The sequence below is a fragment of the Hyla sarda genome, chromosome 2 (assembly GCF_029499605.1).
Source record: "Hyla sarda isolate aHylSar1 chromosome 2, aHylSar1.hap1, whole genome shotgun sequence".
Taxonomy (NCBI): Eukaryota; Metazoa; Chordata; class Amphibia; order Anura; family Hylidae; genus Hyla; species Hyla sarda.
In genome coordinates this window covers 108,607,139-108,679,227 of record NC_079190.1, presented here as the reverse complement: position 1 = coordinate 108,679,227, position 72,089 = coordinate 108,607,139, and the positions used below count along the sequence as shown (strand labels likewise).

The 72,089-nt window shown below is 41.8% G+C and overlaps 2 protein-coding genes across 6 annotated transcripts; one reads left to right on the top strand and one right to left on the bottom strand.

Moving 5' to 3' along the window:
* Positions 1-32,117: 32,117 nt before the first annotated feature.
* CBX5 (chromobox 5) lies at positions 32,118-65,438 on the bottom strand. Of its 5 annotated transcripts, none has more exons than XM_056562797.1 (7): positions 65,186-65,438; positions 57,812-57,893; positions 53,725-53,781; positions 39,487-39,646; positions 34,491-34,656; positions 33,478-33,575; positions 32,118-33,398 (listed from the first exon to the last, which is right to left on the bottom strand). In XM_056562797.1, the coding sequence occupies exons 3-7, from the start codon at positions 53,747-53,749 to the stop codon at positions 33,248-33,250; spliced, it is 600 nt and encodes a 199-aa protein (XP_056418772.1). In that variant the 5' UTR covers positions 53,750-53,781; positions 57,812-57,893; positions 65,186-65,438; the 3' UTR covers positions 32,118-33,247. The 5 variants fall into 5 exon arrangements, with proteins under 5 accessions (XP_056418772.1, XP_056418771.1, XP_056418769.1 ...); XM_056562796.1 differs by lacking the exon at positions 65,186-65,438 and adding an exon at positions 64,966-65,162; XM_056562794.1 differs by lacking the exon at positions 57,812-57,893.
* Positions 65,439-65,644: 206 nt separating this feature from the next.
* HNRNPA1 (heterogeneous nuclear ribonucleoprotein A1) lies at positions 65,645-71,208 on the top strand. Its single transcript, XM_056562793.1, has 10 exons — positions 65,645-65,810; positions 66,300-66,416; positions 67,217-67,363; positions 67,440-67,650; positions 67,728-67,820; positions 68,277-68,387; positions 68,500-68,730; positions 69,173-69,334; positions 69,687-69,747; positions 69,865-71,208. Exons 1-9 carry the CDS (start codon positions 65,796-65,798, stop codon positions 69,740-69,742), a joined length of 1,143 nt encoding a protein of 380 aa, XP_056418768.1. The 5' UTR covers positions 65,645-65,795; the 3' UTR covers positions 69,743-69,747; positions 69,865-71,208.
* Positions 71,209-72,089: the final 881 nt, after the last annotated feature.

Below are 72,089 nucleotides of genomic sequence, written 5' to 3'. Positions count from 1 at the left end.
TGCCTATCTAACCATTCTGATTCATCCCCTAGCTCAAGCATTTCTTCAATTCATGTGGAACAATCAGAAATGGCAATTCACTTGCCTTCCATTTGGCCTGTCTTCAGCCCCATGGTGTTTCATAAAACTTCTAAAACCAATTGTCGCATTGCTCAGGAGTCGAGGTGTATGTATCATCATATACCTAGATCATATTCTCATCGGTCCAAACCTCTTCTTCTCTCTCACAGAGATTGGACTCCATCTCACCTGTCCAACTTTGGTTTCCTCATCAATCACAAAAAATCCATGCTACTTCCATCTCAAGAACTAGAATTTCTAGGTTTTATGATCAACACTCAATCTACTACACTGAGTCTTCCGACCAGGAAGCTAAAACTATTTGGAAGGAAATTCGACAGATTCTTCGCAAGGATCTTATTTCCTTGAGAGCTATAGCCCGAATAGTAGGCCTCCTTTCAGCTTCCATTCAAGCGATTTTTCCAGCCCCCCTACACTATCGAGCTCTTTATCATCTGAAAATAAGACATTTGAGAGAAGGTCTAGGTTATTCAGACGAAGTTTGTCTTTCTCCAGACGCCAAAGAGGAACTTCTTTGGTGGCTCTCTCATATCCAAATTTGGAATGGAAAAACCATACTTCATCCAAATCCGGACATCGTGATAGAATCAGATGCAAGTCTATCGGGATGGGGAGCTCGCTGCGATTCCCTATCTACTGGAGGGAAATGGTCTCCTTCCGAATCCCTTTTACATATCAATTGCTTAGAGCTTTTGGCTGGGTCCTTTGCTCTGAAGAGCTTAGCGAAGTGTTTTACTTTGCATGGACAATATATCCGCAGTACAATATATCAATCACCTTGGTGGAACTACTTCAAAAGCCCTTGCCGATATTGCCAATTTTTTTGGCATTTTTGTCTAAACAGACACATAACATTAAAAGCGGAATATCTTCCGGGTGTTTCAAATTCAATCGCAGACTGGAACTCGTGATTCCTTACAGACTTCAGCGACTGGAAACTCCTTCCCTCGATATTCCATCAAATCGACCTCTTATGGGGTCCTCTTCGTCTAGACATGTTCTCTTCTCCTCTGAATTGTCAAACCCCTCAATTCTTCAGTTGGAGACCAAATCCAGATTCATTAGGAATAGACACATGCCTTCAATTCTGGCCTCAGGAAACACTATGGGGGAGATTTATCAAAGTTGTCTATGTCCCGCATCAATATAGACCAAACTACAGAGGGTTAGTCTGGTCTATTGTGCACCTAATTTATCAAATGGTGCACAGCTCTTGATAAATTCTGTGCACAGACTGCATGATCTATGCTTTAGTCTATATTTAAACCTGCTCCAACATGGTCTGACATTTCGGTGTACTTTCAGCCTATGCGACTTGTCGTTGAAAAGTCGCACTTGATAAATTCAGCACCAATGCATTTTTCAATGCATTTCAGTCTAAAATAGACTTGCATACATCATGTTCTAAAAATCCTCTAGAGCAAAAGTCGCAGAAAAGTCGCACAGATTTAGACTGCGACTTTCTGTGCGACAAATTTAGACAAGAAAAACCAGTCTAAATCCTTTGATACATCTCCCCCAATGTGCGTTTGTTTCCTCCTTTCAATTTGATCCCTCGAGTTCTCCTCCAAACTTTGATTCTGAAATCAACTATGGTCATCATAATTCCTTGGTGGCTGACTCAACCATGGTTTCCTCAACTTCTTCAGCTTCTAATAGACTTTCCTCTCATTCTCCCTTCCAATCCAGATCTTCTCCGGGACCCTCTTGGCAACTCTCACCCTTTAATTCTCTCAGACCAACTCACTCTAATCACATGCTTAATTTCAGGCATTCTGAATCAACATCTCCATTTTCTATCACAACTAGATAACTTCTCTCAGACACCTGGGCTCCAGGTACCAAATCTGCTTACAGATCAGCCTGGAAAATTTGGCTTCATTGGTGCTCTCAACGGGACTTGGATGCCTTACAAACATATATTTCAAACATCTTAAATTTTCTTTCCGCATCCTTTGACTCCGGCAAAGCTCATAGAACAATTAATCTATATTGTTCAGCTATTTCTGCCGGACACTCTCTTATTGATTCCATTCCTGTCGGTAGACATCCTCTCGTATGTAAACTACTAACAGGTATACGCTTTAGACGTCCTCCTCTACCTAAATACAATTCTACCTGGGATGTTAATATTCTCCTAAATCTTTTTCTGTCCTGGGAAGACAATGACTCCTTATCTTTAAAATGACTTTCTTTCAAACTTACTGCACTCTTGTGCCTAATATCTATTAAATGGATATCTGATGTTAGAGCTCTTGACATAACAAGAAGACAATATTCTCCGGAAGGAGTTGTATTTTCAATTTATAGACGTACAAAAACTAATTTACGTTCTGTCTTTTATCCGTCTTTCCCTCATCAACACAAACTGTGCGTAGTAAGTTGCCTACAATCTTATGAATCTAGAACAGAATCTTTATGTTCCAATTTTTCTTCTCAACTTCTCATTTCTTTCTGCATACCCCACAAACCTGTTTCTTCCAGCACTTTGGCTCGATGGGTTAAATTAACCATGGCCATGGCCAGTATTGACATATCTGTTTTCAGCGCACATTCTACTAGAGGTGCTATATCCACAAAATTATTCCAATCCGGCACTTCCCTCTCAGATATCTTAAAGGCTGCAAATTGGTCATCTGACTCAACTTTCAAAACATTCTATTTTAAACCTGATTCTCACATATCTATTGTATTATGTAATAACTTGTAATCTTTATTGATTGATCCTTGTTACTGTGATATTCTTTATTATGTTTAGCTTTAAACTAGCATAATAGGAGCATCTTGTATTTCAATAAAATTGAAGATTTTCCTACCCTTGATGAAGGAAAATATAGATTTTATTAAAGACAAGACGCAAGTATAATCCCTCCCTAAATACCCATCCCTGTAATTCTTTCTACTCTCATTACATAGCTACCTAAGATGATCTTCTCCACAAGAATCTACATCCTTCTACAGAAGTTCCTCTCATACTAAGAAGCATTCCTTCTATCCAAGGTTCTGAAGTTATTGGTTCGATGTTTCTTCCATTTCCATTTTTCTGGACTGTTTTACCTTCGACCAAAAGAAAAAGGAAGATATTACACTAACTGTCAACTATATGTCTCATACTATGTCCTGATTGGTTACTCAGCATCATAGCATATTTGGCTGTCTATGCTTACGTTTTTTCAAGTTTTTCTAACATATTTATTCACATATGTACTTTTGCTGCTGATCAGTAAATTAAGTTCTTAAAGCATAATACTCGCGTCTTGTCTTTAATAAAATCTATATTTCCCTTCACCAAGGGTAGGAAAATCTTCAGTTGTATATTAAGAGCACCCGCGGGGCCCAAGTCCATCTCCTACAAAAAAAAAAAAACCCAAGCAATTCAAAATTGGAATTCAGCCCCCTAGGCTCTATATCAAATTTGTATATTTTTTTTACTTTTCGCCTTTGACATTTTAATCATTTAACTACCTCCTCTCCAATCTTTAATGATAATTTGGAAGCCAATGAAGGATAAATTACTCAGATCTTTATTGTGTTCTATCGTGAAATGTGCTGAAAGGGGGTGTTTAAAGGGGTACTCCGGTGGAAAACTTTTTTTTTTATCAACTGGTGCCAGAAAGTTAAACAGATTTGTAAATTAAAGAAAAAGGAGGGGATAGAAATCACAGTGTGAATTCGGGTAGAAAAACAGACATGGTGCACATCTACAATCTTGTATAATGATCTGATTGCTTCTCAGCATAATATCAAAAACTAACAGGTTGTTAGTATACATTTTTGATCAAAAAGTACAAGCCCACTCGCCACGTCAAGGACACCTATCCAGAGTGGGTCCCTAACGTCCCTAGCATAAAATGGCGCAGCACCGGGCGGCGACCACCACCGCCCGGTGCTGCGCCATTTGATATTATGCTGAGAAGCAATCAGATCATTATACAAGATTGTAGATGTGCACCATGTCTGTTTTTCTACCCGAATTCACACTGTGATTTCTATCCCCTCCTTTTTCTTTGTTTTATCATGTGCTGCACTCTTCCCCACCCCCTCAGCCCAACTCTATATAAGCAGTAGTTAGCTGCACATGGGCCATTTCTTTCCTAGCTGCCTCCCAGTCTGACTGGGAGAGTATGGTAAGTGAGCTATTACATCCCGGTTCACACTGGTGTGGTGCTGTGCGGTGTCCGTTGCTGCCGTGGCGCCGTGTCTGCGGGGGGGTGCGGCCCATGGACTGGTTTGAGTGGCATCGGGGCCGCTCTGCCGGTGGGTCGTTCCCCCCCTGTGGGCATTGGCATCGCGGCGGTGGTGGTCGCCGCCCGGTGCTGCGCCATTTTATGCTAGGGACGTTAGGGACCCACTCTGGATAGGTGGCCTTGACGTGGCGAGTGGGCTTGTACTTTTTGATCAAAAATGTATACTAACAACCTGTTAGTTTTTGATATTATGCTGAGAAGCAATCAGATCATTATACAAGATTGTAGATGTGCACCATGTCTGTTTTTCTACCCGAATTCACAGATTTGTAAATTACTTCTATTAAAAAATCTTAATCCTTCAAGTACTTATTAGCCGCTGAATATTTCAGAGGAAATTCTTTTCTTTTTGGAACACAGAGCTCTCTGCTGACATCTCTGTCCATTTTAAGAACTGTCCAGAGTAGGAAAAAATCCCCCTAGAAAACATATGCTGCTCTGGACAGTTCCTAAAATGGACAGATATGTCAGCAGAGAGCACTGTGGTCATGATGTCAGCAGAGAGCTCTGTGTTCCAAAAAGAAAAGAATTTCCTCTGTAGTATTCAGCAGCTGATAAGAACTGGAAGGATTGAGATTTTTTAATAGAAGTAATTTACAAATCTGTTTAACTTTCTGGCACCAGTTGATAAAAAAAAAAAAATAAGTTTTCCACTGGAGTACCCCATTAAGGTTCCCATTTTTTATGTTACTTAGATGTTCTACTATTGTAATTTTTAATGGTGTTTTGGTATGTCCTATATATTGTTTTTTTACACCCGTATTCTTTTACATATAGTACCACCTTAGTGTTGCAAGTGATTAAATCTTAAATTTTCCATCTGAAGAAATTAGTTTGTGAGACTACCTCCATAATTTGTTTAGTACCGTTTGCTTTATTACAATTTGAACAAGAGCCACATCTCACAAAACCCTTTGAACTTAGCCAAGTTCCTGTTTTTTCTTTAGCTGCTGGAGGTTTTATTGAAATTTGGTGCTTTGGTATACACTAGTGAAAGACGGTTAGGTACCATCCATCCGATATCTTAATCCTGTCTCACCAGGTGCCAATGGTTATTTCTTATACTTTTTTTTTCTTATGAGAATTATTATAAGGTAAAATAATTTTACTATTATTTTGAATATTTATCCAGTATTCAAGATCCTGAGTCTCAATTTTCCTTATTACCAAAATAATTTTACTATTGAACTTTTGTGTCACAATTTTCTTTTGGTATAAAATATGAACCTCTGTCTAATTGTTTGAAGTGTTCCAATGATTGTGTTAGTAGCAAATCTGGATAATCTTTATCTCGAAATTGGTTATTTAGATGTTCTGCCTCTTTCCAAAAAAATTTCTTCAGAGGTACAGTTTCTCTTTAATCTACGATACTGCCCCCTCGGAACATACATAAGCCACCGGGGTAAATGACTGCTGTTAAAACCTATAAAGCCATAGGTTTTTTTTTTATATGTACTGCATAAAAGTTTCTACAGATTTGCTCTAATTTCTAAATCTAAAAAATGAATGGTGACCTTACTAATAGTGGAAGTAAAAATATACCGTACGTTTTTAATTTTATATCAACCTAAAGCCCTACTGTGTTGATCCAGAGGAAGGCATACTTAGTTATGAATTTTGCCCTGTGTCATGGTGCTCCGTCATACTGGAAAAAGCATTGTTCATAACTAAAGAAGTTGCTTTTCCAGAATGTTTAGATACCATAATTTTTATGTAAGTCTTCTTGGGCAAAACTTTTTCACTTTTTTAGAATTTGTTTGTACGTGTGTTCATCAAGTACACACTTTTTTCATTCCATTTTGTATTGTGTGGTGGACATGCATAGCATATTAGTGCCAGCATTTCTTATAGTTTCGGTTAATCTCTGCCTCTATTACACTGTCCCTCAGTGAAAGGTTTAGTTTGACACCCTAGATCAGGCATAGGCAACATTCGAAACTGCAGATGTTTTGGACTGCATCTCCCATAATGCTCTTACAGCCAAAATGCTGACAAAGCATCATAGGAGATATAGTCCAAAACATCTGCAGTGCCAAAGGTTGCCTATGCCTGTCCTAGATGCTGCAGTCAATAGCGATTGTGGCATCTAGGTGTTAATAACATATAACCTGTTTCATTACAACCTCTGATCAAGACCCTTCAAGATGCAAGTGCAGGGTGCTGATCAGATTTTATAGTCGGGGACCTTCTGAAGGCCACTGTGGCTGCCATGATTATGCTACTTTTATAGGGTTTAACAGATGATTGTTAAAATGACAGTACGCTGCAATATAAACGTATTACAAATTACTGCATAAGCGATCACATGTGTAAGTACCCGAGGGAGAATTTAAAATGTAATAAAAAATAAAATAAAAATATATATAAAATTACCTTCATTAAAATTTCAAAACACATCCATTTCCACTTTTTCAAGTAAAAAAATCTAAAACAACAAAAAATGAACCGAATTTATATTGCTGCATGCTTAAATGTCTAGACTACTAAAAGATATTTATCTAGCATGGTAAATGATTCTCTGAAAAGGCAAGGAGGAATAACAAAAATTGGTTGCTTCCTTAGGTTTCCTTCAGATACAGATTTTGAACTGCATTTTTGGCCTGAAAAAATGCCACCAAATACAAGCCATGTGTTTCTTTGATCATGTGATTCTATGAAAGATGTGAGAATAATGCAAACACATTTATCTATACATTGTTTTCAACCTATGGAAGGCTGTGTTTAACCTATTGGGGACGCAGGGCCCTTCCCTAATAAAAGTTTGAATCACCCCCCTTTTCCCATAAAAAAAAAAACTGTGTAAATAAAAATAAACATATGTGGTATCGCTGTGTGCGGAAATGTCCGAACTATAAAAATATATTGTTAATTAAATCGCACGGTCAATGGCGTACGTGCAAAAAAATTCCAAAGTCCAAAATAGCGTATTTTTGGTCACTTTTTATATCATGAAAAAATGAATAAAAAGCGATCAAAAAGTCCGACCAATACAAAAATGGTAGCGATAAAAGCTTCAGAACACGGCGCAAAAAATTAGCCCTCATACTGGCCCGTACGCGGAAAAATAAAAAAGTAATAGGGGTTGGAAAATGAGAATTTATTAACATAGAAATTTTCCTGCATGTAGTTATGATTTTTTCCGAAGTACGACAATATCCAACCTATATAAGTAGGGTATTATTTTAACCGTATGGACTTACAGAATAAAGATCAGGTGATACTATTACCAAAAAATGCACTGCGTAGAAACGGAAGCCCCCAAAATTTACAAAATGAAATTTTTTCTTCAATTGTCGCACAATGAATTTTTTTTCCGTTTTGCCGTGGAATTTTGGGTAAAATGACTAATGTCACTGCAAAGTAGAATTGGTGGCTCAAAAAATAAGCCATCATATGGAATTTTATGTGCAAAATTGAAAGCGTTATGATTTTTAGAAGGTGATGAGGAAAAAATGAAAATGCCTTAAGATGAAAATAGGCTGAGTCCCTAAGGGGTTAAGAAAAACTGACACTGACCTTAAAAAAATCTTTTTAGGTATGGTGTTACATATTTTATTATTGGCTCCTAGCTAACATCTGGACAGTGCAATTCTTTTTAAAGTAAAAGCTATACATATGAAAAGAGACAGCAGCAGAGAGCACTGTGGTCAGACTGGAAAGAACCACACAACTTCCTGTGGGGTATACAGCAGCTGATAAGTACTGGAAGGCTTACATATTTGGTAGTTTAGGGTAATCCAGTGATAAGGTCACATTAAGGTCATGTCAGGTAAAAGGTCATATCTGAGCAGGGATTGTTAGACATGATGGTCTTTGTCCAAGAATGTATATGGATGGTAGTGTTGAGCGGCATAGGCCATATTCGAATTCGCGAATATTCACGAATATATGCACGAATATTCGTCATATTCGCGAATATTCGCATATTCGTAATATTCCCGTTTTATTTTCGCATATGCGGATATTCGCGTGTGCGAAAATTTGCATATACGAAAATTCGCATATACAAAATTAGCATAAGTGAAAATTCGCATATGCGAAAAGTAGCATGTGCAAATTTTCGTATATGCGAAAATTCGCACACCAGTCTCACACAGTACTATTAGAGCCTTCTTACACCACATAAGCTGGAAGCAGAGAGGGATGATCACTGTGATGTGTATTGTGGAAAAAAAAAAAAACGAATATTCGTAATTACGAATATATAGCGCTATATTCGCGAATATTCGCGAATTCGCGAATATGCAATATTCGCGAATAAAATTCGTATTGCTAATATTCGCGAGCAACACTAATGGATGGTTTGGCAGGTCGTGTTATGGCCAATCTTGCTAGCAGTGTTGTAGGCTGTCTTGTTGGTGGTATTATGAGTGGTCTTGCAGATGGCCTTTTGGTGGGTCATGTCCAGTAGTTAAAAGGTAGAGGTTATCTGTGATGGTAAAGGTCAAATTCAGTAGCTAAAGGGGTTATCCAACATTTTTCTGAAATGTTTATCCTGCCGGAGGTGGGAAATATAAAAAAAAAAAAAAAAAAAATCTTAAAGGAAATCCATCACCATGTGTCCCCTGCACTAACCTGTCAGTACTGACAGGTAATGCAGGTGACACTGATGACCATGGTACTTACCTTGTTCCGTTCCGTGCAAGGGATCTTGTCACCGCTGCAGTTCTCTAGCAGAGGGACCCAACATAGAGCAGCAGCAGTGATATCACTAAGCTCCGCCCATGCCCCAAGCCACTGCTGCTCTCTGCTGGGTCCCGCTGCTAGAGAACAGCAGCAGTGACGTCACTAAGCTCTGCCCGTGCCCCAAGCTGGGCCCGGAGCTTAAGCTAACGGAGAAGATTACCAGAGATCCCCTGCACGGAACAGGACAAGGTAAGTACCATTGTCATCAGTGTCACCTGCACCACCTGTCAGTACAGACAGGTTAGTGCAGGTGACACTGGTGACAGATTTCCTTTAATTTACCAACCACTGATTTCCCACAAGTCCCCTGCAGCTCCTGTTTGGGTCTATCTGATTTCCCGATTATCTGTCTCTTTCCTGCTTCCGAGATGAGCGATAGATGCAGGACCTGCCCGCTCAGCCAATCAATGGCCACAACAATGTTCTGTCTCATCTAGTAATTGGCTGAGTCTGCAGGTCCTGCACCAAGCACTTGTCTCGGAAGCAGGAAGAAAATAGAACATCGGGGGACCGTATGGAGCTGCGGGGGGTTTGGAGATAGGTAGGTATACATTTTTTTCTATTTTTCCCGCCCCAGCAGAATATAAACTTTAGCAAAATGCTCGATGAACCCATTTAAGTACAGGTCAGATCAAATCCAGTAGATTGGTTAAATCCAGTGGAAAGGTCACATATGGTAGGTACTAGATATCACCTTATCACTGGATTTGACCTTGGAAAGACACATATGGAATAAAAACCCTGTTTCTCTGTCAGATTTTTTAGAAACAAACAGTTTTAAAAACAATTATATTATTTCATTCATTTATTTATAGGTTCTAAAAAAAAAAAACTTGTTAATTTATAATAGTAAAAAAAAAACAAGAACCTTTAAAACTGGTTTATTGCTGACTGACAGAATGAAAATGTCACTGCGGTAATTCTATGCCTCAAATGGGCATATCAGATTCAAAAACTTTTTATATTGGCAAAAAATCTACTTTATTTTATATATTTAATAACCAAAATATCTTCTTTTTGTAGAAATCATGTCTTATAAAACAAGACCACTAGGGGTCTCTATTCCATCTAAAACATTATTATGTCCAGCTGCAGCATCCTCTTTGTCCCAGCTGAAGAACAGACATGGACAAAGTCCAGTAAAAGTGAGGGTGGGAATAGCGCTCCTCTGTGCTCACTCCTGTCCTGTCTATCAGACTGCAGCATAAAAACAGAAAGAATAGGGTTACAGAGCAGCCTGCAATGAATGGATGAAGAGACCCAGCACAGGACAGCAGACTCAGGGACAACCCCTCTCCGGAGCAAACCATGAAAAATCATGTGAGCACTAAAAAAAGGTATCTCTGAGAGAATTATAGGTGCTAGACACAAAACATTTTATGTAAATGATCAGAATTAGATACTGAGTAACAACTTTTTGTGGGATATGACGTGTACTCTTTAATAAATATTACATCATTTACTAAATATTTTATGCTGAACATTTGGTGCGATGGAAGAGAAGGAAGATTCAATCAGAGACTCAGGGGATTGCTCAGGTGAAATTGGATACTCGTGGAGGCATCACTCGCAAGGAATGTATAAAAAGATTTATTAATAAATATAATGCAGGTACGTATATATGTGTATATATGTGTATATGTGTGTGTATATATATATATATATATATATATATATATATATATATATATATAAATACTGGGAAAACAGCACAAAGCTGGACCAAAGGGTCATGGTGGGGTCAAGGACAACAAAGGTGGAGACAAAGTAAATAAGTAATTAAGTCGATAAGTAACAAACATATAGATCACAGTGTGTGGTCCGAATTTAACCCCTTTACGACCACGAGCATAAACTTATGCTCGTGGCTGGCTCCCGTTATGTGAAGCATGCCCAGAAGCTGAGCGTGCTTCATACCCAGCAGGTCCCGGTTGCTATAAGCAGCCAAGACCCGTGGCTAATACCGGACATCGCCGTTTGGGCTGATGTCTGGTATTAACCCTTTAGATGCCGCAATCAAAGTTGACCGAGGCGTCTAAAACGGGAGAAAATCGTTGCCGGTTAGCTCAGTGGGCTGTTCGATTTTACCGCGGTGTCCCGAACAGCTGAGTGGACAATGGGAGGCTTCTTACCTTGTCTCCCACCGTCCGATTGTCACTCTGGTGCTCCATGCCTGAGATCCAGGCTGGAGCAGCAGAGCACCGATAACACTGATCAATGCAATGCTATGGCTTTGCATAGATCAGTGTCTGCAATCAAGGTATTGCAAGTTATAGTCCCCTATGGGTGCTATAACTTTGCAAAAAAAGTGTAAAAAAATAGTTAATAAATGTGATTTAACCCCTTCCCTAATTAAAGTTTCACCTCCCTTTGCCCATAAAAAAATGTAAATAAAAATAAACATATGTGGTATCGCAGCGTGCGTAAATGTCCAAACTATGAAAATATAAAGTTAAAGGGGTACTCCGGTGAAAACCTTTTTTCTTTTGAATCAACTGGCTCCGGAAAGTTAAACAGATTTTTACGTTACTTCTATTAAAAAATCTTAATCCTTCCTGTACTTATTAGCTGCTGAATACTACAGAGGAAATTATTTTCTTTTTGGAATGTTCTCTGAAGACATCACGAGCACAGTGCTCTCTGCTGACGTTATTATAATAATAATAATAAGTCTTTATTTATTGTTGTCCTTAGTGGAATTTGAACCCAAGGCCCCAGCACTACACGGCAGCAGTGCTAACCACTAAGCCACCATGCTTCCCTTAGCATACATCTGCTATACATCTGCTATGCATGGTTGCTAAAATGGACAGAGATGTCAGCAAAGAGAACTGTGCTCATGATATCAGTGTTCCAAAAAGAAAGGAATTTCCTCTGTAGCATTCAGCAGCTAATAAGTACTGGAAGGATTAAGATTTTTTAATAGAAGTAATTTACAAATATGTTTAACTTTCTGGCACCAGTCGATTTAAAAGAAAAAAGGTTTTCACCGGAGTACCCCTTTAATTAAACAGCAAAATGTATAAAAATGTATAAATGGCGATCAAAACAAATATGGTACCGATAAAAACTTCTGATCATGGCGCAAAAAATTTGCCTTCATATATCCCCATATACGGAAAAATAAAAAAAAGTTATAGGGGTCAGAAGATGACAATTTTACACATTTACACAATTTTGGTGCATGTAGTTATAATTTTTTTAAAGTAGTAAAATAAAATAAAACCTACATAAATTAGATATCTTTGTAACCGTATGGACCTACAAAATAAAGATATAGTGTCATTTTTACCGAAAAGTCTACTCCATAGAATTGGAAGCCCCCAAAAGTCACAAAATTGCGTTGTTTTTTTTTCTATTTTGCCCCACAAATATTTTTTTCCTGGTTTCGCCGTAAATTTTGTGGTGAAATGATTGATGCCATTATAAAGTACAATTAGTGGCGCAAAAAATAAGCCCTCATATGGGTCTGTAGGTGCAAGATTGAAGGTGTTATGATTTTTAGAAGGTGATGAGGAAAAAACAAAAATGCTAAAACTTAAAAACCCTGCATCCTTAACCCCTCGGGGACCAAGCCCATTTTGACCCTTAGAGCCAGAGCATTTTTTGCAATTCTGACAACTGTCACTTTAAGCATTAATAACTCTGGGATGCTTGTACTTATGAATTTGATTCAGAGATAGTTTTTTCGTCACATATTCTACTTTATGTAAGTGGTAAATTTTCGTTGATACTTGCATAATTTCTTGGTAAAAAATTCCAAAATTTAATTTAAAAAATTGTAAATTTTGCACTTTTGTAACTTTGAAGCTCTCTGCTTGTAAGGAAAATAGACATTCCAAATAAATTATGTATTGATTCACATATACAATATGTCTACTTTATGTTTGCATCATAAAGTTGACATGTTTTTACTTTTTGAAGACATCAGAGGGCTTCAAAGTTCAGCAGCAATTTTTCAATTTTTCAAGTAAATTTCAAAATCTGAAATTTTCAGGGATCAGTTCAGTTTTGAAGTGAATTTGAGGGTCTTTATGTTAGAAATACCCCATAATGGACCCCATTATGAAAACTGCACCCCTCAACGTATTCAACATGGCATTCAGAAAGTTTGTTAACCCTTTAAGTGTTTCACAGGAATAGCAGCAAAGTGGAGGCGAAAATTCAAAATCTTCATTTTTTACACTAACATGTTCTTGTAGACCCATATTTTTTATTTTTACAAGGGGTAAAAAGCCCCCCAAAATATGTAATCCAATTTCTCTAAATAAGGAAATAACTTATATGTGGATGTAAAGTGCTTTGTGGGTGCACTAGAGGGCTCAGAAGGGAAGGAACAACAATGGGATTTTGGAGAGCAAATTTAGCTGAAATGGTTTTTGGGGGCATGTCGCATTTAGGAAGCCCCTATGTTGCCAGAACAGCTAAAAACTCCCCACATGGTATACTATTTGGGAAACTACACCCTTCAAGGAACATAACAAGGGGTACAGTGAGCCTTAACACCCCACATGTGTTTGACGAATTTTCAATAAAGTTGGACGGGAAAATGTTTATTTTTTTCACTAAAATGCTGATGTTACCCCAAATTTTTCATTTTCACAAGGGGTAATAGGTGAAAATGTTCCCCATGGTGCCAGAACAGCGAAAAACACCCCACATGGCATACTATTTGGGAAATTACACCCCTCAAGGAATGTAAAAAGGGGTACAGTGAGCCTTAAAACCCCACAGGTGTTTGACGACTTTGCGTTGGACGTGAAAATGAAACATTTTATTTATTTTTACTAAAATGCTGATGTTACTCCAAATTTTTCATTTTCACAAGGAGTAATAGGTGAAAATGTCCCTCCAAAATTTGAAACTCCATTTCTCTCGAGAAAGGAAATATATCATATGTGGATGTAAAGTGATGTGCGGGTGCACTGGAGGGATCAAAAGGGAAGGAGCGACATTGGGCTTTTGGACAGCAAATTTTGGTGAAATGGTTTTTGGGGGGCATGTCACATGGTGCCAGAACAGCGAAAAACACCCCACATGGCACACTATTTGGGAAACTACACGCCTTAAGGAACGTAACAAGAGGTGCAGTGAGCATTTACACACCACTGGCATTTGACAGATCTTTGTAACAGTGAGCTGTGCAAATGAAAAATTACATTCTTCATTTTCACGGACCACTGTTTCAAAAATCTGTCAGTCACCTGTGTGGTGTTAAGGCTCACCATACCCCTTGTTACGTTCCATGAGGGGTGTAGTTTCCAAAATGGGGTGACATGTGTGTATTTATTTGTGTGTACATGCGTTTATGTCAGAACCGCTGTAACAGCCACCCCTATGCAAATCACCAGTTTAGGTCTCAAATGTACATGGTGCGCTCTCACTCCTGAGCCTTGTTGTGCACCCGCAGAGCATTTTACGTCCACATATGGGGTATTTCCGTACTTGGGAGAAATTGTGTTACAAATTTTGGGGGTCTTTTTCTCCTTTTACCTTTTATGAAAATGAATGGGGCAACACCAGCATGTTAGAGTAAAAAAAAATATTTTTTTTACACTAACATGCTGGTGTAGACCCCAACTTTACCTTTTCATAAGGGGTAAAAGGAGAAAAAGTCCCCCAAAATTTTTAGTGCAATTTCTCCTGAGTACGGAGATACCCCATGTGTGGCCCTAAAGTGTTGCCTTGAAATACGACAGGGCTCTGAAGTGAGAGAGCGCCATGTGCATTTGAGGCCTAAATTAGGGCTTTTCATAGGGCTGTACCCGGATGCAAGCGTTACACTTGCCTCCTCCACCAAAAAGGCTGTACGTCAGTTTTTCCCAAACAGGGTGCGTCCAGCTGTTGTAAAACTCCCAACATGCCTGGACAGTCAATGGCTGTCCGGCAATACTGGAAGTTGTTATTTTGCAACAGCTGGAGGCTCCGTTTTGGAAAAACTGACGTACAAGACGTTTTTTTTTTTATTGGGGGGGGCGACAGTGTAAGGGTGTAGTGTATATGTAGTGATTTACTCTTTATTTAGGGTTAGTGTACTGTTTTTAGGGTACATTCACACGGGCGGAGATTTAGTGAGTTTCCCGCTGCAGCGGAAAATTTGCAGCATCTCAAACTTGAAGCGGGAAACTTGTTGTAAACCCCCGCCCGTGGGAATGTACCCTGTACATTCATGGGGGGGAGGGGGTGGGGAAACTACAACTCCCAGCATGCACAGACCATGCATGCTGGGAGTTGTAGTTATGCAACAGCTGGAGGCACACTGGTTGGGAAACACTGAGTTAGGTAACAGACTACTGCAGTGTTTCCACACCACTGTCTGTTTCCTAACTCAGTGTTTCCCATCCCATGTGCCTCCAGCTGTTGCAAAACTACAACTCCCAGCATGCATGGTCTGTCATTGCATGCTGGGAGTTATAGTTTTGCAACAGTAGGAGGCACACAGGTTGGTAAACACTGAGTTATGAAACAGACAATGTTGGAAGTTGTAGTTATGCAACATGAGGAGAACATTTTGTGTAGTCATCTCCAAACTGTAGCCCTCCAGATGTTGCAAGACTTCAACTCCAAGCATGCCCAGACTGCCCAGGCATGCTGCTTAGAAAGTCTGGGCATGCTGAGAGTTGTAGTTTTGCAATATCTGGAAGGACAGTGGTCTCCAAATTGTGGCCCTCCAGATGTTGCAAACCTACAACTCCCAGCATGCTGGGAGTTGTAGTTTTGAAACTCCTAGATACAGCAGTGAAGATCACTTTATAGCGATCTTCACAGCTGGGAAACTGCCGCCGCTGCCTCCACTTGCCTGCGCCTCCTGTCAGCCGCCAATCCCTCGTCCTCGGTCGCTGCGTGAGCCCAGGTAACCGGCGCTGGCGGTCCCCGCACATCGTGGCCACCACGTTCACCACCCGCCCAGAGATTCGACGATTGGCCAATCGCAGGGGATAGGAGGTGGCACCCCTGCCACCTCGCTCCTATCCCTCAGGATGATCAGGCTGATCATCCCTATTTTCCAGGCAATCGGGTCATCAGAGATCCGATCAGCCCAGAATAGCGCAAATCGCCGATCTGAACCCCAGGCATTTGCACAGGATGCCTGCTGAATGATTTCAGCAGGCATCCCATTCCGATCCCCGTCCGGCTAGCGTCGGTGATCAAAATTCCCACGGGTGTACAGGTACGCCCTTGGTCCTTAAGTACCAGGACGCAAGGGCGTATCCATACACCCGTGGTCCCCCAACAGGTTAAGGGGTTAAACCTTTTATGCATCCATTGTGAGTAGCACATCCATGTGTATCCAATTTTACTTAGGGCCACCTCCAGGCTGTCTCATTCAGCCAATATATGGTCTCCTAATGCTTCAGCCACCTCCAGGCTGTATCATTAAGACACTATTGGGGAGATTTATCAAAACCTGTGCAGATGGAAAGTTGTCCAGTTGCCCATAGCAACCAATCAGATTGCTTCTTTCTTTTTGCAGAGGCCTTATTAAAAATGAAAGAAGCAAGCTGATTGGTTGCTATGGGCAACTGCACCACTCTTTCTCTAGGTTTTGATAAATCTCCCCCTATATGGTCTCCTCATGCTGCCACAAACTCCAGGCTGTGCCATTTAGCCACTATATGGTTTACTGATGCAGCTGGGCCTAAGACATTACCTAGAAATATTTTATGGTAGCACTAGCTACCATAAATCTTCAATTTCAAAATTCATATTTTAATCTTAGGGATTGTGAAGCCCTATTGTCTACTCATGCTGCCACAAACTCCAGGCTGTGCCCTTCAGCCACTATATGGTCTCCTCATGCTTCAGACACTATTCTAATTAAATTAAATAAAAATAACATGAAAAAAATCTCTTCAGCCCCCTCAATTTTGACACCAAATGGTCTCCCTGCTGCCACATCGACGCTCTGCAGCAGTGATTCTAATAACAATGCCTGTAATGTGCATGTCATACTGAATAACAGTATTAATTCACTAACACAGCACACTCCCTATGCGTGTTAGAACAAAGCAAACTGTTCTACACCCCTATTGAGGCTCTCTGTAGGCCAGAAATAGCCATTTTTAATACAGATTCACTGCGAATAAAAATTCAACCTGAAACAATTTTTTTCTGAAAATTCGGTGAATTGTCTGAAACTAATTTTTCAAAAGTTCGCTCATCTCTAGTCGTGACGTCACGGCCAGACCCCATCATGACATCACACCACACCCCCTCAATGCAAGTCTATGGGAGGGGGCATGGCACATGCCACACCCCCTCTCATAGACTTGCATTGAGGGAGCGTGGCATGACGAGGAGGCGTGACTTCATGTCACGACCCCCACGCTGCCCACTCCAAGCGTTCGGAACAAAATGTTTTGAATGCTGAGGCAGCGGAGTATCCCTTTAACCACTTAAGGACCTAGGGCGTATGGATACGCCTTGACGTCCTGGTACTTAAGGACCCAGGGCGTATCCATACGCCCGTGGGAATTTCGGTCCCCGCCGCGCGCCGGGCGGGGACCGGGCCGGGGTGACTGCTGATATCTATCAGCAGGCACCCCGTGCAAATGCCCAGGGGGGTCATCAGACCCCCCCACGTCGGCGATCGGCGCAAATCGCAAGTGAATTCACACTTGCGATTTGCGCCGATTCCGGGTCATACGGGTCTATTGTGACCCGGAATAGAAGGGGGATCGCGGTTGTCCAAGACACCCACGATCCCCCTGTAGGCATAGGAGTGAGGTGGCAGGGTTGCCACCCCTCCTATCCCTGCTATTGGTCTGCTATTGATCGTCAGAGGCGACGACCAATAGCAGACCGGGGGCGGGGGGGTTAACTTTCGTTTTCCCCGTCCTGCCCTTCCACAATAGGCGGGGCAGAACGGGGAACCGAATGGGACCGGGCGCCGACGTCCACTTACCCGTCCGGAGGCTGCGGCGACGTTGATCGGCGGGCGGCGTCACGTGCTTCTGAAGAGGACGGCTGCCGGGATCCTACGGAAGCCGGTAAGTAGATCTGGAGGGCTACAGTCTGAGACCGTGGTCTCTAACTGTAGCCCTCCAGATGTTGCAAAACTACAACTCCCAGCATGCCCAGACAGCTGTTTGGGCATGCTGGAATATGTCGTTTTGCAACAGCTGGAGGGCTGCAGTTTGAGACCACTATACAGTGGTCTCTAAACTATATCCCTCCAGATGTTGCAAAATTACAACTCCTAGCATGCCCACATAGCTGTTTGTTGTCTGGACATGCTGGGAGTTGTAGTTTTGCAACATCTGGAGGTCCACAGTTTGGAGATCACTGTGCAGTGGTCTAAAAACTGTAGCTCTCCAGATGTTGCAAAACTGCAATTCCCAGCATGCCCAGAAAGCAAACAGCTGTCTCTGCATGCTGGGAGTTGTAGTTGGGTACCTCCAGCTATTGCATAACTACATCTCCCAGCATGCCCTTCGGTGATTAGTACATGCTGGGAGTTGTAGTTTTGCAACAGCTGGAGGCACACAGGTTCTGTTACCTAACTCAATATTTTCCAACCAGTGTGCCTCCAGCTGTTGCAAAACTACAACTCCCAGCATGCACGGTCTGTCAGTACATGCTGGGAGTTGTAGTTTTGAAACAGCTGGAGGTTTGCCCCCCCATGTGAACGTACAGGGTACATTCACATAGGCGGGTTTACAGTAAATTTCCTGCTTCAAGTTTGGGCTGCGTCAAATTTTTTGCCGCAGTGCAAACTCCTAGCGGGAAATTCACCGTAACCCGCCAGTGTGAATGTACCCTAAAAACACTACACTACACTACCACCTAATAAAGAGTAAAACACTACATATACACCCCCTTACACTGTCCCCCCCCCCCCCCCAATAAACAATTTAAAACGTCTTGTACGGCAGGTTTTCCAAAACGGAGCCTCCAGCTGTTGCAAAACAACAACTCCCAGCATTTCTGGACAGCCACTGACTGTCCAGGCATGCTGGGAGTTTAGCAACAGCTGGAGGCACCCTGTTTGGGAATCACTGGTGTAGAATACCCCTATGCAATCCCTAATTTAGTCCTCAAATGCGCATGGTGCTCTCTTACTTCGGAGCCCTGTCGTATTTCAAGGAAACAGTTTAGGGCCACATATGGGGTATCTCCGTACTCGGGAGAAATTACACTACAAATTTTGGGGGGCTTTTTTTCCTTTTACCGCTTGTGAAAAGGAAAAGTTGGGGGCTACACCAGCCTGTTAGTGTAATTTTTTTTTATTTTTTAACATGCTGGTGTTGCCCCATACTTTTTATTTCCACAAGTGGTAAAAGGAAAAAAAAGACCCCCAAAATTTGTAACGCAATTTCTCCTGAGTACAGAAATACCCCAGATGTGGGCGTAAAATGCTCTGCGGGCACACAACAAGGCTCAGGAGTGAGAGTGCACCATGTACATTTGAGGCCTAAATTGGTGATTTGCACAGGGGTGGCTGATTTTACAGCGGTTCTGACAAACGCAAAAAAAAATAATACCCACATGTGACCCCATTTTGGAAACTACACCCCTCACCGAACGTGACAAGGGGTATAGTGAGCCTGAACACCCCACAGGTGTTTGACGAATTTTCATTAAAGTTGGATGGGAAAATGAAAAAAATTATATTTTTTCACTAAAATGCTGGTGTTACCCTAAATTTTTCATTTTCACATCGGGAAATAGGAAAAAAGCCCCCCCAGATTTGTAAACCCATCTCTTCTGAGTAAGAACATACCCCATATGTGAATTTAAAGTGCTCTGCGGGCGAACTACAATGCTCAGAAGAGAAGGAGCGCCATTGGGATTTTGTAGAGAAAATTTGTCCGGCATTGAAGGCCACATGTGTTTACAAAGCCCCCATAGTGCCAGAACAATGGACCCCCGACACATGTGACCCCATTTTGGAAACTACACCCCTCACGTAATGTAATAAGGGGTACATTGAGAATTTACGCCCCACAGATGTCTGACAGATTTTTGGAACAGTGGTCCGTAAAAATGAAAAATAAACTTTTTAATTTGCACAGCCCACTGTTCCAAAGTTCTGTGGGGTGTAAAAACTCACTGCACCCCTTATTAAATTCTGTGAGGGGTGTTGTTTCCAAAATGGGGTCACATGTGGGGGGTTCCACTGTTCTGGCACCACGGGGGGCTTTGTAAACGCACATGGCCCCTGACTACCATTCCAAACTAATTCTCTTTCCAAAAGCTCAATGGCGCTCCTCCTCTTCTGAGCATTGTAGTTCGCCAGCAGAGCATTTTACGTCCTAACATGGGGTATTTCCATACTCAGAAGAAATGGGGTTACACATTTTGGGGGTCATTTTCTCCTATTACCCCTTGTAAAAATGTAAAATTTTGGGGAAAAACTGCATTTTAGTAAAAAAAAAAAAATTTTCATTTACACATCCAAATTTAACGAAAAGTCGTCAAACACCTGTGGGGTGTTAAGGCTCAGCGGACCCCTTGTTACGTTCCTTGAGGGGTGTAGTTTCCAAAATAGTATGCCATGTGGGTATTTTTTGCTGTTCTGGCACCACAGGGGCTTCCTAAATGCGACATGCCCCCAAAAAACCATTTCAGCAAAAGTTGCTTTCAAAAAGCCAAATGTGACTCCTTCTCTTCTGAGCATTGTAGTTTGCCCGCAAAGCATTTTACATCCTAACATGGGGTATTTCCATACTCAGAAGAGATGGGGTTACAAATTTGGGGGGGCATTTTCTCCCATTACCCTTTGTAAAAATGGTAAATTTGGGGGAAAAACTGCACTTTAGTGAAAAAATTTTTTTTTTCATTTACACATCCGACTTTAACGAAAAGTCGTCAAACACCTGTGGGGTGTTAAGGCTCACTGGACCCCTTTTTACGTGCCTTGAGGGGTCTAGTTTCCAAAATGGTATGCCATGTTGGGGTTTTCTGCTGTTCTGGCACCATAGGGGCTTCCTAAATGTGACATGCCCCCCAAAAACCATTTCAGCAAAATTCCCTCTCCAAAATCCTATTGTCGCTCCTTCCCTTCTGAGCCCTCTAGTGCACCCGCCGAACACTTGACATACACATATGAGGTATTTCCTTACTCGAGAGAAATTGGGTTACAAATTTTGGGGGATTTTTCATCTATTACCCCTTGTAAAAATTCAAAAACTGGGTCTACAAGAACATGCGAGTGTAAAAAATGAAGATTTTGAATTTTCTCCTTCACTTTGCTGCTATTCCTGTGAAACACCTAAAGGGTTAACACACTTACTGAATGTAATTTTGAATACTTTGAGGGGTGCAGTTTTTATAATGTGGTCATTTGTGGGGTATTTCTAATATGAAGGCCCTTCAAATCCACTTCAAAACTGAACTGGTCCCTGAAAAATTCTGATTTTGAAAATTTTGTGAAAAATTGGAAAATTGCTGCTGAACTTTGAAGCCCTCTGATGTCTTCCAAAAGTAAAAACATGTCAATTTTATGATGCAAACATAAAGTAGACATATTGTATATGTGAATCAATGTATAATTTATTTGGAATATCCATTTTCCTTACAAGCAGTGAGCTTCAAAGTAAAAAAAATGCAAAATTTTCAATTTTTTCATCAAATTTTGGAATTTTTCACCAAGAAATGATGCAAGTATCGACAAAATTTTATCACTAACATAAAGTAGAATATGTCACGAAAAAACAATCTCGGAATCAGAATGAAAGGTAAAAGCATCCCAGAGTTATTAATGCTTAAAGTGACAGTGGTCAGATGTTCAAAAAATGGCCGGGTCCTTAAGGTATATTTGGGCTGGGTCCTTAAGGGGTTAAGTACACTTACCGTATTACCGTGGGTAACGGCATCTAGAGCGCCTTTCTTTCTCTTTTTTGTCCCAATGTTGAGCAACCACTTGACTTTGATCTAGGTGACCACATGTAGCTTTTACACTTTTACCAGGTATAGTAAAATACCTATCTGTGATAGCATACAAGCCCAGGACCAGGTTTATTCATAAGTACTTTATTAAGAATTTTGATCATCTTTTGTCATTAAAAACCAGTAGAATGTTAAATATACAACACATCTTCAGTCTTAAGATCTTTGGTGAGTGCTCCACAGGTATGGCTTTTCTAACTTGTCTATCATAAGACAGATATGTTCAGACCTTTTGTTGATAAAAATAAAGGTCAAAATTGAGTCATTGAAAGTTTTAGCTAGCTTTAAAAGGGAGCACTGATCTTAAGGTCCATTCTGCAGTAGTTGAATTTGAGAGATCAGATATCGAAATACTTTACATTTTTGGTAAACAAAAAGACAATTGTGGACAGCTGGGTTTCAAAATACATGCAGCTTATATTACTGTTCATAGCCAGAAAAATTACAAGTAAAGAATAAGATTCAAAAGATTTATATGTTAGTCTGTAAGGCAAGTTGTGCTGGAATGCGCTACAGCCCGATACTCATAGTTTAGTAATCAAATGGTATTGGCTGATACAGTACTACATGTGGAACCAACTCTGCATAATGGTCCTTGTAAAACCTGTACAACTCATGTGCATGTTCAGGGCTGGATCATCATTGGCAGGGGTCCCTTGGCAAACATTTGGTGATAAATGTCATATAATTTGTGGCTGAATTGTTATATACATAATATTGTTACACACAAACTTTTGTAATGATGCAGGCACACTTTTTTGGTGGGATAGCCGGACAGTGTGAACCTAGCTTTACTCCAGTTGCTGGGGATATCTGGGAAGCACCTGCATTAATGAGTGGTAGAGGTCCTGGGTTTTTGCCCATTCTTCCTATGATCCAGCCCTGATTTAGGCAGGTGACCTGCCAAGGATTCACACTCACAATTGCTGCTAATGGTCTCTTCATTAGATTTTACTTATCTGTTGAATGTAATAAAGCATCTGATACAATGCCCATGTTTACACAAATATGTACTCTTACATGTACAACTATATCTGTGGACATCTGATACTCTTACAATACTTTTTCGTGTGCCTCTTGCTGCTAATGAACTCTTTATGTAGATAGCACAAATGGGCAAACCAGACGCCCCACTATACAAAGACATATTACCTTATCAAATAAACAGGAGGGACTGCAATTCTAGGATTCCTGGCATTATTAAAGGGGTACTCCGCTGCTCAGCATTTGGAACAAGCTGTTCTGAACGCTGGAGCCAGCGCTGGGAACTCGTGACGTCACACCCCACCCCCTCAATGCAAGTCTATGGGAGGGGGCGTGACAGCCGTCACGCCCACTCCCATTGACTTGCATTGAGGGGGCGGGAAGTGACATCATGAGGGGATGGGGCTATGGCGTCACGAGCTCCCGACTCCAGCGTTCAGAACAGTTTGTTCCAAATGCTGAGCAGCGGAGTACCCCCTTTAGGCTAAGTTTCCACTTGGTTTTTTTCTGGCAGTTTTTGGATATCTGCCACTGCAGTTTTTGAGCCAAAGCCAGAAGTGTATTAAAAAGGAACAGGACATTTAAAGGAAGGACTTACACTTTTCCTCCCTTATGGATCCACTTCTGACATTAACTCAAAAACTGCAGTGGCAGATATCCAAAAACTGCCAGAAAAAAAAACAAGTGGAAACTTAGCCTCAAGAGTTTTGTGTTCTCTTTTCTGAGAGGAAAACAGTTATCAGTTCCTTAACCAACATCATTATTTGGCACAGAAGCAAAAACAAGTTACATGAAATCCCTGGAAAAAGAAAATGAAGAATCTGAGTGAAAGTAGTAAGTACCTAGTAGTACTAGAGAATTATAGCTATACATGGTATACCTTGGCTTTTACATAGTTCAATCAAGTCTTTGTAGACCAAGGTTGCAAGCTGCCATTTATTAAACAGAACAGAGACAGCACTGACCGCAGTGTCTTAACAGATTCAGTGCTGCAATCTGAACTCTTTCACAAAAATATATATATATATACAAAGAGGATGCCGGAGGTGAACAGGTACAAGTTGGTGACATTTTCTATTATCTCTTTCAATAATTTTGATTAAGATCCAGGAAAAGAACTTAAATCGGTTAAACTGGTTTCCCAAGTAAAGTTTATTGATTTATTTTTTAGAAATTTGACCATGAAAACCCCTTTAATTATACTGACCTAGGAGAATACCAGCAGCATTTTCATTACCTCCCACTAACATATAGCAGGTGCTGTCTATACACATCACCCCTAGGCAAGCTCACCACTGTAGCCTGCTAAGGCTGTAAAATAAACTACTAGATTCACTATTCCAGGTTCACCATAGTGCGTGCGGTTATTTACCCTGATGACGCTATTGCAGCAAATAACTGAGGCTATAGTGGGTTTAGAATGTCACCAGCAACTTTTATGCCAGAGAAGTGTGTGGTGGTGGGGTCACAGAATAGCAATAAGTGGGGAAATGTTCCTTTCACTTCCTATTTTAAGAGAAAATAAGTGATCTAATGCCGACTCCCCCCCCCCTCCAAATCTCATTAGAGATTAGTGTGTCACCCCTTAATCGTGTTTAGAGTAGCATGTCTAACCCTAACTCCCTCACTTCAATTTTGTTGTGTTGTGTTCCTCATGAACAAGTATAGAACAAGAAAAAAAAAATGTAAACCTTCTTGGGTAAATACAGAACCCCATTTTTACCCTCCAGTTTTTCACTGTTTGAAAGTGTAACTCCGATGATGCTGCGGCGGCAGGAAATCTTTTTGAATCTTCCAAAAGCTTCAGAATCTGAGACTTAAGCAATGCAAGTCTATGGGACTTCTGGCAAATCCATATTCTGATCCATTTGGTCTTTGTCTATGTTGGCAGGAGATTAAAAATATATCCTGCAGCTAAACCATCATTGGAGTTACGCTTTAAGGGTAGGGTCACACGTGGTGTATACGCAGCATCTTTCTTGCTGCACAAAATCTGCTGCGTATTATCAGACACACAAGGCTACCTGGCAGCAGCTCTGTGTGAGCAGTGAGGTCACATACAAGGCTGCTGTGGGTAGCCTAGTGTGTCTGCTGTTAGGACAATACGCTGCATATTAGCAGATTTTGTGCAGTGAGAAATACGCTACGTGTAAACCAACCCCTCAGGGGACATTTCACAAATCTTTTTATTACATAGACCCAGATACTGAAATGTATTCTTTTTTTGTACACTACTATGGGGGCAGCAATATTGTCTAAGGTTTCTGCACAGCAGTTAGAGAAATGGCTTAGAGCAAGTCCCATGGACATAGGAAACAATAGACTGCAGCTGACCCTATTGACTTCTATGGAAGAGTTATCTAGGCATTGTCAGACCTGTTCAGAGGGAAGGGGAGGGGAGGGGTGAGCTCTAACCATCATTTGTCGTGAATTTTCTTGCCTTTTCTATATACTGGTGTCACCTTTTACTATAATCTTGTCTGTGATGGTAAAAAGGAGCAGACAAAGGATTTCTCTACAAAACAGGATGTGTCAGCTTTTTATTAGGCTTAGTGAAATGAATGAAAACTGCAAGATTACATGGTTATTTTAAAATATAGATAGTAAAAAGAAATATGTTAAGAAAATCTGCAAAAATTTGTAAATATGTTTAACATAAATACTTAAATTTAAGCAGGAGGTCTTCTTGTAATGACACATTCTCTCTAAAAAATTTATATAAACTGATCAAGGAAGAGATTGTGTTTTTAGTATTTACTTTAGTGCCCTTTTCAGGGCTTTTTGCAGAAAAACTACTTGTCTTCATGCCAAGCCCTGCTATTATCTTTTCCTTGTAGCACAATGATTTAAAGGGGAACTCTGGTGGAAACCTGAAAGTTAAACAGATTCGTAAATTACTTCTATTAAAAAACATCTTAATCCTTCCAGTACTTATTAGCTGCTGTATAAAACAGAAATGTGTGAATTTCTTTTCTGTCTGACAAAAGTCCTCTCTGCTGACACCTCTGTCCATGTCAGGAACTGCCCAGATTAGAATCATATCCCCATAGAAAAACCTGTCCTGCTCTGGACAGTTTCTGACACGGACAGAGGTGTCAGTGGAGAGCACTGTTGTCAGACAGAAAAGAACTTCATAAATTTCTTTGTAGTATACAGCAGCTGATAAGTACTAGAAGGGTTAAGATTTTTAAATAGAATTGATTTACAAACCTGTTTAACTTTCTTGCACCAGTTGATTTGATTTGCATCTCATTTACTTTTTTTTTTTTCATATCAACTGGATCCAGAAAGTTAAACAGATTTGTAAATTACTTCTATTAAAAGATCTTAATCCTTTCAATAATTATCAGCTGCTGAAGTTGAGTTGTTGTTTTCTGTCTGGCAACAGTGCTCTCTGCTGACATCTCTGCTTGTCTCGGGAACTGCACAGAGCAGAAGAGGTTTGCTATGTGGATTTGCTTCTACTCTGGACAGTTCCCGAGACACATGTCATCAGAGAGCACTTAGACAGAAAAGAACAACTCAACTTCAGCAGCTCATAAGTAGTGAAAGAAATTAAGATTTTTTAATAGAAGTAATTTACAAATCTGTTTAACTTTCTGGAGCCAGTTGATATATATATATATATATATATGTAGTTTTTTCCTGGATAACCCCTTTAACATTTCAAATTGTGAATATAGCTGAATGATGCCAAAATCAGTGTCAAAACTGATGACAATATGTTTCCCATACATGTGAATGAGGCTTCCAAACCCCCATAAACATGCTATGGAAAACTTCTGCATGGATCAAGGCTGAGCTGCACAAAAATATGCAGTGCTTTTAATAGCATATTAACTTATCCCACATCAAAAAACTGAAGATCAGTAGGACTGAATGGCAATGGGGATATTAAAGATGCTGCATAAACAGAGAATCCTCATTTTCTGCCAGCAGACCTTTGAGTACATTCCATGCATTCAGAAACCTTTCAGACTCTCACATTTTGTCATGTTGCGGCCTTGTGCTAAAATAAAATTATTAAAAAAAAAAACTGTTCCCCCATCATTTTGCACAAAATATCTTAAGATGACAATTTTTACAGATTCATTAAGAAGTAAAAACTACATTTTCAGATGGACATAAGTATTCAGGCCCTTTGTTATGACACTTAATATTTCGGTCTGGGGCCTCCCATTTCTCTTGATCATCTCTGAGATGTTTCTACACCTTCCTTGTAGTCTGCTGTGGTAAATTCAGGTAATTGGACAGGATTTGGAAAGACAAAGCCATGTCTACATAAGGACTCACATTTGACAATGTATATCAGAGCATGAGGAGGAAAGAACTGCCTGTAGATCACAGAGAGGATAAAAAGAAGAAAAGAGGGCAGCGCCTCGTGTAACCCTGCGAGTATAAGAGGATGGTGGCAGTCTAAAAGTGGACTCTCACCTGTGTCACCTCTTGGTTTTGATGCATATCCCCCCATATGTCGGGGTACCAAGGAACTGCAGGCCAGAGGAGTGATTGCTGGACACCGAATCAGCGGGTCCAGAGACAAAGGTTCATGAAAAGAAAAAAAACTCCAACTTCGGCGCTGTTCCAGTAAAGCACTGTTCCGTTTTTTTATCAAGTAAAACCATATTTATTGCACCAAATAATTTTTACAGGCGCATCAGAGGCAAGACGCGTTTCGTGTCACTGCGTACCCTTTCTCAATTGCAGATGTCAATTGAGAAAGGGTACGCAGTGACCCGAAACGTGTCTTGCTGTGCCTTGATGTGCCTGTAAAACTTATTTGGTGCAATAAATATGGTTTTACTTGATAAAAAAACGGAACAGTGCTTTACTGGAACAGCGCCGAAGTTGGAGTTTTTTTTTCTTTTCATGAACTGTAGATCACAGAGACAGGATTTTGTGGAAGCATTAATCATGAAAAGGGTATAAAAAAAAAAAAAAATTTCCAAAGAGCACAGTGACCTCCATAATTCTTCAATGAAAGACGTTTGGAACATCAGGACTCTTCCTAGAGTTGTCCATCCCACTACATAATTGGGGGTGAAGGGCCTTGGTAAGAGAGGTGACCAATAACCCAATGGCCACCCTGGCTAAGCTCCAGATGGAAGGATCTTCTAGATCAGTGGTCTCCAACCTGCGGACCTCCAGATGTTGCAAAACTACAACTCCCAGCATGCCCGGACAGCCAACGGCTGTCCGGGCATGCTGGGAGTTGTAGCTTTGCAACATCTGGAGGTCCGCAGGTTGGAGATCACTGTTCTAGATTATCAACCATCACTGCAGCACTCCACCAATCTGGGCTTTATGGTATAGAGTGGCCAGAAAGAAACCTCAGGAAAAAAGACACAAAGGCACACCTGGAGTTTGTTAAAAAATAAATAAATAAATAAATTATATATATATATATGGAAAGCACCTAAGGGAGTCTCTGACTGGGAGAAAATGAACTTTTTGGCCTTATTTCTGACTGTAATGTCTGGAAGGAACTGCTAATCACCTGCCCAATAGCATTCATACAGTGAAGCATGGTGGTGGCAGCATCACCTCTAATGATGGTCCCGGTGGCAGGATATCTTTAAAATTTGCAGTAAACTGAGCCTGAGACTTGCCCATTATTATATCTGGAAACCTATTTGCCAGAATCCCATGCAAGTCTGGAGCAATTTCTTATCCCGAGACTATCATGATTTGGCATAGACTTGCATGGGATTCTGGCAAATACATTTCCAGATGGCTATAATCTTGGGCAAGTCTCAGGCTCAGTTTACTGAATTTTAAAGATATCCTGTCACCGGTACCATCATTAGAGGTGGCAGAGTGATGCTCTGGGCTGAAGGTTCATGATTTATGATTTATTTTAATTGCTATCGGTCTAATTTGCGGGGCTGGTGGGGTTTTGGGTTTGCATTTATTTAACTTACAATGTACAATATTTCTGAAGGCTTTTCTTTGAAGGCCACTTTACTTGCAGTGGTAATTTTTTAACCCTTAAAGGGGTTATCCAGGAAAAAACTTTTTTGTATATATCAACTGGCTCCAGAAAGTTAAACAGATTTGTAAATTACTTCTATTAAAAAATCTTATTCCTTTCAGTACTTATGAGCTTCTGAAGTTTAGGTTGTTCTTTTCTGTCTAAGTAATCTCTGATGACACGTGTCTCGGGAACCGCCCAGTTTAGAAGAGGTTTGCTATGGGAATTTGCTTCTAAACTGGGCGGTTCCCGAGACACGTGTCATCAGAGATTACTTAGACAGAAAAGAACAACCTTAACTTCAGAAGCTCATAAGTACTGAAAGGATTAAGATTTTTTAATAGAAGTAATTTACAAATCTGTTTAACTTTCTGGAGCCAGTTGATATATATAAAAAAGTTTTTTTTCCTGGAATACCCCTTTAAAGCACTTTTGTTTTTTCCTCATCACATTATAAAAATCATAACGCTTTAACTTTTCCACCAACAGACCTATATGAGGGCTCATTTCACTACAAAATCTACGGTGAAATGGAAAAAAAAATTTTTTTGCAACACAAAGCCATTTTGTAGCTTTTGGGGGCTTCCGATTCTATGCAATGCACTTTATGGTAAAAATGACAACTTATCTTTATTCTGTAGGTCCATACGATTAAAATGATACCCAATTCATATAGGTTTGATTTTGTTTTACTTCTGTTAAAAATTTTTAACGTTGTGCATGAAAATTAGTACATTTAAAATTGTCATCTTTTGATTCCTATATTTTATCTTATCTTTTATTTTTCCGCATACAGGGTGGTATGAGGGCTAAAAAAATTTGCGCTGTGATCTGTAGTTTTTATCGGTGCAATTTTTGTTTTGATGGGACTTTTTGATAGCTTTTTATACATTATTTTATGGTGTACAAAAACACGCAATTTTGGACTTTGACATATTTTTTTACATATACGCCATTGCCCATGCTGTTTAATTAATGTTAGATTTTTAAAGTTCTGACATTTACGCATGCGGCGATACCACATACGTTCATGTTTTTATATATATATATATATATATATTTATTTATATATTTTTTTAAATGGGGAAAAGGGGAGTGACAAAGTTTTATTAGGGAAGGGGTTAATTCACATTTATTAACTTTTTTTTTTTTTAAACCATTTTTTTGTCACCATAGGGGACTATTACATGCATACACTGTTCAATGATATGCCATAGATTGATTGATTCAGGCTACTGAGGCTTCCTGGAGCATCAGAGCACTGATCGGAGAGCGAGGAGGTAGGTAAGGGCGCGTCATCTCAGCTGATCGGGAGACTGCGGTTTAACCACCATGGTCCCGATCAGCTCTGCTGACCTGCCGGGAATGATTTTTTATTTTAGACACCGCAATCAACTTTGATCGCAGCATCTAAGGGGTTAATGCCAGGCATCACCGCGATCGGTGATGTCCAGCATTAAACACGGGTCCCGGCGGCTGATAGTCACCGGGACCAGCCTGCTATGACGGGGGCTCAGCTCCTGAGCCCGTGTCATAGAAGGGGAGCAGGCGTACAGGTTAAATAGGCAAAATTACAACACAATGGTTGAAGGAAAAAAAAAACGCAAGCATAGGCTGCCCTGATGGGTGCTCTTGAAATCTGCTTTACAAAGAGAGAAATTGTGTTGTGAAGTAATTTTGTTGGACTTGCACATTATTTGTCACACATCCTCAGACTATATGATAAATTATGCGCATGTCCACCACAAAACCCGCAACAAAAGTGACTTGAAAAATGACATACAAAACTGATAAATCTCCCCAATGACCCTAAGCACACAGATAACACCACACAGGAGTGGTTTAGGGAGTCCAGCCAGAGCTTGGACTTGAACCCAATGGAACATCTCTGAAGAGATCTCTGTAAATGGCTTCCACTGATGGTGTCCACCCAACCTGACAGAGCTTGAGAGGATCTGCAAAGAATGGCAAAAAAAAACCCACATCAATGTGTGCTAATATCCCAAAAAGACTGGAGGCTGTAATCGCTGCCAAAGGGGCTTCAACTAGGTACTGAATATGTCTAAGAGATATTTTAGTTTTTCCTTTTCAATAATTTAGCAAAGATTTCTGCCATTCTGTTTTTACTTTGTCATGATTTGGTATCAAAAGTAGAATGATGGGGAAAACTTAGATATAAGCACAAGACATCAACATAAAATGTATAAGAGTCTGAAGAATTTTTAAATATTTGCAGCACTGACCTGTATTGCAGCTTGTCTTAAGATGCAGATCTGGAAATGGAAATCAGCAGGGACGGGGATTGCTGTTAGAATGCAGTATGGGATCGGTAAGGCTAGGTTCACACTACGGAATTTCCGCCTGCAATTCCGCTTTGAAATTGCAGGCAGATTTGTGAATGGAAAATCCGCTTGAAAATTTTCGCCTGAAGAATGGCATTGCTCATTCTTCAGGCGGAAATACTAGCGGAACACATTGCAATCTATTGGAGACTGCAGTGTCCGCGCGGTCATAGCGCCGACTGATTCAGTCGGCCCTGGCCGCACTCGGAATCTCTGGGTAGAAATTTTCTGCCCGGAGATTCCGCAGTGTGAACCTAGCCTAAAATGTGGACTGCTCTTCCCCCCCCCCCCCACAACTTAGTCTGCCTAACTCACTACTTTTATTTATTTAATATTTAATCCCGCCGGACAGCCCATTAAATGTTCTTCTCGGTAGAGTATACAGGATTACTTCAGGATAGAAAGCTGCCATTAATAGCATATCCACATTATCCTCCTATATTAATTTTATGTAGACAATTCATATTACAACATACTGAACACTTCCAGAAAGCTCTCATTGCTGTTCTTCCCATAAGTTATTTCCCGTGCTTATATGCAAGTAGCCTGTCTCCTATAACAAACCAATTTATTAATCCCTAACTTTTGGTTCATATAGTCATTTACTATGCATTTCCTATATATATATAAAAAAAAAAAAATCAATACACACACAATCAATTATATAAACAACATTTTGCACTAAACCACAGAAGAAATACAACCATTTACATATCTGAGACCTCTTTAGCATAAAAAAACCATCAAGCGGATATTAAAAGAAAAGTTTCTTTTACTGTACTATACATAAATTTATTTTGTCACCGACATAACTGAAATGTGTCATTTCGATTTTCCCCTTTAAGAAAACTTGTATCAAAACCCTCAAAGTGGTTTTAATTTATTAAAGATGGAAATAGTATATATATTTGTATATATATATATATAAAACGCTAACAAGCATCACTTCAGGATTGTACATGGGATCAATACTGTATGGCATGAACTCTGTCTCACGTGACATTCTATTACTATTTATGGCACACTGAATGAACAACACATACGAAAGCCACACGGTTTCATAACACCCCCATACAAATGGCTGATGAGGTCTTCTTTAAAGTGCAGGTGGTGGAACCCCCACGCACACATACACACAGTGTCTTTTTCAAAGTGCTTCTTTTCTTTGACACTTTGGATATGAATATATAAATACTCCCGAGTTGATACACTTGCCACTTGAGAAGTTCCTTGTTGTTTTTAGCAAATATCTTCAGATACAAAAAAAACAAGTAATACGCAGAGAGACCCAGATCAAGGTAGATACAGATAGATTTAAAAAAATTAAAACCATTAAAACAAACTCTTCTCCCTCAAAGTACAAGCGTCCAAAAACGGGAGAAAGCAGCAATGTTCCCTTTCTAGTACAGTATATACTTGGTCACTTAAATGAGGGAGGTCCTTTCACAAGTCATCCTGGTTGTACTTACCGGACAGTGTAACCATTTACGGATTTAACCCCTTACCCACCATTAAAGATCTTCCTCACAATAAAGGAAACACCAGACAAGTGTAGCAGCACTCAGCAAGCAACATCTACAATGCTGTCCTCCAAGTGTAGCCAACATGTCATGGCTGCCCCCATCTTGTGTAGCAGTCATATTTTGTGCAAATGCCACTTGTGGAGTGTTCAGGGTAAAGGAATTGTCCAGGGGGCAGAAAAGGTCCTAGTTTACGCCCTCTGCAGTCTTTGAAGTATTCCACATTGACCAATAGACAACATTGTGCAGGTATTATATTTCACCAGCATTCAATAATCGTAACACCCCCCTTTTTTTTTTTTGTCTGAGACGGTATACTTCAGAAAAATGCTGGGGAACAAACAGGTAGAAACGTTTCTGCTCTCTAAACAACCCATTTAAGTGTACAATAAACAATTTATGAAAGGCAAATTTCCTCCCCCTTTTGATAACACTTGGACCACGACGGATGAGGAGTGTGGGGAGAAAATGTGTATACATGTGTTTAAATGAGGGGAGGTATTTTATACACACACATACACAGTTTTAACTTTTCACAGCTTCTTTTTCTTTGTTTTCTGTGTCTTCCGGGTAAGCATGCCAAGTCAATCTCTCCTCGTAAAATGCAATAACTATTTGTGGACACTTCACATTGGCTTCTTTAGCTAGTACGAGATCTGCTTCATCAGAATCTTTCCTGCAATAGAATATGGGTAGGTGACTTAGGATGAAGGTAAGTACTATATAATATTACAAAGTAATCAGAAGACACTTACCATTTCATGAGGAACATGAGTTCGCCGCAGGAGTCTGTAGCCCCAATAATTTTTTCAGGTTCAAGTCCTCTTTCAAATCCTCGTGCAATGTCATTGCTCTGCAAGAGATTATAAAAATCACAAACTTCTAAAGATACAATTTGTGGACTGAACGTAGGACAGGGGTGGAAACAGCATTTATTTATTGTTCTGGTTCGTTCAGCCATTTGTCTTATTGGGGCTTATGGGCATTAATGGGGTACTCCGCTGGAAACATCTTATTCCCTAACCGCCGAAGGCTGTCCGGGAATGCTGGGAGTTGTAGTTTTGCAACAGCTGGAGGCACCCTGGTTAGGAAACACTGCCCCAGGGTTTTTTCCTCTTCTGTGTGCTGGAGGATGACTCTCTGTGAGTCGAGGATTAGCCATTGGCTGTCTAGGCATGCTGAGAGTTGTAGTTTTGCAACAGCTGGAGGCGCCCTGATTGGGAAACAATGCTATATACATTTATGAATGTTCTGCTTCCATGTATGTTCTTTTGCTAGAGTTTGCTCACTTGAACCACAAGAACTGCTGCCAGTGTATCCTCTATGACTAGTGTTTTCTCATGTTTTTCAACAAGATGATGTGCACTTATAGTTAATACTTTTTGATATGCATTTTTTAAGTAGGTGATTTATGTGCTTTTTACAATACTAGCAGAGGTTAAATTACAAACTAGGTGCTAGAATAATTAATGATAAAAAGTGTATATAAACTTTTATGTTCTGTGAGGCACTTGACCATGACGAAGGGTAGCACTCCAGAAACCCATTAGTTTCTACATGAACTGGAGAGGGGTGTATTTATAAAATTAATAAACAAATGTAGATGTTTAACCCAAGTCTAAGTGGATCCACCTCGTCCTTAGAAAACAGGACACCATAGCCATTTCAATAAGCTAGAAAGTGTGGAGTCGGACCCACTATCCTGAGAATAGGCAATCAATTTCGTAAGGCTAAATTAACCCCTTTTAAGGCTAACATATGACTTTACCTCTCTTCTTTTTTTAGCCCGAATATCATCACTTCCAGCTTTTCTTTTTGTGGCTTCTGGCTTGGATTTGGGTTCAGACTCTTTACCCTTTTTATACTTTTTCATAAATTCGGAGATCAACTCTGGGCAGTCCAGGTTCCTGTCAGGCTCCCATGTGTTATGTTCTCTGAAGTAAGAGAGTGGTGGAAAACATTAGATCAGCTAAGATTTTAAGATACGGCCTGTCTGGACAACAATAACACATGTTTTAGTTTTTGATTCTATTATCCTGTGTTAAGGGAGGGTTTCAGTAAATAGATTTGCACAAATAAACAGGCTAAAAATGACATAGAGAAATTTAATTTGTAGGCAAATATAACTTAAGTTTTCTATATAATATCGGATGATGTTTATGGGTGGCTTTTGGTTATGTCCATACCATCTTTGATGCCAACTGCAACAGTTGTACTGTATGAGAACACAAAGTGTTATTCCAGTGACTAGCACTTATCCCTTCTTTATAGGATAGGGGATAAGTGTATGATCGTAAGGGGATCATCAAAGCAGTCTGATCTCAAGAATGGGGTCCTGGGCCACCTGATGAAAAGAAACAGCAGTCACGCATGCACAGTGCCACTCTATTCATTGTCTAATAGAGCTATCAGAGATAACTAGCACTGTACTCAGCGATCTCCAGCAGCTCCCATAAACGATGAATGGAGCAGCAGTGTGTACGCAATCACCTCTTATGGGAGATTCAGGACCCAGTTCTTGAGATCACAGGGGTCCCAGCAGCTAAAACCCCTTCAATCACACACTGAGCCTCTATCCAGCAGAGAAGGGATAAGTGGCAATGGATGGAATAGTAGATCGCATCATAGGCACAGCACAACATAACGGTATCATTACAATTAGGGTGCTCTTACATGGGCCATTCCAGCCACTGGTAGGGGGAGATTTATCAAAACCTGTCCAGTGGGAAGTTGCTGAGTTGCCCATAGCAACCGACCAGATTGTTGTTGTTGTTGTTGTTGTTTTTTTTTTTTTTTTTTTGAAAAGGCCTCTGAAAAAAGAAAGAAGAAGAGATCTGATTGGTTGCTGTGGGCTACTTTTCCTCTGGACCGGTTTTGAAAAATCTCCTCCTATGTAGTGCTTGCAATATAGACAGCACCTGGAGTACCTTCCTATACAAGACCCCTAAAAGAGTCTTTCTTATCTTCAGTCTACTAAGTACCTCTTGATAAAGGGAAACCGAAACGATCGTAGGGGTCTGGGCTCTGCAGCTTAATATGGGTAAGCTTACTATATGCACTTTATCTTACCAGTCTCTGTGTCTCTTTGCAGTCTGCATGGATCCATAGATAAGCGCTTGTGTTACCACTATATCATCACACTATCATTGCGCAATATTATATCTTTGTATATATATGCACATGCGAGTTGAAATCTATTTTAGTATTTGTTTGCACTAATTTATATTCTATTATACCCACAATTGTGGTCAGTGTATATTTTAAATACCGTATATAGAGCACTTTAGTAGCAATAATTGATATGCAGTGCAGTTCTCTTAGAGACTTAGATATTATATTAATTACTTGTTACATCATATTATATGTTAGCCCATTGCAGCTGGCAGTAGCCCTATTTTTTTGTACTGGAACCTAACCTAATCCCAATTTCAATTATTGGCGTCTGTTCACATTGTTTTTTAAAATTGTACTAATAAAATCATGATTTTAATTAAGGAGTTGTTTGAACTCGATTTTCTTTCTGTGTATATGGTATTATGAGTTCTCCTGTGTCCATGCAGGAATTAGTGTGCCCCCGATTGTATGCCATAGAGGCAAGGGGTGATCATGCACGTTTAATGCTAGAACCTGTATTAATTATAATGAAATACAGGCGGCTGCACATTGGGATTTCAATATGCTGCATTTAAAATCAAAGACTGTATGAATGTATCTAATGAGACTGAGAGAATTCCTTGTTGAGTAATGACCAATCCACTTAGGTACTCCAGAAAGTATTGTTATCCTATCATATTAGAACGTATTGTCATATCTTAGTGAGCTATCGACAGGTTACCAAAGCAGATTAGTTGTAGTGTGGGCCTTACAACCACAATCACTTTCTTGGTTCAGAAGTATTAGGACAGTAAAACAGTTTTCACATTTAAACCTTTATACATCACCACAATGGATATGAAACAAGACACGCAACGTGACTAAATCATTTAGGCATTTCAGACTTTTTTCTTTACATAGACCCTCCATTCTTACAGGCTTTAAAGTAATTGGACAATTGTATGATCCGGTGTGGCCTGCTATTAGATTATTATTTCATGGCCAATTAAGGAGATAAAAGGTCTGGGAGTTAATATAGTGTTAAATGGGTACTCCAGTGGAAAACAACATTTTTAAAATTAACTGGTGCCACAAAGTTAACTAGATTTGTAAATTACTTCTATGTAAAAATCTTAATCCTTCCAGTACTTATCTGCTTTATGCTCCACAGGAAATTGTATTTTTTTCCTGGAATTCTTTTCAGTCTGACCACAGTGCTCTCTGCTGACACCTCTGTCCGTACCAGGAACTGTCCAGAGCAGGAGAGGTTTGCAAATCCCCATAGCTTCTGCTCTGGACAGTTCCTGATATGAACAGAGGTGGCAGTAGAGAGCACTGTGGTCAGACTGGAAAGAACAACTCAACTTCCTCTGGAGCATACAGCAGCTGATAAGTACTGGAAGGGTTAAGATTTTTAAATAGAAGTAATGTACAAATCTGTTTAACTTTCTGGCACCAGTTGATTTAAAAACAAAAAATGTCACTTCATAGAAACTCTCTATATGTGAGCTAAAGAGATGTCATGGAAGGTAAGGGAGGCCATTGTTAGGTGGAAAAAGGACATCATACAGCAGAGACATAGCAGAAACTTTAGGACTGTTCACGTCAATAAATTGGCACATACTAAAAGTGTCCCTGCCTTTAAGAAAAACTTTTGACATGTCACAGATACATGTTTAGACCAGTAGGGTCTGGGTATTGGATCGATAGGTGTCTGGGATCACACTAGAGTCTGTCTATAGGGAAGGAAGGGCTTGTGATCTAAGGACACGTTCGCACAGCAGTTGTCCCCATCTAGATTTTCTCCGTTATTGCCTCCTAAACGGACCATTCTATTAACTGGTGCAAACTGAAGCAAAGGGATGCTATTTAATGGCATCCGTTTGCATCAGTTTTTCATCCGTTAGTATTAACCGTCTAGAGACTCCTGCAGCCTCCCCGCAGCGCTTATATACATATATGTCCCTCGCATCGCATACATATGTCCCTCGAAGTGCTATCTGTGAAGTATGTTATCAGCAGCGCTTATATACATATATGTCCCTCGCATCGCATACATATGTCCCTCGAAGTGCTATCTGTGAAGTATGTTATCAGCAGCGCTTATATACATATATGTCCCTCGCATCGCATACATATGTCCCTCGAAGTGCTATCTGTGAAGTATGTTATCAGCAGCGCTTATATACATATATGTCCCTCGCATCGCATACATATGTCCCTCGAAGTGCTATCTGTGAAGTGTGTTATCAGCAGCGCTTATATACATATATGTCCCTCGCATCGCATACATATGTCCCTCGAAGTGCTATCTGTGAAGTATGTTATCAGCAGCGCTGATGATAGCATACTTTTCACAGATAGCGCTGCAAGGAACATATGTATGCGATGCGAGGGACATATATGTATATAAGCGCTGCAGGGGGGAATATATATATATATATATATAGCTTGCGCAGCTGGGGGCTAGACATATAGCGCTATATGTCTGGACCCCCACTGGGCTAGCTATTTATATTCTCCCCCCCCCCCCCCCCTCAGCACCTCTATACATATGGTCCCGCAGCGTGTCAGGGCAGCCAGGGAAGGCAGCGCAATGCCACCCGTGTTATGTCTTGGGCATGTATGATTGCCAATAAAATTGTGTCCATGCATTCTAGACTTAAAGCAGACATTAAACTATTTGTATCCTGATATTAAAATATAATCCCAATTATATGAGTTTGTCTAATTAATATTAAGCCTATAAAATGGAAGGGCTATGTAAAAAAAATTGCTGGAATTCCTAACCAGTTAATGCAATGTATTTGTTAAACTTCTTGAAGTGAAGCTGAAAGTCTACACTTCAGTCACATATTGATGGATTTGGAATACAGAGGCTAAATTATAAAAATGTGTCACAGCCCAGATACCTCCAGATCAATTGTGTATATTTATGATGGCAAAGTAATGCAAATAAATGCCCTATTAGATCATTTGAATGTTATAGAAGGGAGTCCCCAGCTAGGTATCAACAACTATAAGCCAGTATCATCAGCTCCCGCTCTGGTGGACATAGCATTTGAATGTAGAGAACAGATATAGCGGTCGGCACCGCTGTGGCAATCAGGGTTAACGGGGTTAATGCGTGCACAATTCAGCCGGTGACTCCCGAGAACACCTAGCGTCCTCCTCCCTTCTGTGCTTCCACCTCTAACAGATAAGCAATGCAAGCCAAAGAGAAACAGAAAATGAGGGAGCACTTACGAGTCGGAGTCTTTATGCAGGTGAAGACTTTGTCTTTATTAAGGTGCAGGCATGTTCTCCTATAGCCAGACGCCAAGGGGAACAACGAGGTGCGCACCTTGTCGTTCCCCTTGGCGTCTGGCTATAGGAGAACATGCCTGCACCTTAATAAAGACAAAATCTTCACCTGCATAAAGACTCCGACTCGTAAGTGCTCCCTCATTTTCTGTTTCTCTTTGGCTTGCATAGCATTTGAATGGTCACCAGTTATTTCTACAATACTATATTTATGGATGGCCGCAACGTCATCTGCAATGACACCTGGTCTGTGGTGGTTTTAGAAGCCAGACCGGTGGCATTCAGCAGATCACCAGGCCAGCTTCAATTCACATAGTAGTCTTTTTCATAAGACAACCCTTTTAAGGTGCTGCCGATAGGTTACTTACTCTGAAAATCCTTTCCATTTAAGGAGAAATTCTACTTGTCCTTTAACTACCCTTCGATCAAGTACTTTTTCCACCACGTATTCTTCTTCTTCAGAGGAAGAGGAGGCATCAGATGCTTTGGTCTTTTTCCCCATGCTGTTACTGCTATTTTCCTTCTCCTCTAAACAAACAAGCAAAAATAAAAAACACACATATAGGGAGCTTATTTCAGCTGTACAATACATGAAGAAATAAAATCTGTAACAAGAGGGAAATACGCAATTGGGATTTTCCTTATCGATAATCAAACATCTCTATAGTATAATCAGGACATTAAATACTAGAGCCACAAGGCACGCATTGGCAAAACCTAGTGTTGGGTTATACTGAGGGAACTGCATTTTATTTGAACAGCGCGGGTGATAAATTAGCTAAATCAGGTACTGTGTGAAAGTCGTAATATGAAATCTGTGTTTACTATGAACAGGTGCAGATTTGCTCAGAAATTTGTGCCAGTTTCTTCCTAAAGTTAATCCGTCATCTCTTTCATGCAGCCTGAACCATGGGCAGCATGAAACACTGACAAGTTTGCACTGTACAGTAATGCCTGATTCACAAAACCAGCCAGGAACAGGGCTATGACTCACAGGGGTGGTCCATGGTGGTCCATGGTGGCTACTGCCTCATGCACTGTCCCAATTGATAGATCTCTTTTTATCTGGAAATACCGAGAGATTGATCAATAAGAGCCCATGGAGCAGCTAACGGGGACAACCCCTTGACTCAGTGCTCTGTTCCTAACAGATTTTATAACTATGATTTCTTTAAAAACACCATAGCATCACACATCATAGCATAAAGTAAGTTTTGTTTTTTAGTTGGTAAGATTTACTGTTTTGGACAAGAATGCTGTAAGTTAAAACAATAATCACTGATCGATCTGTAGCCAATCCAACACAGCAGATTGATGTCACGAGGGGCGTAGCCATGATGTCACGCTGCTCCGTCCCCTGTATCGCCCATCATTACGAGCAGAGCGAACTCGCTCTGTGTAGTAATGATAGCTCGGTGCCGCAGCGGGACCCCGGCTATCTGATACCTTATCCCCTATCCTTTGGATAGGGGATAAGATTTCTAGGGGTGGAGTACCCCTTTAAAACAAGTCAAAATGAGGCTCAGTAGTGTGTGTGGCCTCCACGTGCCCGTATGACCTCCCTACAATGCCTGGGCATGCTCCTGATGAGGTGGAGGATGGTCTCCTGAGGGATGTCCTGGACCTGGACTAAATCATCCTCCAACTCCTGGACAGTCTGTGGTGCAACATGGTGTTGGTGGATGGAGCGAGACATTATGTCCCAGATGTGCTCAATCGGATTCAGGTCTGGGGAATGGGCGGGCCAGTCCATAGCATCAATGCCTTCCTCTTGCAGGAACTGCTGACAAACTCCAGCCACATGAGGTCTAGAATTGTCTTACATTAGGAGGAACCCAGGGCCAACCGCACCAGCATATGGTCTCACAAGGGGTTTGTGGATCTCATCTCGGTACCTAATGGCAGACAGGCTACTTCTGGTAAGCACATGGAGGGCTGTGCGGCCCCCTCAAAGAAATGCCCACCACACCATTACTGACCCACCACCAAACTGGTCATGCTGGAGGATGTCGCAGGCAGCGGAACGTTCTCCACGGTGTCTCCAGACTCTGTCACGTCTGTCACATGTGCTCAGTGTGAACCTGCTGTCATCTGTGAAGAGCACAGGGCGCCAGTGGCGAATTTGCCAATCTTGGTGTTCTCTGGCAAATGCCAAACGTCCTGCACGGTGATTGGCTGTAAGCACAACCCCCACCTGTGGACGTCGGGCCCTCATACCACCCTCACAGAGTCTGTTTCTGACAGTTTGAGTGGACATATGCACACAGGCCTGCTGGAGATCATTTTGCAGGGTTCTGGCAGTGCTCCTCTTTGCACAAAGGCGGAGGTAGCAGTCCTGCTGCTCGGTTGTTGCCCTCCTACGACCTCCTCCACGTCTCCTCATGTACTGGCCTGTCTCCTGGTAGTACCTTCATGCTCTGGACACTACGCCGACAGACACAGCAAACCTTCTTGCCACAGCTCGCATTGATGTGCCATCCTGGATGAGCTGCACTACCTGAGCAACTTGTGTGGGTTGTAGACTCCGTCTCATGCTACAACTAGAGTGAAAGCACCGCCAGCATTCAAAAGTGACCAAAACATCAGCCAGGAAGCATAGGAACTGAGAAGTGGTCTGTGGTCACCACCTGCACAACCACTCCTTTATTGGGGGTGTCTTGCTAATTGCCTATAATTTCCACCTGTTGTCTGTTCCATTTGCACAACAGCATGTGAAATTGGTTGTCAATCAGTGTTGCTTCCTGAGTGGACAGTGTGATTTCACAGAAGTGTGATTGACTTGGAGTTACATTGTGTTATTCAAGTGTTCCCTTTATTTTTTTGAGCAGGGTATTTTAAAAGTATTATGTAGATTTAAAAAAATGATGCAGGGCACCAGATTTTCTGATACTAGAATCAAATCTGGTGCCTCGCATCATTTTTTACAATGTGCATGATGGTCATGTCAGGAGGTGATTCTCACTGGAGACTTCTGGATCTCGAGAAGCTTTCTGGCAGCGCACACTGGGCACTAGAGTGCCGGCGCTGGTTTTAAAGTGCGTCAGGAACTGCTGTTCCACAACTGAAGAATGGCGATGAATAAATAGTGTTACTCTATTAACCTGTTTGCAAATAAGCACACAGAGTCTTACTGTTTTGTATGATTCTAATGTTCACGATTTACATGTTTTTTTTTTATTTTTACACCCTGACCCTTGGTAATGGTATTTAAGGCATAATTAAAATGTGGCACATGCAGCATAACGTAGAAAAGGGGTTTGAAAACAGTGAATGCTACATTCATACCTGTAAACAGTCTTGTGACTTGTACCGTCAACAAAAGCCAGCTCGATGCTAAAAGTCATATGGGGAGGACTATATTATTGTTTGTGTAAATTAAGCTTTTTTTATCCCTCTCTCATGTACTTGGGCATACGTCATATATACTTAGATGTATTAGACAAGATTCTAAGTATGGTCTGGGCTGGTGTAAGGTTGCGCAACAATTTTGTGACAATTTAAAAAAGTCGCAGTTGATAAATCATTGACAACTGCAAAAAGTCAACCGTGCACTACATTCAAGTTGTTTTCCTTAAATGGGCACTGTCATGAAATAAAAAAATTGATATGTTGTAGTACTTAAGTACTACAACATATCTCTAATATACTTTAATAAAAAAAAAAGTGATTTTAAAACAGTTTAAAATCACTTTTAAATTCGGCCACTAGGGGTCGCCCTCCTAGTGGCCGAATGCATTCGGCAGTGACGTCACTAGTGAATTTCGACTCATTGAAGCCTGGCAATAAGTCGGAATTCACTCACTGCGGTGCTCGCTCCCGCCTGTCAATCAAACAGGCGGGAGCGAGCGCTGGGAACAGAAGAAGCACACATTGGCTCCCCTGCTCCCTGGCCTTGCACGCTGGCCCCGCCTCCCGGCATCCCATCGCTGCTGTTCTGCCCGTCGCTGCACTGTCCTGGTATGTCTGGGAGGTGGGGGGGGTTGGGGGGGTGGTGTTCGGATAGCGGGGTTCAGGGGAGGGGTAGCGGGGTTCGGGTTGCGCTGCGGCCATGTATTGTTTTTAACACAGGGTGCCTCCAGTTTTTGAAACAGCTGGAGGCACCCTGTTTAGCTGAACTAAGGGCGGAAGTCAGCCCCAGCAGGCATCAGTGACGTGGTGCCTGCTGGGGAAGTCTGCCTGGTAGTGAGCACGCTACCAGGCAGACAAAACTGCATTTTTTATATAGTAAAAAAAAAAAATTTAGGCAGGGAGGAGGTTAGGGATAGATGGGAAATAGGCAGGGACAGAGGGGAAAAAAAGGGATGGTGGGAGCTACCCTTTAATGTGTCTAAAGGAGTTGCAAAAAATATATTACTCCAACAATTGCAAAAATGTACCACCAAAAAAACAGGGTAAAATTAAAGGAGTAGTCTCATGAAAAAGAAAAACGTATAAGATCACGGTGCCTGTGGCTCTCCCCTGGAGTGGCACATCACAACCCCCGTCCGAAGCGGGGGCTAATACACCCCCCCCTCCATATATTTCTATGGGAGAGATGTTCGGCTATCTTCGGCTCTCCCATTTCTCTGGCTTTGGACGGGGGTTGTGACGCGCCGCCCCAGGGAAGAGCCGGGGCCCTGTACAGGAGATTGTGGGGGGCCCCAGTGCTCGGACTCCACTATGATCTAAACCTTATCCCCTATCCTGCAGATAGGGGCCAATTTTTTTATTTTTATGAGACTACTCCTTTAATTATAAATTCCCCTCTATCAGACTTTGTTGTGAGCAGCATCACCCAGTGACTCTTTACAAATAAGCCATTTCAAGGGATTTTTTTTTTTTTTTTTAACATTATACAAAGTCATCATTGACAACCTGTTACCATATTGGATAACAGGCTGGTGGTGGTTTGAGGGCCTAAATCCTCCCCCGACAGGTTCCCTTCACAATAGCTATAGTTTGTTCTTAACATATCTAATTCCTTATAGTAGTAGCACTGTCTTCTCCTGCTCTGTTTTATCTACGATATAATCTGTACAATATAACAAACCCTGGCACTTTATTACATATTATAAAGAATATTATCCGTATCCATTGCTGTACAATGAGGACACCCTGAAATACACGTGAGAGAAATGAGCTGCTATAACTTCATATATACTATCACATGCACAATCTCCACTAAAAAGGTAATACTTGTTCCTACGCTATCGCCATATTGGTCTTTGTAGGGGTTAAAGCGAGACGGTACCCCTCCTCCTCCATCTGGCTGTAGTGCAGCACAGAAGCAGGAGTGAAGAGCTGCAGAAGAGGCTGAGCCTCCCTTCCCCCCACAGGTTGGTGGGGGAGGGAAAAGAAACAGATAAAGCACATACATACTGCTTCTATGGAGGATAGAGCAGCTGCATAGCCATAGTATGGTTAGAAATAATATATGTGCAAGACAAGGGCTCTATATGAGCAATTACCAACAAAAAAATATATTAAAATAAATAAAAATAAAATAAAAAAGAATCCATCTCCCCATCTGCAAAAAAATATAAAAAAATAATAATAATAATAATAATAAAAAATATAAAAAAAAAAAAAATATATATATATATATATATATATATATATGCACACACATTGAAATGAATGTATAAGTAAATAAAATAAATGAATAAATAAAAATAAATATATATATATATATATACATACACACACACACACTGAAATAAATAAATTAATGTATAAGTAAATAAAAAATAAAATAAATAAATATATATATACGGTATATATATATATATATATATATATATATATATATATATACATACACACACACACACACATTGAAATAAATAAATTAATGTATAAGTAAATAAAATAAATGAATAAATAAAAATAAATAAAAAATGATGTTACAGAGAGATCCTTTATATTTGTTGCATAGCATCATGGCATAAGACAGTGTTTCCCAACCGGGGTGCCTCAAGCTGTTGCAAAACGACAACTCCCAGCATGCCCGGACAGCCAAAGGCTGTCCGGGCATGCTGGGAGTTGTCGTTTTGCAACAGCTGGAGGCACCCCGGTTGGGAAACACTGTCTTATGCCATGAAGACTGTATTACAGATCCAATTTGTACAGTTCTATAATACAGCACCCATTGCTTGCTATGATACTGTCTTCTCCATGTGCCTTGGATTTTATATGTAGGCACACAAAGAAAAAAAGTAGGGACATGGTTCATTGCTGTATAGGGTTCATTCCCTTGGCTTTGCCTAATGCAGTGTTTCCCAACCAGTGTGCCTCCAGCTGTTGCAAAACTATAACTCTCAGCATGCCTGGACAACAGTTGGCTGTCCGGGCATGCTGGGAGCTGTAGTTCTGCAACAGCCAGAGGCGCCCTGGTTGGGAAACAGTGGCCTAATGTATAAGCCATTCTAGCCGTGTGTTCATAAAATAGGGCCCTGTCTATAGCAAAGGGGGCATCCATAAAGCCAAGCTGGATGTGAATTCTGGAGGAACTTGTCTGTATAAAGGAGGCATTGTCTACTACTCACCAGCCATATTACTGCACATAATGTAATCAAGCAAAATGTAAGGAGTGTAATAGATAAAATGCATACAGAAGGTGACTGTACAATGTATATAATAATGTTACTTATGTATTTAAACATACACATTCAAATCCTCTTATTTTTGGCCAATAGCTCTAAAGACATTGTGGAAGGTGTTAAACGAATGAAATGACAGTAGTCACCATTTTATTCAGGAACTTCCACAACAGCTGGCCATACACGAGATAAAGGTCAGATATAATGGCCATTTGTAATGTAAATTACACACAAACAATAGCTTTCAATGGCCAATAGTACAGTGATCTACCAGTTTAGTCGAAACATGATCTCTGACCTGTAACATCAGTGTTTCCTAACCAGGGTGCCACCAGCTGTTGCAAAACTACAACTCCCGGCATCTCTGGATAGCCAAAGGCTGTCTGGCTATGCTGAGAGTTGTAGTTTTTCAACAGCTGGAAGCACCCTGGTTGGGAAACACTGCGCTATATTGTGACTGATCACAGTCCTGTGTCTGGCCAATCTAAGGCTGTGTTTAAACGACAAAATATCCCCAATTCTGCACAAATTGCAACAAAGCTGCTCCTGTGCTCGCTTCAAAGCCGTCCTTAAAGGGGTAACTCCACTGGAAAACATAAAAAAAAATTTCATCAACTGGTGCCAAAAAGTTAAAAAGATTGGTAAATTACTTCTATTTAAAAATATTAATCCTTCCAGTACTTATCAGCTGCTGTATGTTCCAGAGGAAGTTAAGTTGTTCTTTTCAGTCAGACCACTGTGCTCTCTGCTGACACCTCTGTCCATGTCAGGAACTGTCCAGGGCATGAGAAAATCCCCATAGCAAACCTATCCTGCTCCGGACAGTTCCTAAAATAGACAGAGGTGTCAGCTGAGAGCAGTGTGGTCAGACAGAAAGGAAATTTAAAAAGAAAATAACTTCCGGTGGAGCATACAGCAGCTGATAAGTCCTGGAAGGATTAAGCTTTTAAAATAGATGTAATTTACAAATCTGTTTAACTTTCTGGTAGCAGGTGATTTCAACTAAAATGATTTCCAGGGGAGTACCCCTTTATGTACCAAGACGCAAGGGCGTACCTGTACACCCTTCATCCTTAACAGGTTAAAATCGCCCTCTAACTTTTCACTTATTCTGTACACAGGGCTGTTTGAGGGCTCATTTTTTTTTGCCATGACCTATAGTTTTTATGGGTACCACTTTTGTGTTTATGTAACTTTTTAATTGCTTTCTATTATATTTTTTGGGAAATGTAATGTGACCAAAAAGCAGCAATTTTGGACTTTATTTATTAATTTTTTTTTACATTTACGTCGTTCACCGTACAGAATCATTAACATTATATTTTGATAGACTGGACATTTACACACGCAGCGATACCAAATATGTTCAATAATAATTTTTTTAATGCTTTTTTTGTGTAAAGTGGGGAAAAGGAGTGATTCAAATTTTTATTGGGGGATCTGCAGTGATCATGGAATCTGAGGGGTTAACGGAGGACATGCGATCGATGATGTCCGCCATTACCAGCGGGTCCCTGGCTGCTGATAGAAGCTGGGACCTGCCGTGCATGACACCAGCACCACTTCGGGGCTCGGGTCATATACAGGACATAAACGTAAGTCCTGGTGTGCAAAGTACCAGCGCATCATAACGTACATTTATGCCCGCTGTCGTTAAGGGGTTAAAAAACAACACCATGCGCAGATTTCTGTGCAGAATGTTTCCGGTACCTGTGGTTGTGAGGTTAAAACCTTCATCTACTTGTATTGTAAATCTCTGCTAAGGCTATAAAGTTGCTCCGTTTTAAAGACCCGTTATAATGTCCCCTTGGGAAAACCCTTAAAAAACGGCCATTAAACGGCCGTTACAAAATCCCATTCAAGTCTATGGGATTTTGTGATTATCCGTTATCACCCATTATTATTTATAACGGACGTTATTTGTGACGGGAGAAAAATTCGTGCATGTAACGTTTTTTCTCCAGTCACAAATAACGTCCGTTCTAAATAATAATGGGTGATAACAGATAATCACAAAATCCCATAGACTTGAATGGGATTTTGTAACGGCCATTTTTAAGGGTTTTCTTAACTGTACATTGCAATGGGTCTTTAAAACGGAGTAACATATAGTGTGAAAGGAGCCTAAAGCAGAACTTATGTGACAGTTTTGGACCGGGCCTGTAGACAAGTCATAAGAGTCTGAGATAGGAAAACACTTTGGGGGAGATTTATCAAAACTTCAGATCCATTCTTTAATTTTTCAGAGGCCTTTTTAAAATGAAGGAAGCGATCTGATTGGCTGCTATGGGAAACTTTCCCTCTGCACAGGTTTTGAGTGTATTATATTTGCATGAGGGTAACCCGCTGTGGAAAATCTGCTGCAAGCGTTTTTCCATTTTGCACTTTAATTTTTTCCTCCTCTCATAAGAAAATCATAAAGCTCTCAGTTTTCCACCAACAGACCAATCTGAGAGCTTGTGTTATGCGCTTCTGTTTCCGTGCAGTGCACTTTTTGGTAAAAATGACACATTATATTTATTCTGTAGGTCCATATGGTTACAAGGATACTCAATTTATATAGGCTCAGGAGCGCTTCATACCCAGCAGGTTCTAGTTGCTATCAGCAACCAGGACCCGTGGCTAATACTGGACATTGCCGATCAGGCTGATGTCCGGTATTAACTCTTTAGACGCCGCAATCAAAGTTGATTACGCCATCTAAAACGGGAGAAAACAGTTTGATCAGCGGGCTGTTTGGGATCGCCGCGGTGAAGTGGAACAGCGGACAGCGGAAAGCTCCTTACTATGCTCCTCGTTGTCCGATCAGCATTCTATTGCTCCAAAACTGAGATCCAGGCTGGAGCAATCGGGTACCGATAACATTGATCAATGCTATGCTGTGGCATAGCATTGATCTGTGTATGCAATCAAAGAATTGCATGTAATAGTCCCCTATGAGGACTAAAAAAAAGTGTAAAAAAATAATAAAAAGTTAATAAATGTGATTTAACCCCTTCAGTAATAAAAGTTTGTATCACCCCCCTTTTCCCAATTACAATTTTTTTTTTTAAACAAAAATAAACATATGTGGTATTGCCGCGTGCGTAAACGTCGTAACTATAAAAATATAATGTTAATTAAACTGCACGGTCCATGACGTACACGTAAAAGCAATTCCAAAGTACAAAATTGTGTATTTCTGATCACTTTGTACACCCTAAAAGAATGTAGAAAAAGCGATCAAAAAGTTCGATTGAAAAATAAATGGTACCGATAAAAGCTTCAGATCACAACGCAAAAAAATGAGCCCTCATACATCCCTGCATATGGAAAAATAAAAAAGTTATAGGGGTCAGAAGATTACAATTTTACACATACTAATTTAGGTGCATCATTTTATTTAACCCCTTAAGGACCAAGGGTGTACCTGTACCCGCCCGATGCACGGCGGGGACCGTACTGGGATGCCTGGTGAAATCGTTCAGCAGGCATCCCATGACTATGCCCAGGGGGGTCCTGAGATCCCCCCATGTCGGCAATCACTGCAATTTGCCGGTGAATTCACACTGCGGCGATTCCAGGTCATATGGGTCTCCGGTGTTCCGGAAAATAAGGGGGATCGGGGTTGTCCAAGACATCCACGATCCCCCTGAAGAGATAGGATTGAGGTGGCAGGCACCCCTCCTATCCGTCGGTCAGAAGAGACCGACCAGTAGCAAATCGTGGGGGTGTTAAAGTTTGGTACCCCCACTCTGCCCACCCACTGTAGTCCGGGCAGAGCAGGGGAACCGCCGGAGGTCCAATTACCATCGGCGGCGGGCGGCAGAGGATGGCGATGCGGCTCCCTGGTGCGGCCATCCTATGGAAGCCGGTGAGTTGTTGCCTATCAACATCTGGAGGGCTACAGTTTGGAGACCACTATACAGTGGTCTCTAGACTGTAGCCCTCCAGATCTTGCAAAACTACAACTCCCAGCATGCCCACACAGCAAACAGCTGTCTCGGCATGCTGGGAGTTGTAGTTGCGTACATACAGCTGTTGCATAACTACATCTCCCAGCATGCGCTTCGGTGATCAGTACATGCTGGGAGTTGTAGTTTTGCAACAGCTGGAGACACACTGGTTGGAAAATACTGAGTTAGGCAACAGAACCAGGTTTTCCTACCTGTATGCCTCCAGCTGTTGCAAAAGTACAACTCCCAGCATGTATGGTCTGTCAGTGCATGCTGGGAGTTGTAGCTTTGAAACAGCTGGTGGTTGTACTACAAATTTTGGGGGGCTCTTTCTCCTTTTACCCCTTATGAAAAGGAAAAGTTGGGGTCTACACCAGCCTGTTAGTGTAAAAAAATTAAAAAAAATTTACACTAACATGCTGGTGTTCACAAGAGGTAAAAGGAAAAAAAGACCCCCAAAATTTGTAACGCAATTTCTCCTGAGTACGGAAATACCCCATATGTAGGTGTAAAATGTTCTGCGGGTGCACAACAAGGCTCAGGAGTGAGAGCGCACTATGTACATTTGAGGCCTAAATTGGTGATTTGCACAGGGGGGCTGATTTTACAGCGGTTCTGACATAAACGCCAACAAAATAAATACCTACATGTGACCCCATTTTGAAAACTACACCCCTCACGGCATGTAACAAGGGGTATAGTGAGCCTTAACACCCCACAGGTGTTTGACGAATTTGAGTTAAAGTTGGATGGGAAAATGAAAAAAAATTTTTTTACTAAAATGCTGGTGTTACCCTAAATTTTTCATTTTAACAAGGGAAAATAGGAAAAAAGACCCCCAAAATTTGTAACCCCATTTCTTCTAAGTAAGAAGATACCCCATATGTGGATGTAAAGTGCCCTGCCTGTGCACTACAATGCCCGGAAGAGAAGGAGCCCCATTGGGCTTTTGGAGAGAGAATATTGAAGGCCACCTGTGTTTACAAAGCCCCCAGAACAACGGACACCCCCCACATGTGACCCCATTTTGGAAACTACACCCCTCACAGAATTTAATAAGGGGTGCAGTGAGCATTTACGCCCCACAGGTGTCTGACATTTTTGGAACAGTGGTCCGTGAAAATGAAAAATGTAATTTTTCATTTGCACAGCCCACTGTTCCAAAGATCTGTCAAACGCCAGTGGGGTGTAAATGTTCACTGCACCCCTTATTAAAGTCTGTGAGGGTTTCCAAAATGGGGTCACATGTGTCTCCACTGTTCTGGCACCACGGGGGGCTTTGTAAACGCACATGGCCCCTGACCTCCATTCCAAACAAATCTCTCCAACAGTTCAATGGCGCTCCTTCTCTTCCGAGCATTGTAGTGTGCTAGAAGAGCACTTGACGTCCACACATGGGGTATTTCCATACTTCAGAAATGGGGTTACAAACTTATGGGGGGCATTTTCTCCTATTACCTCTTGTAAAAATGTAAAATTTGGGAAAAACCAACATTTTAGTGAAAATTTTTTTTTCTTCATTTACACATCTGACTAACAAAAAGTCACCAAACACCTGTGGGGTGTTAAGGCTCACTGTACCCCTTGTTATGTTCCTTGAGGGGTGTAGTTTTCAAAATAGTATGCCATGTGTTTTTTTTTGCTGTTCTGGCACCATAAGGGCTTCCTAAATGCGACATGCCCCCCAAAAACCATTTCAGCAAAATTCACTCTCCAAAATCCCATTGTTCCTCCTTCCCTTCTGAGCCCTCTACTGCGCCCGCCGAACACTTCACATACACATATGAGGTATTTCCTTACTCAAGAGAAATTGGGTTACAAGTTTTGGGGGGCTTTTTCTCCTATTACCCCTTGTAAAAATTAAAAAAATCTTTCTACAAGAACACGCGAATGTAAAAAATGAAGGTTTTGAATTATCTCCTTCACTTTGCTGCTATTCCTGTGAAACAGCTAAGGTGTTAACAAACTTACTGAATGTCATTTTGAATACTTTGAGGGGTGCAGTTTCTATAATGGGGTCATTTATGGGGTATTTCTAATATGAAGGGTAAGTGATACTTACCCACACAATATCTGCCACTCCCATTCTGACAGTGCCCAATCCCCGCTGCTCATCACTTTGTGGGCCATTTCTTGACATACACAGGAAATGCCACTATGGTAATGAAAGGAGCAGTGACACACTGCAGTCAATACCTGGTTAGGAAGGCATTTACTGTGTGCTGAGATGTCCAGGAAGCACCTGTTGGCAGAGACTGGCACTGGCAGAATGGCAACAGGGGAACCGGGCTGGTAAGAATAGTTTTTTTGTTTTGCTGCTTTCCCCCTTACAGCTACGCCTCCTCATATTTACTGCTGTGCATATCCATAAGTATATAACAGGCTCCTAGGAAATTACTTTATGGAGAGCAGATGTCTATTCCAGTGAAGGTAGAACAGATCATAAACCATCAGCGAGAAATAGAGGATCATCAGGTAACTGACACATAGACTGAAGTACATTAGCCTTTATAAGGGGGGGCCTTTCAGCTATTCAATACTGAAAATATGTATAAACTACACATTATATTTTTATTAAATCAAAGTAACAAGTAAATGCAAAGAAACCAAACAGAGGCAGATTACACACTAGAGGAGACCAAACACATTAGGCTAGCCTTCTGACTGGGACTGCCTAATGTGTATAGTGGGGCTGCCCCCAGAAGTCTGCCAGCAACGTATTCCACTACCCCACTGAACATGGATGGCTGAATAAGCATGTGATGGCTGTATTTGCTTCATTCTCATGATTGGAAAGGGTTCTCAGAGGGCAGACTACCACTGGTCATAAAGTGATGACATATTCTAGCAATATGCCATCACTTTATGTGATAGAAAAACTTATTTTAAATCCACTTAAAATGGCTAATTTCAAGATGAACAGATATCTCCTATTCCCAAGGTCAATGCTTGCTCCTAGGGACAGTGAATAGAGAGGTGAGCCAACATGTGTGCTGCTGTTCCATTCATTTGGGAGACAATTGACTTCCATTCTCATGATCCGTGGGGGTCCCAGTAGCCAGACTTCCACAGATCAGCTAGTTTTAAACTTAAAATAATCTCTTTAAAGGGTTATTCCGGCTTTAGACATTCTATCTCCTATCCAAAGGATAGGGGATAAGATGTCTGATCGCAAGGGGTCCCAGCGGTAGCACCTGCATCATGTGTGGAGCAGCTCCAGGCTTGGAAATTGGAAGTTTTCGGGACTGGAGACGTCATGTAACGCCATGCCCCACTCCCTTCATGTCTAAGAGCCGTTATGCCCCCTCCCATAGACATGAATGGAGGGGGCGTGACGTCTCTAGTCCCGAAAACTTCTGGTTCCTGAGTGAAAGCTGAGCTGTGATTGGTTGTAGTGGGAAAATCTCCCCACTTTTTCTCTAACACAGTTTGATAAATCTGGGCCATAATGCAGGTGCTGCAGGGAGATTGTGGGGGTCCCAGCGGCGCAATCAGACATCTTATCCCCTATCCTTTGGATAGGGGATAAAGTGTCTAAAGCCAGAATACCCCTTTAAGCTGCCCCCTGACTGGATAATCATTCTGCTTTCTGATAGCAGATGGAGTTTGACAGCATGAGGCCTACTCCCTTATAAATTCACCTATTTAGACTGCACCAACATCTAAATACATCAGCAGACTATCACTTCCCTACTATTGTGATTGGGGAAAAGAGGTGGCAGGAAAGTCACAGTGACATCCATTACTAGGACTACTTCCAGGATTGTATTTGTGGCCTTCAGCCACTATTGTGATTCTACATGATATTAGACCTAAATATAGGTGTTAAGCCCTGATGTATTAAAAGCATCTGTCCCCCATTGTAATATTATTCCCATTGTGAATAAGCCCATATATAATCACTGCTCCATTGTCAGTTTTTTCCGCTGAAACAAAAATATGGTAGAACAAAACTTGATCAAATTCAAAGTTGATACAATGTCAAAGCAGATACCGTAATTTCTCATTTACATTTACCATAGTATGGAAGGGGAAGAAAAACATAAACCATTTTACAAAGCATAGAATAAAATCTGCAGCCAGTTTGTTGTACCTGTAGGAGCCTCAGTGACGTCCATTATCTACGTTGGATATGGGTTGAGCCGGAAAACTTAAGTTGTAAAAGAAAGAAAAACATTTGATATATATATACATGTGAACTGTATCAGGACATCACATATGAAGCGGAGCTCCAGTTTGGAGCCAATATAACTATTATACATGGAAATTACATTAAAAGCTATTCACAAAAGTTATTACTGGAACAGAGCAGAGTATTGGTGGGGAACGAATGCTCAAAGAAGAATGGCTGCCATAGAGCAAAGAATATTCTGGACTGACATCTCCACCACTACCTCCTCTATTATTATTGTATTATTGACATGGCTGTATCATAGATGTTATTTACATCCAAAATGTCACAGAAAACTATGGGTCTGTACTGCACCTTCAGGAGTTCATTTCATCCACATACATGATACCACAAAGGTATTAATTCCCTAGAAGCTTATTTGATTTATGAAACTCAAAATCCACCTGCCATTTTTTCACTTATCTTGTTTTTTTAAGTTGTTTTGGGCTCAGTGGCAGTTTTCCACAATTGCAGCATGTTGAGACTATGGCGTTTTTTGTGACCCCCCCCCCCCCCCCCAATTATTCAATGAAAATCCTTGAGTAAAATGATAAAAGCGTTACATGACTTGTCATGAGAAAAACCACCAAAAAAAGAGAACCAAGAAGACTAAAGCCCACTATTTTAGAAAAAAAGAACAGGGCAGTTTTTGTGGGGCTTTCTTCAATTAAGGAAAAAAGCAAAAACAAGTGGAAGCCTAACAATAAAGGGGTACTCCGGTGGAAAACTTTTTTTTTTTTTTTTTTAAATCAACTGGTGCCCGAAAGTTAAACAGATTTGTAAATTACTTCTATTAAAAAATCTTTACCCTTCCAGTACCTTTTAGCAGCTGTATACTACAGAGGAATTTCTTTTCTTTTTGGATTTATTTTCTGTCTGACCACAGTGCTCTCTGCTGACACCTCTGTTCATGTCAGGAACTGTCCAGAGCAGGAGGAAATCCCCATAGCAAACATATGCTGCTCTGGACAGTTCCTAAAATGGACAGAGATGTCAGCAGAGAACACTGTGGACAGACAGAAAAGAAATTCAAAAATAATAGAATTTCCTCTGTAGTATACAGCAGCTAATAAGTACTGGAAGGATTAAGAATTTTTTAATAGAGGTAATTTACAAAACTGTTTAACTTTTTAGCACCAGTTGATTTAAAAAGATATTTTCCATTGGAGTACCCCTTTAAGGGAGAATATGGTGCTACAGTTCCACAATAAAGTGTACAGACAGACTCCTAGCTTTTCTGTGTGCATAAGGTCTTATGGGGGGGATCAATCACAATGCAATTTCCAAATAAACTAGTTAAAGTGACTTCAAGTCAGAGACGCAATTTAATAGACATTCATTACAATTCATCGGATACTGGCGCTAGGACCGAGCAGACTGCATTGCTACCCCCATAGACTGGAATGCACTTCTAGGTGGATCATTTGGGAGATCTGCTCAGAAATGCATTGCCATCTATGGGGATGGCAATGTAGTCCACACGGTCCTAGTGCCGCTGGCTTGATTTACGGCAGAAATTCTGCCAAGAAATTCTGCTGTGTGAACCCAGCCTAAGGGTCTATTCACACGGCAGAATTTCCGCTTACAGAATTCCGCCTCAAATTAAAGCCCATAGCAGAAATTCAGAAGTGGGAATGGGAGTGCGGAATCCCATAGAAGTCTATGGGCTTTAATTTGAGGAGGAATTCCACAAGCAGAAATTCAGAAGTGTGAATAGACCCTAAGGCTGGGTTCACACTGTGGAATTTCTCGGCCTAATTTCTGCCGGAGATCGAGTTGGCAGCACTAGGACCGCGTGGACTACATTGCCATCCCCATAGATGGCAATGCATTTCTGAGCAGATCTCCCAAAAGATCCACCCAGAAATGCATTGGAGTCTATGGGAGCAGCAATGCAGTCTGCTCTGTCCTAGCGCCGCCTGCTCATTCTCCAGCAGAAATTCTGCCCAGAAATTCTGCAGTGAGAACCCAGCCTAACACTTCAATGTGTATTGGGGTGTCTGACTTTTCCCTGTTGGTAGATGTCAGGAAAAAAGGAATGGACATGATGAAATTTAACATGCCCAATACTATTGTTCTCATGGGAGATAAACTGCTATCAGAGGTGTCTGGCAGTGGCTTACTCCTCTCTTTTTATTGAAGGCACATAGCTGCTTCACAAAGCTGAGCACCCAAGTGTTTGTGGGAGGAACCAGGAGCAATAGCAAAGTGTATGGCTGCCCAGAACCTAGAAATAATGACAAGAATTATGTGCACATTGAGGAAAATAACAAATTTTCTCACTGAAATCCTTTCTGCGCCATGCTGCAATGATGTAGAGATATGTGAACACTGAGTGATTTAAGGCAGATTTCACACAGGAATCAAAGCCCCAATGATCATTGGGAAGAGTCAATGAGGATTTAAAGAAGTATTCCAGTGGAAAACTATTTTTTTTTCTTAAATCAACTGGTGCCAGAACATTAAACAGATTTGTAAATTACTTCTATTTAAAATTCTTAATCCTTCCAGAACTTATCAGTTGCTGTATGCTCCAGAGTAGGGATCGACCGATTATCGGTTTGGCCAATATTATCGGCCGCTAATCACGATTTTGGGCATTATCGGTATCGGCAATTACCTTGCCAATAAGCCGATAATGCCCCGCCCCCACCGCACCGCGACTCCCCCCCCCCCCCCACCACACCGCGATGCACCGCCCCGGCCCCATTGCCTCCCCCATCCCCAGTTTTATAATTACCTGTTCCCAGGGCCCGCGCTACATCTGGCTCCTGCTGCGTCCTGCACTGCGCACAGTGACAGCTCAGGAGGACGCCACCGGAGCCAGATGTGGAGTGGGCCCCTGTAATTATAAAATCGGGGATGGGGGAGGGAATGGGGCCGGGGCCGGGGCGGTGCGGTGGGGGGTGCGACGCGGAGCGGTGATAGGACTCAGGACCCCCGGACAGGCAGGGGGAGAGAAGCAGGTGGCGGCGGCGGTCTATGGCACCACAGAAGCCACTGCAGTTCATTGATTTAAAGCGCCCGCTTTAAATCAATGATCTGCAGCGGTGTTGCGGGGGGATAAATAGCCAATAACTTATACTGGAATATAGGTATAAGTTATCGGCTATCGGCTCTAACCTCCACCGATTAAAAAAACGATATCGGTCGATCCCTACTCCAGAGGAAGTTTTTTTCTTTTAAAATGTATTTTCTGTCTGACCACAGTGCTCTCTGCTGACACCTCTGTCTGTCTCAGGAACTGTCAAGAGTAGAAGAAAATCCCCATAGCAAACCTCTTCTGCTCTGGACAGTTTCTGAGACAGACAGAGGTGTCAGCAGAGAGCAATGTGGTCAGACAGAAATTTAAAAAGAAAAAAAAAACTTCCTGTGGAGCATACAGCAGCTGATAAGTACTGGAAGGATTAATATTTTTAAATAGAAGCAATTTACATATCTGTTTAATGTTCTGGCACCAGTTGATTTAAAAAAAATTTGTATTTCACCGGAGTACCCCTTTAATTTGCCTCTCTCTTCAGGATGCAGAAGGGGCTTGTTCACACTATGGATTTGCAAGGAATTTATGCCTGGATTTTGCCTTGAACCACACTCCCATTGACTGCAAAAGATTTTCCATGATGGAACTTCTGACAAGGATCCGGATTCTGTTGGAATATTGAACATGTTTAATCTTCTGCCAGAATCCAGTAATAAAAACCTAAGTTTGATTTTTTGTCAAATTCCACTGTAAATCAGACTGTTTCCCGTCATTTCAGCACCATTTACCATGGGGATGAAGCGGCGCAGATACACAGAGAAATTCAGCAAGGAAATTCAGCAAAGTAAACCTCTTTGGGTATATTCACACTATAAAATACAGCGGGGACATATTAGTGGTCATTTTGGCAAATGTACTTTACTGAAACTGTGTAATAAATTGAGTTATCACCTTTATTTGACAAATAAATCAAATTAATCAAAAATAAACCCGGCCTATTGAGAATATGTTTAGCATGTGAACACCTACAGGGTGGGGTGAAGGTGTAAGCAAAGAATGAATAACACTTGTCCAGGACAACAGACAGAACCCACTTCTCCAGTCCTTAACACTACAAGAACAATGAGTATTATCCTGATATGTAATGAGAAGGACCCAACATTCCCTGCATAACAATACACCATAAACAGCCATCATTTCTAGCATAGCACATGTGACGTATAACAAAGACATGTAGACGCCATGCTGGCCACATTGTGTATACCTGGCACAATATATAATAGCAGGTGTGGCCCACAAACAAACCTTTTTGCCCATCTACCTCCAAACCAGCAGTGGGCAGACATAACAAAAATGCGATACAAAACATGAGGGGGGGGGGGTTAGGGTTTTTACTACTGTTTCTACGCAAGTTTTTGGCATAAAATAGCTAAAAATGTTGTGAGAAAATGTAATATTTCAGAGTATAGACTAAGCACATTCAATAGGCCTCCATTTAAAAGACTAAGGATAGGGGATAAGTATCAGATCGCAGGGGGTCCGACCACTGTAACCCCCCGCGATGTCCCGTACAGGGACAGATACGATAGTCCGCACTGGAAGGGCGCGTGTTGCACAGTGCACAATATGTTCATTCTCATTTCCCTTCAGTATTGTAGAAAAACAGAGGCCAGAACCAATGTTCCCGACATCTCAGTTGTCATGTCGGACTGGTCCAGACACCGGATAGAACGTGTCTTGCAGTGTTTTCCTATACAGCCCTGAACTTTTTGCTACAAAGTGTTTGAAACGGCCATATGACAGGTTTTTGCCTCAGGTGTGCTCAGATCTTTAATAAAATGAACGGAGCCTGAGGCCCTGGACATCTGTGATCCCAGCCCCTCTTCTGTCCATGGAATGTGCCTATGTTTCAGCTCATCCTCATTCAAATAAATAGGCAAGAATACCACACGCTGCTTATTAGTGAATGTGGAGGACATTGTGAAGAAAAAAAGAAAAATAAAGAAGATTCCATTTGGATTAAAATCTCCTTGCTGGGGTTAAAGGAATACGGCCTACAGAGGCTTTGTTATTTACACTGTTGTCTTGTGGTACTTTGGTAACATCTCTAAGTATCTGCATCATGTACCCTAGTCTGCTGGGTTTCCTCACTCACTGAAAATGGACGATGTATCTGAGATAATGTGGACTGTAGGGACAATAAGGACTTTGTCCAAGTAAGAGAAATTAAAGAATCAATATGGCGACCATACTGGACTGTTTCATGTTATACTTGGTGTGGACAAATATTTGGCACAATAAACTGAGGGAAACTTTTCTAAGTTTCCCCTCGAGCCAAAGGAGTGTGAATGGAGTGGCGGCCATACATGTGCACTACAGCTCAATCTAATTTCACAGTCTTTGGGACTGGCAGAGATGGCCATGTACTGTGCTCAGCCATCTCAGTCAGTCTCATAGACATTAAACAGAGCAGCAGTGCACATACCTGACCCCCATTCTTATGATTGGTGGGGGTCTCAGACAATTATTACCGTATATACTCGAGTATAAGCCGACCCGAATATAAGCCGAGGCCCCTAATTTCACCCCAAAAACCCAGGAAAAGTTATTGACTTGACTATAAGCCTAGGGTGGGAAATACATCATCCCCCCCTTCATCATCACTGCCTGTCAATCCCTTCAATCAGTGTTCTTCAACCTGCGGACCTCCAGATGTTGAAAAACTACAACTCCCAGCATGCCCGGACAGCCATCGGCTGTCTGGGCATGCTGGGAGTTGTAGTTTTGAAACATCTGGAGCTCTGCAGGTTGAAGACCACTGCCGGGCCTTCATCATCATCCAGACCCCCTTTAGTTTTCTAGTCACCTCCCCTCGGTGGGAAGGAAGGGTGAGCTGGTCCGGGCCATCTATGCTGCAGAGACTGTCCGGTGGGGAGGGTTAGTCCATCTTCACCGGGAGGCCCTCTTCTCCGCTCCAGGCCCGGACTAGTGATGTTGCCTTGACGACAACGCACAGGGACGTTCATGCGCAGGGACGTCCCTGTGCGTCATCATCAAGGCAACGTCACTAATCCAGGGCCAGAGCGGAGAAGAGGGCCTCCCGGTGAAGATGGACTAACCCTCCCCACCGGACAGTCTCTGCAGCATAGATGGCCCGGACCAGCTCACCCTTCCTTCCCACCGAAGGGAGGTGACTAGAAAACTAAAAGGGAGGGGGGGTCTGGATGATGACGAAGGCCGCAGTGGACTTCAACCTGCGGAGCTTCAGATGTTTCAAAACTACAGCTCCCAGCGTGCCCGGACAGCCGACGGCTTTTGCAACATCTGGAGGTCCGCAGGTTGAAGACCACTGAAAGGGATTAACATGCGGAGAGTTCACTCGAGTATAAGCTAGAGATCGACCGATATTCAAATTTTTTTCTGTTATCGGTATCGGAAACAGCCGATAATTTATATCGGAATATCGGTATAAATTATCGGCCTTAACCTCCACAGATTATCGGTATCCGCCCTAAAAAATCAATATCGGTTGATCCCTAGTATAAGCCGAGGGGGGCGTTTTCAGCACGAATAATCGTGCTGAAAAGCTCTGCTTATACTCGAGTACATACGGTACCTATCACGTGAATAAGTGATATATTGACATTGCAACAAACTTCCGTCAAATTTGCTTGGCTGTTTAAAAAACAAAAGTTTGAACAACATATGAGTAAAGGGGCACTTCTGAGGGGAAAATGCTTTCAGATGAGATGCTGGGTCAATGTGAACTGTCCCATTCAAATGGGAGTGGATCACTGCTATCATCCATTTTTCACCAGTGAGGGAAACGCTGCGGGATAACAGCCACATGTGAAGGGGGCCTAAAAAGATTTGTAAAATTACGGTACTTTGGTTTAATAAAATAAATGAAATCTTCCAGCTCTGGTGGTTTGTTTCCGTTCTGAACAGTTTGTGACACAGACAGAGGTAGCAGCAGAGAGCACCGTGTTTAAATGAAAAGACGTGTCGTCCTCAAAGGCATAAAAGAAGCTTATAAGTAATGAAAGGCTTTTTCTTTATAGAATTAGTAAGTCAGATTTGAAATAGTAATTAATACATCTGTAAAACTTTCTGGCACCATTTGATTGGATTTTTTTTCCTCCAGAGTACCCTTTTAATGGGGTTTGCCCACAAAAAACACTACAACTATACTATCAGCAGGATAGGCAATACCAGGATGTCAGACCAGCAGGGGGCTGTATTGCTGGGGTCCCTACAGATCAACAGTGGCCCAGTCATGTTCATGGGTAAATAGTGTGGCAGTTAAGAGCTGTACACTGCTATCTTCACCTGGCCCATAGAGTTACATAGAACCACAAAGCACAAATCTGACCACAGCTCCATTAAACCTAGGAGGGACAAAGGGCCTCTATGCAGATAGGGGATGAGTGTCTTTTGTGGGGAAACCACTTTAAAGGAGCTTTAGAGCCCAAAGTAAAATAATGGATGAAGAAATCCTGCCACATTCTGGGTGGAGCAGTTGTAGGGATGACCTTCCCATGCCCCGCAGGTATCATATGAGGGCTTGCTCACACTGAGGAAATCTTCCTCACCTAATTCCTTAGTGGATTTGTATCTGCCAAAGTTATCCTCAATCGGCGCTTATGTCTGTAGCAATCTGGTGCAAACATAAGCGCTGTCCCATTGGCAAATGAGAAAATTGAACAATTCCTCTGTAGTGGAATTTCCAAATGTGAACTAGGCAGCGGAATTCCCTCTAAAATCAATGGGAGAGAAATGCAAGGCGGAATTCCTTGCAAATATTCCATGTGGGTTCTTTATAGTTTGAACAGGGCCTAAGTGTTCTATTATTTAGAATTAAAAGTGTATGATCCCTCCCCAGTGCACAACAGCGGCTCTTAATGCATGTGGTCAGATTGTTCAGAAGAGAAAGGCATTGAACAACCATTTCATTCTGCTTTATGTAAACATGTGATCTGCGTTGTGGTGGCTTTTGCATGCCATTTCCCCATAATGGGTCAAGGTATTATACAAATATGAGTGTGATTCAGCTGGTAGGAATGTCAGGTCCATATCTGTTTTAGTTTACACTCTTCCAAGGACACTTCTACATAGACCACTGAATGACTACAGCACACGTACAGCATGCCATGGCTGGTGAATAAAAAACAGTGGGTACCATCAAGCATCTGGATTGGCAGAAAACTGAGGAGGTGGGTGGTGTTTTTTCTCACCCAAGGACTAGACCACTCAGATGAAACAGAAGATCTTTCAGGGGGTTGTCTAGCAAAAAATAAAAATAAAAAAAACATTTATATGGTGTGAAAATATAAAAAAGCAACTTGCTAATATAACCATACTGCACAGATCTCTCCAGCTGTCTCCCTTGTAGTGGTGAGATCCCTTAAATTCTCTGAATGCTCACCCTCCCGTCTGCTCAGTAAGAGACCAGTAATGTGAAGGGGGGGAGCTAATATTACTGCTCATTAGATTTTAAGGTTAAAGGACATTTTTTCACAGTAATTTCCTTCAGAACATGCTCATTGCTGTCCTATCTGAGAAAAACTTCCTGCTGCCTTTAAATCTAATGAGCTTTCCCTTCATGTGAATGGTCTGTTCTTTAGCAAACAGGATGGGTGAGCAGGGACAGAACAGATTGCTTTCAGAGAATGTGAGGAGACATCCCAGTCACAAAGGAGACCGCTCAGTTGATATGAAGAGATCTGTGCGCTATAGAAGACATTTCTCAAGGGTGGTATAGGTGAATAATTTGTCTTGTAGTAATACGTATGTGCAGCAAATGTAAATGGTCCAGAGCATGTGATAAATATGGTGCTAGTTCACATTTTGGAATTACACTTTAGTACACGACACTGCATGATTGCTCCTCTGTGACTTTTTGATCTGTTGTACAAAAACTGTGCGGCTTTTCAGACAGTTTTGTGAGCCAGATCAGGGGTGGTGTATATTTGTAGTGTAATTGAGGGCATTGCAATAAACCTGTTACTTGCGCAACAGGCACATTTTTGCGACTTTTCTACACCAAAAAGGCTCTAAATGTGTAGATAACTTATGGCTGAAAACATTTATTAGTAAGTTGCTTTATTATGGTATATATTTTGACACTATACACAGGTTATTTTGCTGGACAACCCCTTAACAGTGGTTCATTTGAACAGAATGTAGCACAAGGGTATATCACCCAAGCAGGCATGTTTATTGCAATAAGGATGTGTGTGAAGAGCAGACATTGTCAAGCTGCCACAAACACGCTGGACAGTCAGTCATTATACAGCATGGGCTGGACGATCTCTGGGGGTCCATTTAAAGGAAGATATTCATTGGAGATTGAGACACTACGTTTTGGCCCCCGTTAATCATATCCATTGGCATCCCAAAAAAGGATGCCGACGTATACTGTGAACGAGTGCAGCCTGACTTTATGGCCGAAAGGTGTCCCCTAGTCACTCCTTTCGGGACGTGTGCGCTACTTCAAAAGCGCAACAGCCCGTCATGAGTGCACTTAAAATAGCGTATATGTCCTGAACGGAGTCACTAGGGGGTTACTCCCCTCAGCAGCAGAATTAAACGGGGTCCATAACAGTATATGTGGGCATCCCATTTTTGGCAGGATGCCAATAGATACAATTACGGGGGCCAAAACATAGTGTGTTCCGATCCTAAAACTGGTGTAGGGTTAGGCTATGTTCACATCAGTGTTACACACGGCGATAACTGGGCTGGACGGTGGGTGACACCAGACACCAACAGATCCCACTGACTTTGAATCAGGTCTGTCCGAGTTTTATTAGATGTCCACTATCTAAAACATTTTAGTGGAGAATGGAGAATTTTTTGTCTTCGCTAAATATACCAACTGAGCGTTTAAAGGGGTTCTCCACTGCCCTGCCTTCCGGAGCTCCGCTCGCAGCGTCCAGAAGTTTATTACTCTGAATGCTATGTGCGGGCTTCCCCCTCATCGAAAGTCTATGGGAAGGGGGCGCGACCGCTGTCACAACCCCTTCCCAAAGACTTTCGTTGAGGGGGTGGCCTTAAACACGGAAGCCTGCGCACAGCGTTCGGAGTAATAAACTTCCGGACGCTGCGAGCGGAGTTCCGGAAGGCAGGGCAGTGGAGAACCCCCTTAACGCTGATGTGAACATAGCCTTAGAGGCTGCAGAAGCTCATAGCAACCAAATTGCTTTCATTTTTAGTCCGTTTTGGAAAATGAAAGGTTGCTATTGGTAACTGCACATCTCTATACAGGTTTAAATCTCCCCTTAAAGTGTACCTGTCAACAAAAACTTTATGCAGTGTAAATACCATAAAATGTATATTTGTAATATACATTGGTTAAAAATTGTGTATATTTTTGAGTGAAAAAATGCTGTCCCTGCAGCTATTGTCTGTGTGTCTCTATGAGGAGTCCAAAAACAGGAAGTGAGGGCAGGACATGTAGGGGTCTGTGCAAGCTCCTGGCTTGTCAATCATCCTGATGTATGACCCAGGAGCAGGTTATAGAGCCTCAGTGCACACTGTCCTGCTTGTCCTCACTGCACAGAGCCCTGCTTGTCCACCCTCACTTCCTGTATTTGGACTCCTCATAGAGACAATAACTGCAGGGACAAAAATACACACATTTTTTAACCAATGTTTATGACAAATTTACATATAGTATTATCTACACTATATAAAAAGGTTTTGTTGACGACAGGTACACTTTGTGTGGAGTATTAGTTCAGGGTATAAGATGCTGAACCCTCATGCATTAGGGGAGTTATACTTTATTGGGGTCTTCTATTAAACAGGGGTTGTGCACAGCATAGGGTCCCATAGAGGCATCTCTACACCCTGAGACAGATGGGTGACCCTGGATGCCATCTGTGCCCTATTGGCAGGACCTTCATTTTTCCAATGAATAAGCCTCTCCATCCACCGCTTACAGTTTCAACACCAGGGAGCCTGCAGCTGTTGCAAAAACTACAACTCCCAGCATGCCCGGACAGCCTTCGGCTGTCCGGGCATGCTGGGAGTTGTAGTTTTGCAACAGCTGGAGACACACTAGACGGAAAACACCGGCCTAAGGTGACTGCACTGATGTGGTACTTCTGCTGTGCACCATGATGGGAGTAGTAGTGACAGACAGGCGACACACGGATGTCTACCCCCTCCGGCCCCGGTACCTGCTCCCCGCACGCCTTATCCCCAGCACCGGCAGCCGCTCTAGGCCCCGCCCCGATCGGAGAAGCCGCTTTTCCCCGCTGCCTGTGATTGGTTCTCCCGTCATATCAATCACGGAGCCCCGCTCTACACCGGCACTGTCTGCTCCCAATGAAGCGGCAGCTTTGTTACACGGGTCGCTGTAAGCCCTCGCGACAACGAACCGGGACACCGCTCACTCACCTTCCCCAACGGCTACCGAGAAAAGCGGCTACGAAAGAACGCCACTGCCGATACCGGAGACGGCTCTGCGCAGCGACCAAACCCCGCCAAAAACAAGACAAGGGGCGCATGCGCAGAACCTCCCTCTCCCCTACCCCCTACCCCCTCACTTCGCCGGTATTGTATCCTAACAAAGCGCTGAGACTACCGCCGCCCGGTTCTATTGTAGCGTAACCCCCTGACAATACTCCCCGGGGCCAACCAGCCGTTCATTTCCAGCAAAAACCGCACAGCGGGCGCCGAACTACACAAAGCCGGTCGTTTAAACAACTGATTGACGTGGCACTCAGCCAATGAGATTAAAGATCGTCAATTGGCAGTTAGCAACGCCCCTTGACCTCGAGGAAGGGGCGCGGTTTTGCTGCTGCTCCAATCAGAGCCGAGGATCGTGTTAGTCGTCAGCCAATAACAACCGGCGGAAATCGTTACAGGCCAATGGTATAGAGCGCGGGCGTGTCCGGACGGGCTTAATAAGCGGTTTTGTCTGGTTTTAGACCCAGCATACCGAGGTCTCGCCTCTTTTGGGTCGTCGGCATCGCCGCTGCGGAGGAACAGTCCTAACACCGACATCATGCATAAATCCGAGGTGAGGCGATATTGTGAGGTTGTATCATGATGGTAGGCGACACTGCGCGTTATTTGGGCGGTAGTGCATGGCTGTTTTGTTTTTTATTTCAGATTATTTTTTAATCTATCTCTGAGGGGGTATAATGTGGTCTCCGTTAGAGGAGTCGTTGTTTCCATTGTCGCTATGTGTGGATATAGCTTATGAGCCTGACGAGTTTCTCCGGTAGCGGAATGAGTCAGCAGTTGTGTGGGGCCGCGCTTTGTGTGCCGCCATTTTGTGCGGCCTAGTCTTGCACCACGTGTCCAAGGGCGGCCAGGCCGCTTCGCTTAGTGCCTCGTGCTAGGCCCGACCGTTAGTGATCGTGACTAGATTATTCTAAACAATCAGATTTCGTTTTCAATCAGCTTTTCTACGAGGATGCTTCTGATTGGCTGTAGGCCAGCGCTCGGTATAGAGAACTATTAGGCGCTCCGTCATTGACTTGAGCCCCGCTTGTTTTTATTTCAGTCACCTAAGGAACCAGAACAGCTCCGCAAGCTCTTCATCGGGGGCTTGAGCTTCGAGACCACCGACGAGAGTCTCCGCAGCCATTTTGAACAATGGGGAGCCCTGACAGATTGTGTGGTAAGTGACCTCTGGCCCTGATCACATTACAGACTGACTAATCCCAGTTTGCTGCCATCTGTCTGTATCCTATCCATTGTCCTAATGCAGGTTCTGCACATTTTAACAGAACTCCTGGATTACCTCTATCTGCTTTCATTCTTTCCTGCTGGTCTATATCTTCACATCCCACTTATCTGTATAAATCTGTCATTTGGCCTTTTCTAATCTTTAATTGGCAGCTCAATGGTAGCAAAGTTTTGGTCTTAAAGGGGTGCTCCCACCCTAGATATCTTATCCCCTATCCAAAGGCTAGGGGATAAGATGTCTGACCGCTGGGGACCCCCACAATATTGTGCGGCACCTGCCTGTTTTACCAGAAGCACTGGAGGGTCTGGGTGGTGACCATGGGAACGGAAGTCTGTGACATCAGGACTCCGCCCCCATGTGACATCACGCCCTGTCCACTCAATGCAAGTCTATGGGAGGGGGTGTGATGGCCGTCACACCCCCTCCCATAGACTTGCTTTGAGGGGGTGTGATGTCACGTGGGGGCGGAGTCCTGACGTCACAGACTTCCGTTCCCATGGTTGAGACCCAGACCCTCCAGCGTTTCCAGACAGGAAACAGGTGGGTGCCGCGTGTAATATTTTGGGGGTCCCCAGCAGTGGGACCCCCGTGATCAGACCTCTTATCCCCTATAATTTGGCTAGGGGATTAGATGTCTAGGGTGGGAGTACCCCTTTAAATTGGCTCTAATAGCTTGAAGTAGTTGTTTGTGCTGTGTATTGTGAAATTAATTTAATGTTTTTATTTTAAAGGTCATGAGAGATCCAGGCTCAAAGCGTTCCCGTGGCTTTGGCTTTGTCACCTATTCTTCAACAGATGAGGTTGATGCTGCTATGGATGCCAGACCTCACCGGGTAGATGGCCGTGTAGTGGAACCTAAACGTGCGGTTTCCAGAGAGGTATGTGCTATTTTTGTTTTAGCAGTGTATTTTGTTGTGTTTTGGTGCTTGCTCTAACAATGCATTGGATTTATAGGATTCTTCAAGGCCTGGAGCACATCTCACAGTTAAGAAAATATTTGTTGGGGGAATAAAAGAGGACACAGAAGAACATCATTTAAGGGACTATTTTGAAGTGTATGGAAAGATCGAGGTGGTTGAGATAATGACAGACCGTGCCAATGGCAAGAAGAGGGGGTTTGCTTTTATCACTTTTGAAGACCATGATTCAGTCGACAAGATTGTTAGTAAGTGTAGCAGTTCTTGAGATCACTATTGGCTTTATTTGTGACTTTACTTTATGCTAATATAATTAATTTTTTAGTTCAGAAATATCACACTGTCAACGATCACAACTGTGAAGTAAGAAAGGCACTATCCAAGCAAGAAATGGCATCGGCATCTGCCAGCCAAAGAGGTGAGTTCTTTTGTCTCAGCATTCAGTTCATAACTAGTGGTGGTAAAATGCATCACAGCAGGCCACTGTTTTTAAGGCCTTGGTCTGAATGTGGCCTCTTGATTTGTCAAATGGCATTAGTTCCTAATTAAAACTGTCTGACTGAAGTGTATTCGCACATTCAGTATCTGCATAGGACTTGAATCTACAGATTTCAACAAACGAAATGGCTGGACCCAGCTTCAAATATGTGCAGGATAATGTGTATGTGAGCAAGACCCTATTCATTAAAAAAAAGAAAGAGAAAAGCACCACATCGGTCATCTTGTGTGGCATTAAAACTTGGCTTTATTCAGTTTAATGGAACTATGCTGCAATATTGCACAACCTCAGTACAGAGGTGGTGTGTTTTTTATTTTTAATAAATATCTTTGTAATCCCGGACAATCTCTTAACCTAGCTATGCCTTTTCACTAGGACGTGGTGGTGGTGGAGGAGGAAACTTTGGTGGACGTGGTGGCTTTGGTGGAAATGACAATTATGGAGGAGGACGTGGTGGTGGAGGAAACTTTGGCGGCAGTAGGGGTGGTAAGTTATATATAATAAAAATTACAGTATATTTTAATTTTTTATATTTTTTTTGGGAGTTGGTATTTTTCCACTCACTAACAAGATTAACTAATTAAAGGTTTGTCTTCAGGTGGTTTTAGTGGACGTGGTGGATACGGAGGTGATGGAGGCTACAATAACGGTTTTGGTAACGATGGTGGCTATGGAAACAACGCCCCTTATGGTGGTGGCAATCGTGGATTTGGTGGAGGCCAAAGTTATGGAGGCGGCCAAGGTGGTGGATATGGAGGAAATGGCGGTGGAGGCTATGATAGTTTCAACAATGGTGGAGGAAGTGGCAGTGGATTTGGTGGAGGCAATGGTAAGTGTTTATGCTGATTATGTACCTCTTGTTATCACTGTCAAAAGCTTTCATGTCAGACATTTTGGGGGAAATTTATCAAAACCTGTGCAGAGGGGAAAGTTGACCAGTTGCCTCTATAGCAAGCTTTCATTTTGAAAAAGCCTATGGAAAACTGGTCAACTTTCCCTCTACACAGGTTTTGTTAAAGCTTCTCCCCCTCCCCCTTCAATTGTGGTATGGCTGATACATCTGCATATAGAAACTCTTCAAAGCAAAGTTCTTCCCTACCCATAGTTCTTGCTGCGGAAGTTGGTCCTATAAAAGGTGTCTCCCGCAGCCATAATTGAGCTGAGTGCTCCTTGCTTGTGTTAACAATTTGTGGGAATCTCTGCAACCAGGACCTGCCTGATCAAAACTTTTTGATGAATCTGACGTGGAAATAACGCTAACTCTATTTTAGGTAACTTTGGAGGAAACAGTGGAGGTGGTGGTGGTGGTTACAATGACTTTGGCAGCTACAATAACCAGTCGTCGTCAAACTTTGGCCCAATGAAGGGTGGTGGTGGTGGCGGCAACTACAGTGGAGGCAGGACTTCTGGACCTTACGGCGGTGGTAGTGGTGGTGAGTAATTGTTCAATATGCAGGTTTTATAATGACCATGTGACTTGTAGTAAATCTAGAATTCCTACCACGAGTGAATTTTCAATTGGTATGTTGGGGGGAAAACTTATCTGATATGATCCCTACTGACCTTGAGTTGAGGTACCTGTGTACCCCTGGTTGAATGGAGAATAGTTTAAACATGCACACTGACCTGCTCTTCTACTCCTGACAAATATGGCGGAGCCTCTTTCATTCTGAGCTGTCAGGTGTCAGTAGAGATTCTAGTAGCTGGGAGTAGATTAGCCTCTTATAATGGTGGGGGTTGGGTTTTTATTCTTGGATATACTCTTAAACCATTATCTCGCTCTAGGTGGATATGGTGGTGGCAGTGGAAGCGGCAATTATGGAGGTGGCAGACGGTTTTAATGGAGGTATGCTTAGAAGCAGTCTTTCTTTCTCCATGCTACACGCAGAATAGGAAACTGCCATTACATTTGTGATGTTAAAGTATGTGTAGATTAACGTACTTGTCCCATGTTATTCAACAGGAAACAATGCTTAGCAAGAGAGGAGAGCCAGGCAAGCGACAGGTTACTACAAAAGTTGAAATCAGCCAAGCACAGTTGTGGCAGGGCATAGCTGCTACATGAAGAAATGTTAGCAAATCAGAATTACGTGTGAGGAAAACACAGGACTGATCATGATTTAATTATGAAGACTGAGTTTTGTTTTGTGAAAGTGTCAAACATTCCTAGGAGTGGGTTTTATTGTATAGGACTTTTATATAATTTTTTTTTTTTTTTTGTTGCTGTTCACAAGCTGTAAACTGCATCTTGACTTTAATAAATGTCCTTTTTTTTATAATACTGTATTTAGAAGACATTCCTTTTTTGTAGTGGGTGATAAACTTAAACGCTGTAAAAAATGCAGTTTATAGTGGGGTAAACAGGTTTAGTAGTTCAGACATTTAAAGACTTGGTAGAGAATTATCTTAAACACTATAGCCTACATGCAGAAATGTTACATCCTTTGCCAGCTCCCGCGATATAACGTGGGGTCCCCGCGTCATATCGGGTCGGTCCCGGCATGTATCTGAAGCTGGGGCTAATGGCACGCAGCAGCGATCGCAGTGCCGCGTGCTATTAACCCTTTAGACGGTGTTCAAAGTTAAAGTGAAAGCTGCTTAGTTTGGCTGATCGAGACCACTGCAGTGAAAATGCGGTGACACGAGCGAATGTCGGGGTGTCCCTTTGGCAATTGCTCCAAGCCTGAGATGCAGGTTTGAGCAATCGACCGCCGACAACACTGATCAATGCAAAGCTATGCTCTGCAGTGAATGGGGCATAAGATCAGTGTGCAATGTTATATAGCCCCCCTATGGGAGCTATAACACTGCAAAAAAGTTAAATGTCATTTAACCCTTTCCCTAATAAGTTTGAATCACTCCCCGTTTCCCATAAAAAACATGTAAATAAAAATATGTGGTATCGCAGATACTGTATGTCCGAACTATTAAAATATATAATTAATGAAACCGCATGGTCAATGGCATAGGCGCCAAAATTCCAAAGTCAAAAATAACATATTTTTGGTCACTTTTTTTATATCATGAAAAAATGAATAAAAAGCAAAGTCCAATCAATACAAAAATGGTACCGCTAAAAACTTCAGATCACGGTGCAAAAAATTAGCCCTCATACCATAAGCGGTAAAATAAGTTATAAAGGTCAGAAGATGACAATTTTAAACGTATACATTTTTCTGCATGTAGTATTCACGACAAAATCAAACCTATATAAGTAGGGACTCTTTATAACCGTATGGACCTACAGAACAAAGATAAGGTGTCACTTTTACCGAAAAATGTACAGGGTTGTTCCCCCCCCCCCCCCCCCCCCCAAAAAAAGTTACAAAAGGAGTTTTTCTTCAATTTCGTCGCACAAGGATTTTTCCGTTTTGCTGTTGATTTTTGGTTAAAATGACTGTCACTGCAATGTAGAATTGGTGGTGCAAAAAATAAGCCATGGATTTTTAGGTCCAAAATTGAAAGGGTTATGATTTAAAAAAAGGAAAAACCTGTGGTCCTTAAGAGGTTAATGATGTAGCATGGTTATGCACCTTATCTAGGTGACTAAGGGTATAAAGAATGGAATATTCCCTCAAAGTTCTGCATAATGGAGATGTATCAAAACCTTTCCAGCAGAAAAGTTGCCCATAACAACCAACCAGCTTCTATTTTGCTGCGGCCTTGCCAAAAAATAAAGCAAGCTGATGGTTGCTATGGGCAACTTTTCCTCTGGACCGGTTTTGATAAATCTTTACCCCCTCCATATACTTGTGCCAAAACATGGCACATGCAAAATGTATTCCTTCATTGTGTTCAACCAATCATACTACATACGCGCAGTTATATTGTGGAAAACTTGTGACTAAGATGACTTGGATACAGGTCTGCAGTATTTACAGTGGGTCAAAAGTCCTGTATGATAGGCCAGTAGCAACATGTATTACAGTCCAGCAAAGAAAGCTATACCTGTATCATGTACAAGGAGAGCTAGCATGGCAATGGAAGATGAAGAAAGTTCAGGAACTGAGCCAGAATGACTAATGGGTCCAGACACTGCTAGCAAGAAAGATGGTTTTCTCCAGCTCAGACCAGTTTTGCTACTTCTAAAGCATAGCTGACATCAGTAAGATAAGATCACATTTGTACAACTAGCAAGATGAAGGGAATTCCTCAGCAGATCGGAAGGAGGCAGACCAGAGTACAGAG

Bases quoted from the DNA above. Each gene is read 5' to 3' on its own strand.
- CBX5 (XM_056562797.1), bottom strand. From the start codon at position 53,749: ATGGACGTCACTGAGGCTCCTACAG. The intron at 39,647-53,724 runs GTACAACAAACT...TTGTTTGTTTAG, and splicing joins CGTCACTGAGGCTCCTACAG to AGGAGAAGGAAAATAGCAGT. The intron at 33,399-33,477 runs GTAAGTGTCTTC...ATTCTATTGCAG, and splicing joins CTCATGTTCCTCATGAAATG to GAAAGATTCTGATGAAGCAG.
- HNRNPA1 (XM_056562793.1), top strand. The intron at 67,821-68,276 runs GTGAGTTCTTTT...CCTTTTCACTAG, and splicing joins GGCATCTGCCAGCCAAAGAG to GACGTGGTGGTGGTGGAGGA. The intron at 68,388-68,499 runs GTAAGTTATATA...GTTTGTCTTCAG, and splicing joins CTTTGGCGGCAGTAGGGGTG to GTGGTTTTAGTGGACGTGGT.